The sequence below is a fragment of the Callorhinus ursinus genome, unplaced genomic scaffold (assembly GCF_003265705.2).
Source record: "Callorhinus ursinus isolate GAN/ISIS: 27379988/994484 unplaced genomic scaffold, GSC_fseal_2.0 scaffold4, whole genome shotgun sequence".
In the NCBI taxonomy this organism is placed as follows: domain Eukaryota; kingdom Metazoa; phylum Chordata; class Mammalia; order Carnivora; family Otariidae; genus Callorhinus; species Callorhinus ursinus.
This window is the reverse complement of record NW_027397066.1, coordinates 12,298,674-12,370,762: the sequence shown is the minus strand read 5'-3', so window position 1 is coordinate 12,370,762 and position 72,089 is coordinate 12,298,674. Positions and strand designations below refer to the sequence as shown.

Below are 72,089 nucleotides of genomic sequence, written 5' to 3'. Positions count from 1 at the left end.
TTATCCTATGAGCACTTCCTGGGGAAACCACCAGAACAAGAATACCCATCTCAGGCTCTGCTTTCAGGGAATCTTGCCAAAGACCAGGGACTTTTGACATTTTTGTTCACTGATGTATCAAAGTTTCTAGAAAAAAAATGCATGGCATACAACAGACACTATATTTGCCTATATATGCGTCGAACAAAAATTTAATTTCCATCACACTGAATTAACAAGCTTGGTTTACTTGCTATTATTGATTGATTGATTGATTGATTGATTGATTTTATTCATCTAACAAGACTTTATCCAGTACCTCCTGTGTCCTAGGCTCTATGCCAAGTGTTGGAGATGCTGCCCTGAAGATGCTCTTAGCCTTGTCAGGTGGACATGTCAATAAACCAGCTCATCTGAGTACAATGTAGTAAGTGTCATGATACAGAGAGGTTTCTGGATCTTCCATGTTTTTTATCCTCAGGAAGAAACACAGACACTAGCCCACAATAGCCACTCAATAAACAAATGAATAATTTGAAGTAATTCCTTAGAGCCTTATAAAATGTGAGCCCCTGTTAGATTTTATTAGGCACAAACTCTGTTGCATCTCAACAACCCAGCACTCAGAATGCTCAGCCCTCCACATTGCTGCTCGTGTTGGAAAAGTCATCCCACTCTTCTCCTGGCTAACTCTTGCTCACCATATCAGACTCAGCTCTGCCGTCACCTCCCCTGGACCATTCCCTGACCCTACTCCTCCCTGAGATCAGATTAGGTGCCTCTTCTAACTACTGTGCCAGCCTCTTCCATGGCACTTAGCATCTTATGCCCTGGTTTTCTGGCCATGTGTCTATCTCTCCTGTGACTTATTAATCAGGTCAGGGATTGGGGAGGGTATGTGCTATGGTGAACGCTAATGAATGGGGGGGACTTGGAGGGGGAGATGAACCATGAGAGACTATGGACTCTGAGAAACAAATTGAGGGTTCTAGAGGGGAGGGGGCTGGAAGGATGGGTTAGCCCGGTGATGGGTATTAAGGAGGGCACATACTGCATGGAGCACTGGTGTTATACGTGAACAATGAATCATGGATCACTACATAAAAATAATTAATTAATTAATTAATTAATTAAAAAGATAATCAGGTCAGGGATTATGTGCCCAAAACCTATCAACTGATAAATTTTTTAATTGATTTAATTTTTGTTGTTCTTGTTTGTTTGTTAAATTGTTTTTTAATGTCCAGTGTTAAACTGTTTTTTTGAATGTCCAGGTGTGAAAAAGAAATATTTACCATGGCTTGGGTTTTCACTAATAGTCATTTTCTTTAATTTTTCAATTTAAAATCTATCTTTCCTTTAGCCTTTAAATTCACTTTTCAAGTCCAGTGTATTTGCTTATAAATTTAGTAATTGGGTGTGAAAATTTAAAACTCTTTTTTGCTCTATTTTTTATTTCTACTAATTTACCTGATAAATTTTACAGATTAATTTTCCCAAAGCATGTGAACATTAGTTTTAAAGTTTATCATATTTTCTCAAACATATCAAATAAAAGTCCCAAAAAGTTATAAGCTTAACAAATTAAAATCTCCCATATTATCTATAACATCATTAATTAAATTCCCTTAAACATGTCAAACTATGATCATCTATCAAAAGTATTTTATTTTCTTAAGTACTTCAACAGCCTATAGGACAGATGTGTGACCCTAACAACAAAAATCATTCTAAATCTTCCAAGATTCTCTTAACTTTAATAAATAGGAATTTATAAAATGAGTAGATCAGATAATTAAACATTTCAGTATATCTGAAAGCAATGTATAAATTCATTAACTCAGATTCTCCTAAGCTTTTAACCAATGTAATTAGATAAAAGCTCTTGACATTTTAAATTAGAACCTCAAGTCTAAATTCTCCAGAATGTTCAGATTTTCTTAAATATTTCAAACATCCTACAAAGTATATCCAAACAGTGCAATGAGTACAAAACTACCTACCACGCTGGTATAATTACAATTTACACGAAGGTCTAAATATCAAGTTTATTTCTCCATCATTCATATACTTACATTTTATACGGTCCCAGAGCTACAAAGTCACTTATCCAACCAAAGATAATAGAATTACCACGTTAGGCCCTACCACAGCAACTGAAATGACAGATCCAAGGTTGTCAGAGATTGGAGACCCCAGTTGCAAAGTCAAGGAACTGGTTGTGGCTGCATAACCTGAATCATGGGACAAACCCAAATTAAGAGACATTCTACAAAACAACAGATTGTGCTCTTCAAAAATGTCAATGTTGTTTAAAAAAATAAGAGAGAGAGAGAGACAGAGAAAGATAAGAAAGAAGATCAAATAGACATGACAACTAAATATAAGGCATGATCCTGGATTAGGGAGGAAAATGGCATCATTGGGACAATTACCAAAGTGGAATATGGACTATATATATTGGGTGGTAGTTTGTATTAAATTTAAATTTCCTGAGTTGGAGGGATGCCTAGGTGGCTCAGTTGGTTGAGCATCTGACTCTTGATTTTGGCTCAGGTCATGATCTCAGGGTCCTGGGATCAAGCCCCCAGTCTGGCTCCATGCTCAGTGGGGAGTCTGCTTGTCCTTCTCCCTCTCTCTCTGCCCCTCCCCTCCACACTCTCTTTCTCTCTCTCTCTCTCTAAAATAAGTAAATAAATCTTAAAAAACAAAATTTCCTGAGTTTGATAATCATACTGTGATTATATTAGAGAATGCGATTATTTTTAGAAGAATCATGTTGAATTATTTGGGGGTGAAGTGTCAGATCTCTATAACTGGCTCAGCAAAGTAATAATAATAATAGTGAGAATAATGGAAAGAAGAACATGTGCATGTTTGTGTCGAGAGAAAGAAAGCAAAACTGAGGCAAAAAATGTCAACAACGAGTAAATTTGAGGTCAAGAGTAGGTTGAGGGCAATATTGCAACTTTTTGTGGTTGTTCTTACAAAACAAAAAGGGTAATTAAAAAATTAAATAAAAAGATTGAAAATAAGATTTTCAATGAGTTCATATGAACTTGTATGTATCTTTGAAAAAAATAAAACTTCAGTAATAGATTATCAATACAACAGAAAACCACTGGGAAATTTAAACAAACAAAAAACTGATCCAATGAAAGGATACTGGATTCTTTGGGAGCTGAAGAAAGGCTATAAGACTAGTTTCTGAAGCAGTGCTTCCAGAAGAATCCCTAAAATTATATTTCCTTTCAAGGTTGACAACGTCGCCTCCATCGTTCCGCAGCGCTGCAGGCACTGGACCCTTACGATGCCATTGGCAGAGTGGCCACTGGTCCTCCAGAAGCTAGATGCTCCTGTCATAGCTGTTCCACTGGCCCCTAGAACAAATTATCCACTCTCTCTGTTCTTTACATCAACCACTCGTCATTCAAAGCCTAACACACTTGCATTTGATTAGCTGAGTCTAAGACACAAGCCAACACACTAGCTGCAAGGGAATCTAGGAAAAGTCACAATCTGACCTCCAGCTCTTGCAACAGCAGATGGGCTGTGCCTGCTACCATCAAATATCCTAGTGATAAGCTTCCTCCATCAGAGGAAGCAGATTCTTATGATGGGGTGAGAAAAAGAAAAGGACTCTGGTCCATGGCACACAGTGCAACCCTTTTAGATTCTGCCTCCCATATCAAACGGGCTCCAAAGCCACATCTTCTGGCTGGGATCTACCTTTGCAACCCCTGTTTTTTAAGATAACTACTCTTTCAACTCATCAATGATTTGAGTAGACAGAAGGCTCCCTACCTCATTCCTACTTCTTTCAACTAAATATTTTGTGGCCTAATTACTTTATGGAATTCTGTGACCCTTCACACCCACTTCCCCCTTTACCACCCCAATCAGGGTGGTGACTAATGTCTCCTGGTTATGAATTCCAATGGGTCAGTCTCCTGGCTCTTTTTAGCTTTCGTATTGATCTTCCCAATCACCATTTTGTGATCGTTTATTGTCAGACCGAGGCCAAGGCCTGGAAGACAGTAGGCACTTGAGAATAAGGATCGCTAAGTGAACATGTGAAGAAATGAGTAAAGAACAAGTGGATGAATAAACTGATGGGTACCATGAAAAATTACCTCTCCAGATAGCAATGACATATAGAACACACAGATTCTGACTTGAAACCACAACACAGAAACAGTTTCAGTCCGTTCCTTGGAAAATTGCATTCAAATATGGGATTTGATTTCCCAAGGCTGCTGGGTCCACAGAGAGTGAGAGGGTGCTTCCCTAATTTCTCTACCTCTCTGTGGATGCTTTAAGTGCTAAATCTAGGGTTCCAGGGGCTGGTGTTGATGTGAATGGAATGCAGTGTCTCCTTGCTTCTGGCTGTGTGGGGAGGGGAGGGCAAGGGTCTCCTCTCTGCTGTAGCTGGTGGCAGGTCCACCCAAAGATTTTCTTCTTACAGGAGCACTGAGTAACTTCTTTCCATCCCGTGACTACCACCACTTTAGAAGGGCCAAAAAGTGACTAAACTTACCCTTAGTTTGGACATACTAGCCAGACACTGAGGTTCATTCCCCTCCAGATTTCTTTAAGAGAGATGGGGAGGACCCAAGGGGTTAATTAGTGTTCAGAATCAGCACAAAGAAGCTAGTCCCAGGGCAAGACCATCCTCCTCTCTTCTACCTTCTCTCTTCTTTTTGGCCTTCCCTCTGTGGACAGGGACCTTAAAACATAAATGCTGAAAATCTCATTATCACCTGATAGAAATGTAAGTATATAAGGCATTACAATAATGAATTCTACAGCAAAAGGCAGGAACAGAGGGAAGGAATCTTTCCTGCAAAGGATTGGGCTGAAACTGAGCCATTTTCATGCTTCAACAAAGTAAAAGGCTTTTGTCGATTTCCAGACATGTAAATCAAAAAGGATACTTCAAAACAGAAATGGGGGCGCCTGGGTGGCTGAGATGGTTAAGCGTCTGCCTTCGGCTCAGGTCATGATCCCAGACTCCTGGGATTGGGTCCTGCATCGGGCTCCCTGCTCCTTGGGAGCCTGCTTTTCCCTCTGCCTCTATCTCTCTCTCTGTCTCTGTCTCTCATGAATAAATAAATAAAATCTTTAAAAAAAAAAAAAAAGAAATGGAAGGGAAAAACCGTTTCTTCACCATTGCCCCTCAACCTGCATTCCAAAACTGGCTTTAAGGCTAAGAAGCTCTAATCCCTCAACCAAACAGAGGGAGCTAAAAAGATTGGATTTGAAAAGGCCACAGGAAATGAGATTGGCAATAGCTCTCGACACAACACTAGTCACAAGTCTTGGGGAAGTTAAAACAAGATGAAAAGGAAGAGTCGAAAAATTTTCTGCAGCATATGCATAAAACACGAGGCTTGAACCAGCCGAACTGCTCTCCTAATTTCTCTACCTCTCTGTGGATGCTTTAAGTGCTAAATCCAGGGTTCCAGGGGCTGGAGTTGATGTGAATGGAATGCAGAGCCTCTGTTTGTGAATTTCTAGTCTAAATTGTATTAGTGTAAGTGACAGGGACTCTGCTCGCGATTTGATTCGATGGAACCGACTGTTTCTGATGTTTTACTAACAATTTGGGTAAATACGCCAAAACCAATATGTTCAGCCAGGTGCTGGGCAAATTTAGCCCAACGTGGAACAGGGCCTGCACAAATCTGTATCCCCAGATGGAAGACATGGAGTTACAAATTAGTGCAATTCAAACAGAAGAGGTTTGACCAAGGGAAAGCTTAAAGAGATCAAAGGGAAAGCAGAGGGGAAATTGAATACAGTTGCATGTGGTTCATTAGAAGGTAAAGGGTACTTAATTATTTTATTCCAGTTTTTTTTCTTCTTCTTCTTGAAGAACTGGGTTAATGAGTTCACTCTTCTGGTTTGGCCCTACGCTTTCCCAACTTATAAGAAAGCTCTGTGTCACAGTGGTATATTAAATATCCTGCATCATGATTAATCTGGGACCAGGCATGGAATTCCAAGCATATTCAAAATATGAGTTCAAAATCAGAACTCTATTTTTAAAAAGACTGTATTTACACATGAGTGTCTTCAGAGATATATCTATGTAGGGTGTCATAATTTCCCTACATTCCCACCTATTTATTAATTATTTACCTCTCACACAATAAATCATTGTAAAATTATAATTAACCAACATAATAGCTTTTAAGTAATTATCATGTTATATCATTTTATCTCTCTGTAGGCATGTAAAATCAGTGATTTAGTTGTTTACCTCCCGGGTTGGTGGTCTCCCCCAGAAATAGAATAATAATTATAATTTTAAAGAACTGGAATCGTGCACCCTATCCATGGTGAGTTGTTGGCTATAATCAGTGTATAAAAGATAAAGACAAGAATGCCAGGAGGTATGTTAATATTATTTACAGTGTCCCTAGAATTCATTTTGTAACCAAACAACATGGCACTGGACTCTTTTGAAGATTCTAGAAGGGAGGGGTGGGCAGGAGACAGGAACTGCTTGACACATGAACTGATTGAAAGTATAGAAATAGACTCAGGGTGGAAGTCATGACACACTAGAGCGAGGTCCCTACAGAAAGACCTAAGCTGTGTGCTGGCTGCAAACTAAGAGGTATTAGGATGGGTGGGAAAATCCAGGCAGCTTCTTTGCAGCGTGATCCAAGGGGACCTGTAGGAAAAACTCACGCTAAGCAAGAAATACTCTGACACCAATCACAATGTGTAATGGGTGTTTCTCTCTCACCACCGATTCTCAGATCCCAGCTGGTGTCCTATAATCTAACTTAGTTCTGACCCAATCTACCAGGAAACAGTGTCAGATTCCACAAGGTGAGGGCTCAGTCCCACAAGACTGTCCCTATTTCAGATGCCAGTCACAAGTCCAGGTTGTCACCCATGCTTCAGCTATAAATCAGAGGTCCCCATGACCCTTCCTTGGGTTTGATTAATTTGCTAGAGCAGCTCACAGCACTTAGGAAACCCATTTACTCACTAGATTACCAGTTTATTGAAAGGATGCTAAAGGATATGAATCAATAGGCAAATAAAGAAAAACATAGGGCAAGATCCCATACAAAGGAGCTTCTGTCCTCTTGGAGTTTGTGGTCTGGCATGATGGCTCAGGGAAGTGTTTTGGTTCCCCAGCCCAGAATCTCCCGCTCCTTCCTTTCAGGTTTTTATAGAGGCTTCATTACTCAGACATGATTGATTAAATCATTGGCCATTGGTGATTGAACTCACCAGCTCCTCTACCCTCTCTAGAAGTCAGGGGCGGGAGGGTTGAAAGTTTCAACTCTCTAATCAATAAGCTGACAACCAGCCCCAAATCCTTAGATGCTTTTCAAAAGTCACTCTGTTAACATAACACAAGATGTTTTTGTAGCTTTCATCACCAAGGGTTTTAGGAGCTGTGGACCAGAAACTTGGACAAAGACTAAGTATATATATACATGTGTATATATATAGTTATATATATATATAGTTATAAATCACCATATTATAGGAAAGAGCCCCATGAGGGAAAAGGAGAGAGGATAGCAATGGGGTTAGAGGGGCAGGAATGAGGTCACATCTACCTTGTAGGATGAAGCAAGGAGTCTGGATCTTATTCTAATGGCATTAGAGTGCCTGCTTGTGCATGTGTGTGTTTGTGTGTGTGTGAGATTATAATTTGGCATTTATTTATTGAAAGCTCCCACATGCTGGACTCTGTTCCAGATGCTGCACACAGAGCAAGAACATGGCCTCTGCACTCTTGAAGCTCATATTCTCAGAGGAGGAAGCAATGCAGAAATAAACAAGATGATACCATGGGTCTTACGCAGAATTAAAACAGAAAAATATGCTAGACAGTGACTTGGGGCTACTTTTTTGACTGAGTACTCAAGAGAAGTTTCTCCGAAACAGTGATGTTTCAGCTAAAAGAATAGTAAAAACTAACATTTGCATATTGTTTAAATATGCAAGTCTATACAAAGTCCTTAACACATTTTAAAGTTGTTAAACTTAATTAAAGTTTAAGGTTAAGTTAATCTTAAAGGTTAAGATAGACTGTATTGTTATCGCATCCCTCCTGGCACAAAAACCCTTTCAGTAACTTCCCGAATGTGCCTCTGCTAGTAAGTGACAAATTTTAGCCTGGAAGTCTCACTGAAAAACCATCATTGTTTACCAATTTACTCTCTCTGTGACACTATCTGAATGAGAGAAGAGATGTGAATTTTGAGAAGGAAACTGTCCTGTGAGACACTATAGGAAGAGCTTTCCAGGTAGAGGGAAGAGCCAGGAACAGCAAGAAGGAAAAGAGACCTGGAGTATTGCAAGCAAAGGGAGGAAGGGACAGGAGAAAAGCCAAAGAGGTGAGCAGAGGCCAGAATTCATAGGGCTTTGGAAACCAGGATGAGGGTTTTGTCCTAGATGTGATGGAAAATGTTAAATAAAGGAAGGGCGTGATCTGTTCAAGGTTTTTAAAATATGACTTTGGCAGCTGGATGAAGAATGGAATGGGGAGTGCTATAGATTGAATGTTTGTGTCCCCTCAAAATACATATGTCAAACCCCTAGCCCCCAGTGTAATATATTAGGAGGTGGGGCCCCTGCAAGGTGATTAAGTCATAAGGATGGAGCCTCATGAATGGAATTTGCACTCTTACAAGAGACTTCAAAGAACTACCTGCTGCCTCTACCCTGTGAGAACACAGGCAAGAGAGGGTCATCTATAACAAGGAAGTGAGATCTCACCAGAAACCAAATCTGCCAGCACCCTGATCTGAGACTTTCCAGCCTCCAGAACTGTGATAATATAAACCACTAGTCTATGGTATTGTTGTCATAGCAGTTTGCATAGACTGAGGGGGGTGGGGTGAGTGTCAGCAGAGACAGTTGGAAGGTGTTGGCAGAAGTGCTAATGAGAACCCTGCTGTCTTGGACTAGCATGACCATAACTGATATAAAAAGAGGTAAGAAGGCTATAACTTGGAGGTAGAGTTGACAAGGTATGCTGATGGCATAAAAGTAGGGAACGTTGGAAAGAAAACAAATAAGAATGAGTACTATGTTTTTAGCATGGATAAGTAAGTGAATGAATGGTGGTGCCCTTTGCTTAGACTGGGTAGGTAGGGACGGTAATGGGAGGAGAGGGGGGATAAATGTCATGATAAGGAAAGACTTCAGGAAGAATCTAAAAATCATTTAGGAAAAGTAGATTATTCCTTCTTGCTTGAATGCCTCTTTCATGGCATCTGTAGCCAAACCTACTCATCCTTCAGGACCCAGTTCAGTCACCTCTTCCACTATGAAACTTCCTTCCTGACAGCCAAATATGGCCAAAGAGTGACTTTGTAGCGGGTGTTATGCTGAGGGTACAAAGGCAATAGGACATTGGTCCACCCTCAAGACGGTTACTGTCTAGGGAGGGAAACCAGACGTGTAATGAATACAACACCTCCTGGGATAGAAGTGTGCACAAGTTACAGAGTGTGTTAGTCTTCCAGGGCTGCTGTAACAAAATACCAAGGACTGAGTGGTTTAAACAACATGAATTTATTTCTCACAGTTCTGGAGTCTGGAAGTCCAAAATCAAAGTCTTGGCTGGGTGTGTGTCTCGTGACTGCACTCTCCCTGGCTGGCAGACAATCTCCTTTCCACTGTGTCCTTACACGTCCTTTCCTTGGTGCTTGTGGGCAGGGAGAAAGAAAAAAAGCAAGCTTTCTGGTGTCTCTTCTTAGAAAAGACACTAATCTCAACATGAGGGTCTCACCCTCAGGACCTTATCTAAATCTAATTACTTCCCAAAGGCCCCATTTCCAAATTGCATTGGTAGTTAAAGTTTCAACATATAAATTTTGGGGAGACATGGTTCAGTGCCTGGCACAGTGAAAGTATAGACAGATCTAAGAGAATCTACAAAAGGGATTGATGCTACAGTTTTCTTGTAAGATAAGAACATGTCTTCCAGGAAGATGAGAACATGTTTACCAGGGTGACAAGATGGAGAGGACCACCAGACAGAGAGAAAAGGCACAGAAGCAACATTCCCCAATGGCACCTGGGAAAATTATGTATACCTGAGGCTCAGATTGGGTGAGGAAGGGGAAGAGGCCTGGCAGTGCAGCAATGACTCATGAGATATTAGCCTGGAGAGGTATCCCCAGGGACAGATCAAGAATGTATGCTTTGGCAGATGCTGCCTGTGGCTTATTCAACTGTCTTAGTCAGTTCAGGCTGCTATAGAAAAGTGCCATGGACTGGGAGGCTTACAAATAACAGAATTTATTTCTCACAGTTGTGGGCTGGAAGTCCAAGATCATGGTCGAGTTCTGGTAAAAGCCCTCTTTTGGGTCACAGAATGACAACTTCTTGCAGTGTGCTCATATACAGAATTGTGAAATGGTCAAGAAAGCTCTCTGGGGCCTTTTTTATGAGGGCATGAATCCGATTCATGAGGGCTCTGCCCTAATCACCTGATCACCTCTCAAAGGTCCCACCTCCAAATACCATCACATTTGGGATAAGGTTTCAACATACGAATTTTGAGGGGGCACGATAGTTCGTCTATAGCACCAGCATCATTTGGTAGTTCTTCTCTGCTAAGAGAACTTTGATTCAAGTAACACAGAGAGATCTTTTGACCTCCTAGAAGTCAATCCTCTCTCCAGCCTAGGGAATAAATCACGACTGGCCTGAACTAATCATTCCCTTCTCCAGTGATTGGTCAAGGAGTAGACATGGGATTCAGTTCTGGCCAAGACAATGTGAAGAGAAGTCTTTTGCCCTTCCTTTTTTTTTCCTGACTTGAACATGGATGTGGTGTCTGGAGCTGTGGCAGGCATCAAGGCTAATGTTAAAATCATCAAGGTCAATAGTGATGAAAGCCTGAAAGAGGAGATAATAAGAGGAATGGCAAGAAGGAAGAGGAAGGTTAGATGTTAAAGAGAGAATAGACAGGACTGGACCACCAATAAGATGTGAGGGATGGGGGCCAGGGAAGAGAGGAGAGCACTTAGATTTCTAATATGGATGAATGGAGAACCGTGGTAGTTCCTGAGGCAACACAGGAGAAAGTGCAAATTAGAGTGGAGGAAGAGAAAATAATTTGCTTATGTTCAGAAATATTGACTTTATAGTGTGATCAGAATTAATTAGGCCTCACTGTATCCAAAATTTGCCTCAATCATGGAAATAATAATATTTTGTTTATTTGTCTGAATCCACAGCCAAACCTTGAGCTCCTTGAGGGGAGAAAATGAAAATGATAGTAAAAGAAAACATTTATTGGCAAGATGGTGGAAGAGTAGGAGACCTAAATTTCGTCTGGTCCCAGGAATTCAGCTAGATGGGTATCAAACCATTCTGAACAACTACAAACTGAACAGGAGACTGAAGAAAAGAATAGCAGCAACTCTGAACAGAAAAGTGACCACTTTCTGGAAGGGAGGATGTGTGGAGAAGTGAATCCGAGGTGATATTTGGGAAGATAGACTGCAGGGGAAGGGAGCCAGCTACCGGCAAGTGATAGAGCAGCGGAGCACAAAATCAGAACTTTTAGAAGTCTGCTCCGCTGAGGGACGTCACTCCAGTGGCTAAGCGGGGGGTGGGATCCTCCTGGGACAGTGTGGTCTCAAGACCCTCGGGGTCACAGAAAGACCGGGGGTGCCTGAGTGCGGCAGAGCTCCCAGGTATCGGAGCGGGGAAGCCAGCTGCAGAGACAGAGCCAATTAGTGGGCTCTCAGCTCGGGGTTGCCATAAACCATGATCCATGGCACAGTCGGGCCACTGCTCCTCCAGCAGGGACCCAAGAAGCAGCAGATCCGGGGGACTCCCCTTCCTCCCCTGGGAGGAATGGCACGGGAGCGCACTGCAGGAATCTTCGGGGTTTGGAGACTCCAAACGGGGTCGTGTACCAGAGATAGAAATGCTCAGTCACAGGCCGGGGAGCACAGAATGCGGGTGGCAACCAGGGAGAAAAGAGTGATTGACTTCTTTTCTCTGGGGGCTCACTGAGGATTGGGGCCCCAAGCTCTCAGCTACTTTGGGGCAGAGATTGGGAGGCTGCCATTTTCACTCTCATCCTCCAAAGCTGTACGGAAAGCTTGCAGGGAACAAAAGCTACCTGAGAGCAAACCTGAGTGGATTACTTAGCCGGGCCCCTGGCAAGGCTAGGCTGTCATTGAAAATAGAAGGAGGGATAAAAAGCTTCCAGGACAAACAAAAACTAAAAGAATTTGTGAACACCAAACTCTCCCTACAAGAAATATCTAAGCAAAGAGAGAACCTAAAAGTAACATAGACCAGAAAAGGACAGAGACAATACACAGTAACAGTCACCTTACAGGCAATACAATGGCACTAAATTCATATCTTTCAATAGTTACCCTGAATGTAAATGGGCTAAATTCCCAAATCAAAAGACAAGACCCATCAATACGCTGTTTGCAAGAGACTCATTTTAGACACAAAGACACCTCCAGATTTAAAGTGAGGAGGTGGATGGGCGCCTGGGTGGCTCAGTTGGTTAAGCAACTGCCTTCGGCTCAGGTCATGATCCTGGAGTCCGGGATCGAGTCCCACATCGGGCTCCCTGCTCAGCAGGGAGTCTGCTTCTGCCTCTGACCCTCTTCCCTCTCGTGCTCTCTGGCTCTCATTCTCTCTCTCTCAAATAAATAAATAAAATCTTTAAAAAAAATAAAGTGAGGGGGTAGAAAACCATTTACCATGCTAATGGACACCAAAAGAAAGCTGGGGTGGCAATCCTTATATCAGACAAATTAGATTTTAAACCAAAGACTATAATAAGAGATGAGGAAGGAAACTATATCCTACTTAAAGGGTCTATCCAACAAGAATATCTGTCAATTTTAAATTGGTAGATCCCCTTAACATGGGAGCAGCCAATTATATAAGCCAATTAATAACAAAATCAAAGAAACACATTGACAAAAATACAATAATAGTAGGGGACTTTACCACCCCCCTAACTACAATGCACAGGTCATCTAAGCAAAAGATCAACAAGGAAATAAAGGCTTTAAATGACACAGTGGGCCAGATGGACTTCATAGATATATTCAGAACATTCCATCCCAAAGCAACAGAATACACATTCTTCTCTAGTGCACATGGAACCTTCTCCAGAAGAGATCACATCCTGGGTCACAAATCAGGTCTCAACTGGTACCAAAAGACTGAGATCATTACCTACATATTTTCAGACCACAACGTTTTGAAACTGGAACTCAATCACAAGAGGAAAGTCAGAAAGAACTCAAATACATGGAGGCTAAAGAGCATCCTACTAAAGAATGAATGGGTCAACCAGGAAATTAAAGAAGAATTAAAAAATTCATGGCAGGCACCTGGGTGGCTCAGTTGTTAAGCGTCTGCCTTCAACTCGGGTCATGATCCCAGGTCCTGATATCGAGTCCCACATCAGGCCCCCTGCTCAGCAGGAAGCTTCTGCTTCTCCCTCTCCCATTCCCCCTGCTTGTGTTCCTGCTCTCGCTGTCAAATAAATAAATAAAATCTTTAAAAAAAAATTCATGGCAACAAATGAAAATGAAAACACAACTGTTCAAAATCTTTGGGATGCAGCAAAGGTGGTCCTAAGAGGAAAGTATATAGCAATATAAGCCTTCCTCAAGAAACAAGAAAGGTCTCAAATACACAACCTAACCCTACACATAAAGGAGCTGGAGAAAGAACAGCAAATAAAGCCTAAACCCAGCAGGAGAAGAGAAATAATAAAGATCAGAGCAGAAATCAATGAACTAGAAACCAAAAAAACAGTAGAACACATCAACAAAACTAAGAAGAATTAATACCTATTCTTCTGAAACTGTTCCAAAAAATAGAAATAGAAGGAAAACTTCCAAACTTATTTTATGAGGCCACCATTACCTGGATCCCAAAACCAGACAAAGACCCCATCAAAAAGAATTACAGAGCAATATCCCTGATGAACATGGATGCAAAAATTCTCACCAAAATACTAGCCAATAGGATCCAACAGTACATTAAAAGGATTATTCACCATGACCAAGTAGGATTTATTCCTGGGCTGCAAGGTTGGTTCAACATCTGCAAATCAATCAATGTGATACAATACATTATTAAAAGAAAGAACGAGAACAACATGATACTCTCAATAGATGCAGAAAAAGCGTTTGACAAAGTACAGCCTCCTTTCTTGATTAAAACTCTTCCGAGTGTAGGGATAGAGGGTACATACCTCAATATCATAAAAGCCATCTATGAAAAACCCACAGCGAACATCATTCTCAATGGGGAAAAACTGAGAGCTGTTCCCCTAACGTCAGGGACATGGCAGGGATGTCCACTATCACCACTGCTATTCAACATAGTACTAGAAGTCCTAACCTCAGCAATCAGACAACAAAAAGAAATAAAAGCATCCAAATTGGCAAAGAAGTCAAACTCTCACTCTTTGCAGACGATATGGTACTTTATGTGAAAAACCCAAAGGACTCCACCCCAAAACTGCTAGAACTCATACAGGAATTCGGTAAAGTGACAGGATATAAAGTCAATCCACAGAAATCAGTGGCATTTCTATACATCAACAACAGGAGAGAAGAAAGAAATTAAGGAGTCAATGCCATTTACAACTGCACCCCAAACCGTAAGATACCTAGGAATAAATCTAACCAAAGAGGCAAAGGATCTGTACTCAGAAAACTATAGAATACTCATGAAAGAAATTGAGGAAGACACAAAGAAATGGAAAAACGTTCCATGCTCATGGATTGGAAGAACAAATATTGTGAAAATGTCTATGCTACCTAGAGCAATCTACACATTTAATGCAATCCCAATCAAAATAACATCAACTTTTTCAAAGAAATGGAACAAATAATCTTAAAATTTATATGGAACCAGAAAAGACCCCGAGTAGCCAGAGGAATGTTGAAAAAGAAAAGCAAAGCTGGCGGCATCACAATTCTGGACTTCAAGCTCTATTACAAAGCTTATAATCGTCAAGACAGTATGGTACTGGCACAAAAACAGACACATAGATCAATGGAACAGAATAGAGAGCCCAGAAATGGACCTTCAACTCTATGGTAAATGAATCTTCAACAAAGCAGGAAAGAATGTCCAATGGAAAAAAGACAGTCTCTTCAACAAATGGTGTTGGGAAAATTGGACAGCCACCTGCAGAAGAATGGAACTGAACCATTTCCTTATGCCACACACAAAAATAGACTCTAAATGGACGACAGACCTAAATGTGAGACAGGAATCCATCAAAATCCTTGAGGAAAACACAGGCAGCAACCTCTTAGACCTCAGCCGCAGCAACTTCTTCCTAGACACATCGCCAAAGGCAAAGGAAGCAAGGGCAAAAATGAACTATTGGGACTTCATCAAGATAAAAAGCTTTTCCATAGTAAAGGAAACAGTCAACTAAACCAAAAGACAACTGACAGAGTAAGAGAAGATATTTGCAAATGACATATCAGATAAAGGGCTAGTATCCAAAATCTGTAAAGAATTTATCAAACTCAACACCCAAAGAACAAATAATCCAATCAAGAAATAGGCAGAAGACAAGAACAAACATTTCTGCAAAGAAGACAAACAACTGGCCAACAGAAACATGAAAAAGTGCTCAACATCGCTCCACAACAGGAAAAAACAAATCAAAACCTCAATGAGATACGAACTCATACCAGTCAGAATGGCTAAAATTAACAAGTCAGGAAACTACAGATGTTGGCGAGGATGCAGAGAAAGGGGTACCCTCCTACACTGTTGGTGGGAATGCAAGCTGGTGCAGCCACTCTGGAAAACAGTATGGAGGTTCCTCAAAAAGATGAAAATAGAGCTACCCTACGACCCAGCAATTGCATTACTGGATATTTACCCCAAAGATATAAATGTAGTGATCTGAAGGGGTACATGCACCTCAACGTTTATAGTAGCAATGTCCACAATAGCCAAACTATGGAAAGAGCCAAGATGTCCATCAACAGATGAATGGATAAAGAAGATCAGTATACACACACACACGCACACACGCACGCACACACACACACACACACACACACACACACACAATGGAATATTATGCAGCCATCAAAAATGAAATCTTGCCATTTGCAACGATGTGGATGGAACTAGAGGGTATTATGCTAAGTGAAATAAGTCAATGAGAGAAAGGCAAGCATCATATGATCTCACTGATATGAGGAATTTGAGGAAACAAGACAGAGGATCAGAGCGGAAGGGAGGGAAAAATGAAACCAGAGAGGGAGACAAACCATAGGAGACTCTTAATCTCAGGAAACAAACTGAGGGTTGCTGGAGTGGAGGGTGGTGGGAGGATGGGGTGGCTGGATGATAGACATTGGGGAGGGTATGTGCTATGGTGAGCACTGTGAATTGTGTAAGACTGATGAATCACAGATCTGTACCCCTGAAATAAATAATACATTACATGTTAATAAAAAAATTTTTTTAATAGTAATAAATAAATAAATAAAAAGCTATTGTTTCTATATCTATTTATCTATTGTTTATATATGCCAGGCACTATGTCAAGCTCTTTGTTAATATAAGGAAGCTAAGGCATGCAGGGAGAAAACAGCCCCAGAATCAGAGAGGTCAATAGTGTTTCTTCGGAGTTTCTAGATTCAAGCCCAGGCAGTTAAGTTCTAGAATCTGTGGGCTTACCCACAATGCACTGCTGCCTCTTAGAGACAATTTCCATCTTGAAACCTCCTCCCAGAGTACTCAAAACCAAGATTGACATTCAAAAACATGTTCACAATGAATGAATAAATGAATGAATGAGTATACAACTGTGTCTCCTGAAATTTCAAAGACACTTCCTTAATTTATTAAGGAAATATTAATAAAAAGCTACTTGTTAAAAGATACACAAACCTGTAACAAAAATAAGTAGGTATAATAATGGCCCCACAAAGTTGTACACATCTTAATCCCAAAAATCTTAACCCCCAGAATGTTATAGTACAGTACCTAGCAAGAGGGAATTAAGATTGTTAATCAGTTGACCCTAAGGTAAAAAGATTATCCTGGATTATTTAGATCCAGTGTGACCACACAGGTCTGTAAATGTGGAAGAGGGAGGCAAAAGAGTCAGAGGGATACAATATGAGAAAGACTCGAGTGGTCACTGCTGTCTTTGAAGATGGAGTAAGGGGACCAAAAGCCAAGGAGTGTGAGCCACTACTAGAAGCTGGAAAAAATAATAAAATAGATTCTCCCTTAGAGTATCCACAAGGAATTTAGCCCTGTCAGTGCCTTGCTTGTGGCCCAGTGAGACCCATTTTAGACTTTGAAATTCCATAACAATAAGATAATAAATTTACGTTGTTTTAAATCACCAAATTTATTACAATTTGTTACAGCAACAATTTTGTACCTGGAAATGGGGTGCTGCTAAAACAAATACCTAAAAATATGTGTGGCTTTAGAATTGTGCAATGGGCAAGGGATAGAAAAATTTTGAGGAGCATGATAAAAAAAAGCCTGGATTGCTTTGAAAAGAGGTAGTAGAAATACTGATGTTAATTACTCTGTTAGTGAGGACCCGAAGGAAGTAAAAATCATGAGGGAGAAAACATATCATATTAGAGAACACCTACATCATCATGAACAGGCTCTTGGTAGAAATATGATGTTAAACGTACTTCTAGTGAGAGACAGATGGAAATGAGGAATTGATTACTGGAAGCCAGAGGAAAGGGGACTCAAGATATAAAATTTATGTAAATTTTACTTGAAAAAGGATCCACATCTTAGGTTGTATTTCTAGGGAGACCATCCTTAGAAAAGAAGTAAAACTTATAAGCAAATAGAGGAAAGTGGAATAATAAAAAAAAAAAATTAAGCAATAAAAAAGAAAGGCAGGAAAGGAAGGAAAATGAACAAAGTAGAACAAATGAAAAGCAAGTAGTAAGATAGTAGATTTAAATCCAAATATATCAGTAATTACATAAAATGTCAACAAGTTAAGTGCTCTAATGAAAAAACAAAGATTGTGGGGCGCCTGGGTGGCTCAGTTGTTAAGCGTCTGCCTTCAGCTCAGGTCATGATTCCAGGTCCTGGGATCGAGCCCCGCATCAGGATCCCTGCTCGGCGGGGAGCCTGCTTCTCCCTCTCCCACTCCCACTGCTTGTATTTCCTCTCTCACTGTGTCTCTCTCTGTCAAATAAATAAATAAAATCTTTTAAAAAAAAAGAAAAAACAAAGATTGTCAAATTGGATTAAAAGAAAAAAACACTCTATGATACTCTCAAGTGTTATTCCTTAAATATTAGATTACAAAAGGGAAAAGTAAAAGAATGTTAAACGTGTATCATGCAACAAATAGGAAACAGCAGACTGTAAAGCATGGAATATTACTAGGCACAGAAAAGGATATATAGTGATGATAAAAGAGTCAATCCGCCAGAAAAACAAAAATTAATCTAAGTTTGTATGCACAAAATAACATAGCTTCACAATATATAAAGAAAAAAAAAGACTAGTTTCAAAGGAGAGATATGTAAAACTACAATCCAAGTGGGAGATTTTCACATATTTCCCTCAGTAACTGATGGAACATGCCATCAAAAAAAAAAATCCTTAAGGAAATATAAGATTTGAACATATATGGAATAGTGAACATAATTGGCTTATATAAAATAATTCATCCAACAACTGCAGAAAATATATTATTTTGGATTCCCATATAAGATCTGCCAAAATTGTCATATGTGATACTATAAAGTAAGTCTTAACAAATTCAAAATGATTAAACTACAATATATTCTTTGACTACAGTGAAATTAAACAAGAACAGAAAAACAGAAGCTAGCTGGAAAGTCTAATATTTTGAATTTAAGCTTTACACTCAAATAACTCATGAGTCAAAGAATAAATCAAAATGGAGATTAAAAATAATTTAAACTAAATGATGATAAAAATGCAAGATATTAAAACTTATGGTATGTGGCTATAACCATGCATATAGTAAAACATATAGCCTCAATTAAATCTATCAGATAAGAAGAATGGCTAGTGGTAAGTAATATAAGATGATAGCAAGAAGGACAGGTCAAGAAGGAAAAAAATGAAAACAAAATGTTAAATTAATGCAATATAATACAAATGTTCAATACAGAGAATCAATAAATCCAAACATTGATGTTTGAAATTTTCATTTAATTGGTAAATTCATCGCAAAACAAATCAAGGGAAAAAATGCTAAGTTGCAAAAAAGTAATATAAGTGAAAAACATAAATGATCTTACAGACACTAAAAGTACTAAAATATGATCAATTTGTTTCCATAAATGTGAAAACTTAAGCAAATGATTTATTAGAAAACAACTTAAAACTGACACAAGAAGAAATAATCTAAATATCCCTGTGTATACTAAAGATATTAAAGTAATTAAATATTTCCATAAAGAAATTCTAGACCAAGATAACTTCACTGGTGAGTTCTTCCAAACACTTAAGGAAAAAAAAATAACATCAATGGTATACAAATTCTTCTATGGTATAGACAAAGATGGTACATCAAAGAAGGTACATTTTTCAAATCATTATATGAGGCCAATACATCATTGATACCAAAGCCTGACAAAGACATTGCAAGAAAAAAATTAGAGACTGATATCTAACATAAACAATTTTTTTTTGAATAGCAAACAAAATATTAACACAATAAATCCAGCAACACATAAAAAGGATAATATATTATGACCACATCATGTTTATTTCAGGGACATAAGATCAACTTAACAGTCAAACATCAATAAATATAATCTATTGTATTTAATAGAATAACATAAGAAAATTATATGAACATGTTAATAATGCGAAAATTTGATAAAATTCACCACTAAAAGTTCTCAGCAAACTAGAACTAGAAGGGAATGTATTACACTTGATTAAGGGTACCTACAAAAATAACTTCAGAAAACATCTTACTTAAAGGTAAGATATTCAAAGTAACGATGCAAGATAAAGAAATAAAATAGATAGGGTTGGGAAAAGAAGAAGCAAGAGTGTCATTATCCACAGATAACAGTATTGTGTATATAGAAAATATAAAATAATGCAGATATTAAAATTTATAAGTAAACCTAGCAAGGTTCCTGGATAATTGCTTAATATAAAAATTCAATTTTATTTCTATATACTGACAACAAACTACTAAGAAATTAAATTTAAAAAGATACTTTTTACATTAGCATCAAAAATATCAAATAATTCAGAATAATATTGCAAAAAAGAGACAAAAACTGTGTGAGAGAGAGATGCAAGCCCTCTATAGAGAAATCTATTGAGAAAAGCAATGTAAAAACCTAAAAAATAGAGAAATACATCATGTTCATTTATTGAAAAAATACTGTAATGATTAACTCTCTACAAGTTAATCATTGTAATTTAAATCAATACCCAGGAGGATTGCTATAAAAATTGACAAGCTGGTTTAAATATTTTTAATGGAAACATAGGGTCAAGAAAAGTCAAGACAACCTTAAAGAAGAACAAAGCTAGAGGATTTATGATGTCAGCTATTAAGATGTAATACGAAGCCACATTAATTAAGAGACCATAGTATTGACATAAAGACAGACAAATAGGCCAATGAAATGGGATGGAGAGTCCTGGAATGAACAACATAGAATGGACATTTGACATGAGAATAACAAGGCAGTGCAGTGGAGAAAAGATGGTTTTTCAATAAATGGTATTGCGTCACTTACATAGTCATGTGAATCTGAACTATTACCTCATAAAATACATTAAAGTCTAGTGCAGATTGTAGACCTAAATATGAAAAGAACAATAAAGCTTTTCCAAGAAAACATAGGGGAATATCTTCATGACCTCAGAGTTGGCAAAGATTTTTTAAACTGGACATAAAAGGCATTAATCATAAAGGGAAGGATTGATAAATTGGACTACATGGAAATTAAAAATGCTTGTGCAAAGACACAATCATGAGAGTAAAAAGACAAGACACAGAGTGGAAAAAGATAACCAACAAAGATTTCATTTCAAAATGTATCTTATGAATCAGTAAGAAAAAGACAGGCAACCTAATATTTTACTGGGTAAATGGCTTGAGCAAGCAGTTCAGAAAAGGCCAATAAACGTATGAGAAGGTATGCAACCTCATTAATCATTAGGGAGATATAAATTAAGCCATGACATTGAGTGACGACCTTTAAAAAGACTGAAAATACCAAATATTGAGGATGCAGAATAATGAGAACTTTCAGAAACCACTGCTGGCATGTATGTTGGTACACTTTAAAAGACTAGATGGTCAATTGAATTATGGGTTCTAATTCTTCATTCCTGTGCAATAGAATTTAATTCTATATCCACACACTAACAAATACCTCGTGGTAGCTGGAGCAAATTTCCCCCATCCCTCAGGTTTGGCCATGTGACTTGTGTTATACAATGGATGTTAGCAGACATAATGTGAGCAGAGACTCAAAGTGTGCTTTAGCAGTTAATACCATCTTATTTCCAGCCTTGAGAAGAGGCTTGGTTGGCCGTAAGAAAAGTACTTTGACAAGCCACTGGTTCAAGAAGGATGACAGACATATGAAGCAGATCTGAACTGAATGTCCAGCTTCGATCTAAGTCCAGCTGAGTTCAGCTTAGTTCATCAGCACCCCAGCCAACACAGAGATTTGTATTAAATGCTTACTGTTAAATACAACTCATTTTGATGTGTTTAATTATTTAGCATTATTAAAATAATAGTTGATTGATATTTGCTCTATATACTGGAACTCAACATATGTCTGCCTAGCAATGTCACTGCTACATGTATCTCCTAAGTATATATCCAAAAGAAATGCAGGCATATAAATACCAAATCTATAAGAATGCTCATTGGTGGATTATTCCTAATAGCCAGACATTAGAAACAACTTGAATATTCATCAGCTTCAGAATGGATAAATACATAGTAGTGTACTCAATGAAAGACTACATAGCAAAGAAAATTAAGGAATTTCTGCCACAATTACCAACACAGATCAATTTCACAAAGATAATGTTAAATACAAGAAATTCAGCCTCAAAATAATTCATATTGTGTGATTCTCTCTATATAAAGTTTATAACCAGATCAGGATAGGTGTTATCTGGGGGAAGGAGGAAGCACAAGAACACACTGGAGTGCTGGCAAGGTTCTAATCCCTGACGTTCATGATTAGTCATGCGGGTTCACTTTGGGGAAAATGCACAAAGGTGTACGCTTATAGCATGTACAATTTTATGAACACATGTTATACTAACTAAAATTACAAATTTTGCTATTTGCTTCTTTATATTTTTTAAGGAATAAACCCTTATTGGGAAATCAGTAGACTCAGACTCTAGTTTTTTCTCTTCCATGAATCCAATAGCCTTCAAAGTGAAATGGGCAAGATCATCATTTCAGATATAAGAAGAAAATACTAGGGCAATTATTTATTTATTTACCTTCAAAAAGTCTGAAAAGCCTTACTGGTGTTTGATATACAGACTGACACTCTCACCCTGTTTTGGCTCTTCTGTTAGAGGGTTCACGTGCCTGCTACACAATGTCCACAGGGAACCCTCAAGGGTCCAGGATGCAAGTTCCAGTATGCATAAGAGACAGAGCAGCTTCCTCATATGTCAATTCACTGTCAGCATATTAACATGCAGCTGGCTAAGTGAATTTGGGCATTTTATTGTCCAGTTTAATCAACCTAATAATCACAAAATGGAGAAAGGACTGCAAATACCCCAGCAAAGAAACTGGATTGAGCATTATACAAGTACAAGAGAAAAATAAGAAAATTGTAGGTCTGAATTTTCTCCTCCCGACACTAAGGCTTAGCCCCATCACAAGATAGAAATAATTAAATCAGCAAAAATCCCTCAAAAATATTTTTTAAAGTATTGCACTGTGGAAATAAAAATTCACATTAATAATGAACTTCACCTAAGTATGTAATATTCCCTGAGAGACTGGGATGTATGCCTTAAGCATAGTATGAAGCCATCATATTCGTGAAACAACAAATATTCAATTCATCATCACCTCATGCTTTATTTCTCATACATATATTTTTATAAGATACATGATATATTAATAAAGTGGTTCATGTATATGAATTGTTTTAGACACCATTATAGACAGAATGTTTTAGACCCCACTGCAAATTAAATTTGATTGTCTATAAATAAGGAACATTGAATGTAGAGCTGAATATTTCTTAGACCCTCTCCTAGTCTGGTTTTCCATGAGTCTATCATTTTATGTCTGAAAAGTAACTTCCCAAAATCTATTAAATATGCAAGTTAGAAAGTAGACAGAGAATCAAATAGAGTGCCAACTATGAGCCGGCAGCTTTGCATATATAACTCATTCAATCACAGCACACCCATAAGGAAGATATTATTGTTCCCATTTTCCAGATGAGGAAATAGAATTAGATATGTAAATAAATCTCAGATAAGGAAACAAACTCAGAGAGGTCCCACTGTGGAGGAATTGGGAGCTTAAAATCAAGACCTGGCTAATTGCAAACTTTCCACTCTAATACATCACCATTCTGAAGCAGAAAACAAAATGTATGTTTGGGTTTTTATATGACCTTTATGTTTACTTAGAAGAAATGCTCTGTTTTATTTTCCTTTGGAAGTGCCAGGGGTCTTGCCAATTATCACTGTTAACTTCTATATTCTCAGTGTCTAGTACAATGCCAGGCACATGGTGGCATTCCATAAGTACTTTGTGGGGAAAAAAGTCTGACTGACTGACTGAATGAATGAATGAATGAATGAATCACATGGTAGAATATATTCCATGCCAACTAAAAAGTCACTCTTGTGAGAACAGAGAAACTCTTCTACTCAGAATTTTGATTTTGTCATAAAAAAATAAATCCAATATGAGCCTTCTTTCAGATCTATATTGCACTGAATACAGAACCAAAACATGCATTTAAATCACTTATATCTAACTTTTTATGATGCCATTGGGGATGGTGTTCTTTTTGCATTTGCAGTTAAAAGACAGAACAGATGGTGGAAGTTTAGTTTCAAGGGATGGGCCCATTAAAATAACTTATGCTGTTGAATGATTGTTCACTCTAATGGCTCCATTCATTATATCTGAGCTCACAAACTCCAAAATACTTGGGGAGGAAATAAGAATACAGGAAATGTTTGCTATATCAAGAGATTTGCTGGATTAGGACTGCAGACCCACAAACTCTATCCTTGAAAGTAGGAGCTTCCTAGAGCCTTCACATAGGACACTTGTTTCACCGAGCACCCACCACCTTGGGAAGAACCTTCCCAGGAAGAAATCTGTGTTAGGAAGGAAAGAACGTTCAGAGGAAGTATCAAGCTCTCCTGAACCACATTTTCCCTTCCTTTTCTGTGTTCTATGAAAGTGAGAATTTTATAGTTACAAAAACAACTCTAAAGGCAGGAGGAAAGAGGAGAAGCCACAAACATCAAATCAGGCTCTGGAGGAAAAGAAGGCTAAGAACAAATTGCAAGCCTCCTTCACCTTATCACCAGTCTAACAGCCAGGAAGTTCACACTAGAAGCTGGGCCACCTCAAACCCTCTCTATCTACGGAACTACCTCATGTTCTTTTCAGTTTCATTGGCCAAATTGTGGAGTAGAACTCATACCTTGAACTGGAAATCCAGGTTCTGCTAAAAATAACAGTCAGTGAGTGCCAAGTGCTACATTCTGCGCCTGGGAATTCAGATGCAGTAGCTCATCTAATCTTCTTAAACAACTCAGTGACATAATATCATCTTCCTTTTGCAATTGATAAAACTGAGGCTGCCCAAGTCCCCAAGCCACTAAGTGGTGGCTCGAGGATACAAACCCAAGCCTATGCAATTCCAAAGTCTTTTCTCAGCCTGCTATTTCACATTCCAGGGCTGCCACAACCCACACCAATAGTCCTCTTAGATAAAATGTTGGGTCTTAGCTGGGAAATAGCTAAAATCAAGCCCAGTTATTATATTCCATGATTACCCCATGACACTACAACTTTTGTAGTATTCTATCACAGCATATTCAATACTCATTCCATAAACATCAAATGAGTGCTGAGATACAGTCTAAATATTGAGGACCAAGAGGATAATAAAGAGAATATTTGCATAGATAGGCAAGGATAGACTATCCAACAAGGAATAGTGCAGTACTTGTACCTAGTGACAACCAGGAGCAGTACACCTCTCAGTCTAAAATGGAAAAGGGAAGGTGAACTTACAAGGATCTTAGAGTGAGTAACGGCAAGGAGAAAGGCATCTGACAGGATCTGAAATCTTTGGACAACCCCCAGAAAGCTGGCATGAAATCAAATTTGTGATCCCCTCTTCCTAGACTATATCAGTGGGGAGATGTTGGAAGTTCCTGGATTGGAAACCTAAAGGCAGCTGCACTTTTTTAAAGACAGATTCAAAAATAAATGCTGGCTATAAAGACCATTCTTTCTGACCTCATATATTCAACAAAAATTTATTAAGTGTCTACTATGTACCAGTCTTGGTCCAAACACTGGGGTTACAAGGAGTAATTAAACCCAGAAAGTTGACATATGAACACAGGCATTTATAGTACAGAATGAAAATTAAAATAGGCATAGTTCTAGAATATATGAAAACTCATCTGAAAAAAGCTTCCTAGAGAAGAGTACACATGCCTTGAGTCTTAAAGGACAAAGAAGATCATGTTACTTCATGAAAGGAGACAAGGGTGTTCAAACCAAGATAGCAAAGTGTGCAAAGACCTAAAGGTGGGAAAAAGCATGAGTTCCAGGGCCTGTGCGACATCAAAGAGGAAACTATCCAATAGTTTCAGAATGAAAAGTAATATAAAGGCTAAGAAAATACCCATTGGGCCTAACCCACGAAAGGCCCTGGTGGCCTCAGAAGGCTGAGGAGTCAATAGGACATCACAAGTGGTGAGAGAGAGGGTGGCCAGATCTTTCGGAAACCATAATAGAAAGAGAAAGCTGTGGAAACCAGAAAGACTCAAGGCGGGGGTAGAGGGGCTTCCAAGATGGCAGAGGCTTGGGAATATTTAGGTGCTGATGGGAAAGAGACAGAAGAGAAGGGAATCTAAAGAGGGAGTAGATAATTGAGGGAGCCATAAAGCAGGTGACAGAGGTGGGAAGAGAGGCCATCTGGTACACAGGCAGGGGGGCTTATCCTTGCAACAGAGCATGGGAATCCTTGAAGGCAAGGCTGTGAGGATTGATGAGCACAAAGGGGTGAGGAGATAAAGGACATCAATTTGGTTGGCCTTGATTGTTTTTAGAAAACAGGAGGTGAGTCTGTGAACTGAAAAGGGATGATGATAGGGTGGGAGCTTTAAGAAGAGTGGAGGTGTGAAGCACTACACAGAACTGGAAAGAGAGCCGACCCAAGAAATGCACAAGTGTTACGAGAAACATTGAAAACCCAAGTGAGTTCAAAGACCAGGAACCTAACACACACTGGTCCACACTGGCAGTAGTGACCAGGAGCCAGGTGGGCACTCAGGGGAGAAGACCAGGTAGATCGACCCAGGGATAGGGCTTACAGTTGCTCTAGCCAACAAGGGCCTATGACTCCTCCTTGTCGCTTCGCCTCCCATAAGCAAATAATCACCATATTCTGTTGAACTCAGTTTCTGAATTTCACTTGAAAGTGTCCATTTCCAAGGGCACCTGGCTGGCTCAGTCAGAGGAGCAGCAACTCTTGATTTCAGGGTTCTAAGTTCGAGCCCCACGTTGAGTATAGAGATTACTTAAAATAATTTTTTTTTAAATGTCCATTTCTCCCTGTGCTTGAAGCCTTTGCCCAAATTGGGTTTGACACCCCATCTCACCTGGATTATGGCAGGGGCCTTCTCTTCCATTCTGACACTATATGCCGAGTCAACATTTTAAAAAGCGAGTGCTATCACATTCTAAATACCTTCAATTCCTTCTCTTTCCTTCAGGACAATATCTCAACTGAACCTCCCCTGGCTTAGCTCTCACCAAGTCCAGTCTCTAACTTCTGACCACATTGAGTGTTTCCCAAAGATTCCCTGCCTGTTCTTGACTGAGCCTGGGGCTCGTTCCTCTTCCAGAACCATCTTCCTCCAGCTCTTCAATGTGTGAAGCCCCATTCATCTTTCTGCTCCCATAGGAGACCTCATTTCCTCCAGCAAGTCTTCTCTGGCTTCCAAATCTGAAAAGATGCCTCCCTACACACTCCCGTGAGCACCTCTTTTCTCCCATATTAGCCTTACCATGATGTCGTAACAACAAGTTTCCTGTGTGTCTCCTGCCATGAGATTCTGAGCATCATGCAATGGCTTGTTGATCAGTGGATCCTCAGTACCTCACACCATGCCTGGAATACAGAACACATTCAGTACATATTTACCGAATGTCACTGAAAACTGGGCTTCTAATCCTGAGCCTTTCCCACTAGACTCTCTTATCTGTAGCACAAAAGGTTAAAAACATAGCATGCAGGTATTTGGAAAAGAGAATTTATTCCTGACAAGCTAATGAGCCAACCACCTAGTATCATTAAACAGGCAGCATTTATCCTCATGGCCTGAGAAGAGTCTATTTTGATGAAGGATGTGCCAGGTTCCTTAACATCAATGCCAAATTATTTCTTAATTAACTTACAGGCACTGTCAATAGGAAAGTCCGGTGTTGATTATAAATGAGAATTAAGGTAAGGGAACTGCTTCCTCCAGGATTTTAAAAACATGTTGTAGCTATTACATAATCAAGATTATCTTTGAGTAAGTTTGCACAATGCCTGATCTGCTGTTAATCCTATCCAGTGTGGTTTTCATCTCAGACATTATGATTTTCATCTCTAGAATTTTGATTTGGGTCTTTTTAAAATCTGTGTCTCTACATCATGTGTTCACTCCTTCCTCTGGCTTCTTAAACACATGAAATATAGATGTAGCAACTTTTAATGACTTATCTACCAATTCTATCGTCTGTGTTATTTTTTTTTTAAGGATTTAGAGAGACAGAGAGAGTGTGTGTGTGTGTGCCTGCACTGGGGGAGGGGCAGAGGGAGAGGGAGAGAGAACACCCAAGCAGTCTCCCCACTAAGTGAGAAGCCTGGTGCAGGGCTGGATCCCAAGACCCTGAGATCATGACCTGAGCCAAAATCAAGAGTCAGAAGCTTAACTGACTAAGCCACCCAGGGGCCCCTCATCTGTGTTATTTCTGTATCAGTTTCAAATGAATGATGTTTCTCTTAATTATGGGTCACATTTTCTTATTTCTTTGCATACCTGATAATTTTTGACTGGGTGACAGATATTCTTGCAAAACTCTTATTCATGAATACCTTGAGAATTACGAAGTTTTCGGCTGTGACTGTTGGGAAAAGGCATCATTCCTATCCCTGTATAAGCTCTGGACACTGTTCCCTCTAATCCTTTTGGGTGGCTCTTTCTTTGGTTTTGAATGACTTCCACACAGACTTGTATTGGTTGCTACTCAACTGTATATTTGAGGGAGAAGACCCTCTGTAACTCTCCAGAGTTCTCTAGGCAGCATGCTCCTCATTGGTATTATACCCTGTGACCTTTAATTGCCTCATCTTCCCAGGAACCCCACGTCTGTCTCTTCAACTCCTCGAGCATACTGGGCTCTGCCTGGCTTCCCGTTCCCAGTGCTATGGCTGGAAATCTGAACATAGACTGCATGAATCCCCAGGACTGCTCTATGGCTATGATCTGGAACTCCCTTCCAATGCCTCTCTGTTGGATTCCCTATGTCTTCCTATTGCTTTACTCCCTTTTTTTGCTGAAATGTATCTTCCAATAGCTTCATAAAAATGGGTGCATGGGAGATAAAAATTTTAAATCCTTTACTGTCTAAAAATGGCTTTAGTTTACACTCAGGCTTGATTGAAAAATGACTAATAGAGAATTATTTGTTGAAAATAATAAAAGTCCTTTAGCATTTGTAGGATATTGCTCTTTGTCTTCCAGCATATTGTGTCATTATTGTATTCTCTAATGCCATTCTGAATCTAATTTCTTTGTATTGACTCGATTTTTCATCTAAAAACTTTAATTCTTCTCATTTTCACTGGTAGTCTAAAATTTATTGATGTTGTGCCTTGCTGTGGATCTCTTTTCATTCACTGTGATGAGGATGGGAGGGTTGTTCTCAATCTGAAAAGCAATGTCTTTCTATTCTGAGAAAGTTCTCTGTACTATTTCTCTGATAATTTCCTCCCAATTTTTCTTCTCTTTACTCTTTCTAGGATTCCCATTATTTGGATATTAGATCCCCTAAATCGGTTCTCTAATTTTTCCTATCTCTTCTAGTCTATTGTTCATCTCTTTGATTTTAGCTCCAGTTTTTGAAAGACTTTCTTGACATTTCTACCAGTCTTTCTATTTAATTTTTCATTTCAGTTATCATGTTTTTAAAATCGAAGAGTTTTCCTTTCTTTTTGTTCCTTTAAGTCACCCTTTTTCATGGATTCGCTATCTTGCCTTTATCCTTAAAGATGTTAATTATACAATTTTTAAATGTTCTTTTGCTCTCTTTTTTGTCTTTATTCCTTCTGAGTTTCTTTTTCTCTGTTATCTCTGTCTTTCATGTTGGCATCTTTCTGGAATTTTTCAAGTATCGAGTGATGCTGTCCATGTAAGAATGAGCCACTGAGACATGAGTGGCTGCTCTGTTCTGGCAAGCCTCACTGAGATGCATTGTAGGCAAACTGGGTTTTTCATCAGGGATACCTCTGCATGGCCAGGATGTCAAGATCTGTAGCAGTTTCTCTTCAGTAATTCCATATCTCCAAAGAAGAATCTGTGATCTCCTGTGTGTGTTGGCAGTGATAGGAGGCTGATGTTCTGGAAGTGAATCAGGAAGCAGGGACCAGAGGCAGGTTGCTGTGTCTCATCATTCAGTCTGCAGACTTTCATTTGATGCCTCTTATTTCAACCTGATGCGTCTGTTTTCCACTCCACTCCGACTAGTGTCCTCAAGACTTGAGACGAAACCTCAAGTCCATGGAGGAGGGAAGAGGGGCTTGTCTCCTGCCAGCAAGAAGTGGTCTCACTGTTCTGTGTCAGACTTTAGCAGTTCATGTTGTTTCCAAGTCTTCAAATTTTCTTGGGTTGTATTGGGGAAACACAGGCTTTCTTCATGCTCTCATCCCTCCATGTAGTCACTGAGACTCTGCTTCCTCTCTTCTGCTGTGCCATTTAACTCTCCTCTGTGCACCTCTAATAGTTGTGGCTATTCCTCATATACTGTTTTCTCCTCTCTTTTCTGTTAATTTAATTTAACTTATTTTATTTTAATTTATTTTAATTTAATTTAATTTTAAGTAGGCTCCACACCCAGTGTGGAGCCCAACGTGGCACTTGAACTCACGACCATGAGATCAAGACCTTAGCTGAGATCAAAAGTCGGACACTTATCCACCTGAGCCACCCAGGCACCACTCTTTTCTCTTTTATTCCTTTCCTTTCTTTTTAGTGGAGACCCAGATAGAGGCTGAGATACACATAAGATCCATAGTCATATATCCTAAGCAAATCACATGCATTCTCTGATTTAATTCTCACAACTCTGAGATGAATGGTAATGATCCTCATTATACAGACAGAGAAACTGAGGCCCAAAAATGCTGAAGCATTTGCCTTAAGTCACCTGGCCAGCAAGCAGCAGAACCAAGATTCTCAACCAGTTCTGACTCCAAAGACCATGACTTTAGCCACATGTGATTCTGTTCTGATTTGAAAGGTAGACACATGGACATTCAAATTTATCAGTTCCATTAATCTTTGGCATCTGGGTCCACACAGCTCCCTTAACCAGCTTTCCTTGGATCACTAAAGCCATGTGGTCCATGTGCATACAATCCCAGGGTATCCAACCTTGGCCTCCAGTGGTCTGCATTTCTGGAACACACAGTCCCTTGGACACACTCCACAGGTTTTCCATCTTTGTGTTCCATTCTTTCATTAAGTACTTAATCTTGGGCAACACCATGTACTGGGCACATGAGAAAATGACCCAATGAAGCCAACAGGGGCTGGTCTTTGGAGTGTTCACACCTACTCAGGGAGAAAAACCCCTGAGACTAAGACAACAGAGGACAAGACAAACTGTGACAATGTACCTTGATGCAGAGGAACCTGCTTTAGCTGGGATTTCAGGGATGGCCTCATGGAAGAGGTGTTGTTTAAGCTGATACTTACATAGTTCTTCCATTCATTCTTTCCTATCTTTATTGAGCATCTACCATAAAAAGGGTAATCCAAACTGACATGGGACCTTCCAAATACCTAGCACTGTCCTACATGTTTGATGAATGCTGACTAGTTTAATTCTCAAGAACCTATGACACAGGTTTTGTTAGTTTTCCCATTTTATAAAGATTGAAAAGGAGACAGAGATTTAAAATCACTTTTTCAAATTGATACATCCGATAAGTTTTGGGGCTAAGATTCTGCACAGGTTGTTGGCTGCCAGAGTCAGCACTCTTGAGCACTACTCAAGGAGGAAGGGAGAAGATGGAGGTAAATGTGCCAGGTGGGTGCCATCCCCCATGGTGTGTATATTCTAGAGATGGGAATGAGATGAAGTCAGTCATCAGGCACACATACTAAGGCCATTCATTGTAAATACATGAAATGGGCTTCTTGGGGAGAAGCTAAGAAATGGAGAAGTAGCACAAGGCACACAATCTCCCCAGCACTCATTATCCCACACACAAAGGTGGACTGGATCTACAGCAGCAGCTGTTCCAGGAGAGAGGAAGGCAGACCTACTATGCTAGCTGCTTGCAAGTCTCTATATGGGGGGAAAATGGGGCCTTGAGGTGGTCTAGATTTGTCTCTCTTCACCCTTCTAGCAAAGAGGGCATGGAGGGGGAGGCACAGGTGTTTCAGGCAGAGGTAACCACATCTCTGGGGTGTTTGAGGGAGTCAGAACATTGGAGATCAAGGAGAGATAACTTGGAATTATGCACATGGAACTTAAAGATTGAGGATTTGAGAGGTTGGGTGAGAAAATCTCGGGGACCCTGGTGGCCACTGATGAATGGAGTATGCATGGCCATATGAAAACCCCGAGTGAAGGCTGGGGCTAGAGTGTGTTAGATGAGAGGGAGAACAGTAGGAGCAGGGTTGAGGGTGGAAGATGTAAGCCACATGATTCAGGGTTGGTAGGCCAATGGAGGCTTGGTTTTGAAACCACTGAAGGTCTGACTTCAGTTTTAAGAGCTCCTTTGGGCTGCTGTTAGGAAACTGGGTATGCAAAAGGCATGAGGGGAAGCAGAGAGACCAGTTAGATGTAAAAGATTTTAGGAGTTTGGACTAGCAGCCTGGGAGTGGAGAAGGAGGGAAGTGTTCAGATCAGAGACATATTTCGGAGGTAAACTGACACACTTGCTGATGGACTGGATAAGGAAGTTGAGAGAAGAGGAGGGAAGAGGTTGACACCAAGGTTTCTATCTTGGGTAGATGGGGAATTGTGGTACCGTTGGGTGACAGGTAATGACAAGTTGAGCGACAGCATGGAGGTGAAGTAGATGGGGCTTCAATTTATACCGATCTGCTGCATCGCCAGGATTGAAAAATACTGGCGCAAAAGCACAGGCGTCCTCATCCACAGATTGCCCCAGAAGGCCAGTTCAGCCCTCCACTTAACTGGCACAGGGTGAGACTGGAGAAACTGAGGTTTCTGTGAGCTCTAATAGGCTGGAAACCAGGGAAGTTGAAATGAACATATGCCTCAGTCTCCTCCGGGTTGCCGAGCAATCACCCATCCTAAAGTATAACCATTTTCCTCACATATCTAATGTCATTTCAAGGATACCTTACATTTCAGTTCAGATCTGCCATTTTATCCAGCTGGATTTCTTTTCAATTCAACCCAATTTTAACCCCAATGTTCAAGTTATTTTTTCCCATTATGCCCATAAATGGAAGCAAATCATACTATCTTGTATAAATGCAGCTGCTTTTCTCTCTCTTCTTTTTTCATTTTAGATGAAAATCCTCCTTTTTTTTTTTTATTAACAACACCACCTCCTCCCTGCACCCAGCTGAGTTCCTCACCATCAGCTGTTCCTCATCTCCTGTGTTCTTTCCTGTTTCTTCAGGGAGCCCCTGCAGAGATGTTTTCTTATATAATCAAATTATAGGTCAAATTCATCAAAGAGATAGCACACAGGTACATTTCTTAGGAACATTTAAACTAATGCAGCAAGTAACACATCCTTTGTTTAAGTGGGAGCATTGGTAAATAATGATGCTCTTTGGTAACAAGAAACGAAATAAGGAGTAGAACTTAATAAAAGTATGCCAAAGTGCTTTGTTAAGCCGCAAAGCTGTGCAAATGCACATTGCCATCACCACCATTATTATGACTAGGGTATGGTATTATATACTATATATTTATGTGTTTTATAGTTAATTAGTTGATTTCAATAAATATCTTCTGGGTGCCTAATAGGAGGTACACTCTGCACTGAGCACAGGAGATGCTTGGAAGATGGTCCCTCTGTGGCAAAGGGAAACCCAGAGGAACAAAATGCATAAACAGATGTTTTTGCTGGGGGAAATAAGAATGCTCCAGCAATGGCAACAGCAAGGAGAGCACCTGTAGTAATACCCACAACAAGACGTGCTCTGGTTGAGCGTGTATTTGGGGTCAGACATTGTGAATCATGCTTTATATACATAATCCCATTTGAGCCACATGGCAATAATGCGAAATAAGATTATTAGCCTCATTTTATAGAAGAGAATACAGAGGTATAGCCAGGTGCACTAATTGGCTGAAAGCCATCAAGATTTGGAGTAGCAGATAGAATAAGAGAGAACCAGTTCTCTCTGGCACCAAACTTAAATTTTTCCCCCGCTTTTCCCAGAGACATATATGGTATAGTTCAGGAGAATAGAGGAGGGCACTGAAATCAGCCTGGGATAAGGTAGGGGAGAGTGGGCCCTTGAGGAAGGCTGCCCAAAAGAGAGGACATTGGAGCTACGCCTGAAATGTTGAGCAGGTATGAGCGAGAAGGAAGGGGAGATGGGGCGTCCACAGCAGAAGAAAACCTCAGAGGCATGGAACAGCATTAGGTTGGTCAGCCAGACTCAAGTGGTACAGGATAGCTGGAGAATCATGGTCAGGGAGATAGGGTTGGGAGAGATGAGGGCAGAACCACATCACAGAGCCTATGTGATTCACTGAGCAATCTGGACTTGATTCTGAGAGCCGTGGAGCAGCTCAAAGCATTTCACGTCAGTGGTGGGCACAGTTTGATCTGGGCACCAGGAATCACACTGTCAACGCAGTGGAGGGCGTACTGGGCAGGGCAGAAGTAAGAACCAGGTTTATTTTCATCCAGGCTTTCCAGGAAGGATTAGTGTCATGAGGCTAAGTAGTTTGTGCAGAGCTCTTTCTTGCATCTTTAGTTGTATTTCTGATGGCCCAAAGCTACAGCTCTGCCAAAATGAGGCTGGTGTCATTCACCAATCTCCTTCTGACCTCAGCATCTTCACCCATCTTGCTCCCTTGACTTAGAGTCAGCCTTACCCGACACACTCCCTTAGTTCACTGGAAACTCTGGCCACATTGCACTTCTTACTGAGCACCAAATATCACATCATTCTCTCTTGAGCCCTTGAACACTTTTTCTACCTGGAGTATCCTATTCCATCCTCACTATCTGGAGAACCACCTCCCATAGATCAAGATTTACTCTTCCTTTTACCAGTTCCTAGAAAGAGTCATTCTTGTCTCTGGATGCCCATGGTACCGTATACTTTCTTCCACATTATCACATTCTGCACAGTAAGAGAATCATTTCTCCTCTGTCTCTTTCACTGTTTATGCAGTGAATTCCTCATTCCATAGATATTTCAAGGATGTACAAGCAAATGCTTAACTACTTATGTACAATACATACATACATACATACATACATATATACCTACATACATACATACAAATAAAATTTTTGTGGGTGTTTCCTGCCGTATTGGGGTAGGGTGGGGGACTGCACCACCCATCAAGATCCTAAAGGCACATGAACCCTTTGACTTAACGTACCCCTTCCAGGAACCATGCTTCAGATAAATGCTCACAGGTTCATGGAGGGGTCACAGCACCATTGTCTTTGGAGCAAACAGGCTAGGAACAGCTTGACTATTCATGAGTAGGGGCTGCTAAATAGAAAATGTGAGCTCCCTGACTGGTAGAGACCACTATGTCTGTTCATGGCTATACCCTTGGTGCTTACATTGGGTCCTGGACAGAGCAGGGGCTGAGTAAATATTTGCTAAATGAATGGATGAATTACAATAATGAAATATTATGCAACTATGACAATGAATGAGAGCTACATGTACTGAGTTGGAAAGATGTCCCCAACTTATTAAATGATAAAAAGAAATATGGAAACTTTCTGGAAGTGTGCAAAAATATCAACAGTGTTTATATCTGTGAGAAGATAATTGCTTGACACTTGAGCTTCTTTTCTTTATGAGCGTATATTACTCTTTGTATTTTTTAGAAATCTAGTTTATTTTTCAAAAATATACTATCACATTCCAGACAATCTTAGCCAGGATTCAGAGGTAAGGCCTTAGCCAACTCAGAAAGCCTAGACTCAGGGTTCTAGGATCTTAGTAATGGGAGAAAGAAGTACTTACTGAGCACCTACTATGAACCAAGCACCAAGTTCAGCTCTCACCAACACACCTTTACCTAACTGTGCCAATTCAGTGAGATGGATCCATGTCCTTATGTAACAATTGAAAGAATTGAACAAACTGAGTCTCAGAGGAGTGACACAATTTGCAATGTGGTATATAAATATTTAAGAACAAGGCTTTAGGCATCTGACAGATCTGAACTCAGATTACGTCTCTCCCACTGTGTGACCTTCAGCAAATAGCTTCACCTCTCTGAGTTTCAGTGTTCTTAACTGTACAATGGGTGAATAAGATACCCGATTCATAGGATTAGTTTTTTTTTCTTTTTTATTGAGATATAATTGACATATAACATTATGTTGATCTCTGGCATACAATATGATTCGATATACATATAAATTGCAAAATGATCACCACAATTTGTCTAGTTCATATCCATTACCACAATAGTTGCACTTTTTTTCTTGTGATGAGAATTTTTAAGATTTATTCTCTTAGCAGCTTTCAAATATGCAAGATGTATTATTAACTATAGCCACCTGCTGCATATTACATTTCCATTACTTATTTATTTTATACCTTTTGACTACTTTTACCCGTTTGGCCGCATACAAGCAAATACTTAACTACCTACTACTAATACAGGCATACGTATAAGTTTTTATCCTTTTTTGAAACAAATGGTAGACTACTATACACTTTCTGAATCTTACTTTTTTTACTTAATACATCTTAGCAATCTTCCTATAAATATACCTGAAGAACTTCTTCATTGTGATGAATAAAAATGTATTTAACAGTCCCCTTCCGATGGACATCTACGTTGTTTCTGATCTTCTGCAATTACAAACAATGATGCAAAGAATAACCTTGTATATGCAGCATTTCTCCCCCATAGGAACATAACGTTGGATAAATTCCTAGAAGTAGAAGTGCCAGGTCAAAGAATGCATGCATTTGTAAATTTCACAGCTGCTTCCAAATTGTCTTTTGTAGAGTTGTGCAAATTTGCACTGCTGCCAGGTACATATAAAAGTACTTGCTCTCCCGTGGCTCCCAATTTTGGGTTTTTGCCAATCTAGTAGGTGAATAATGACATTTCCTGGGTAGTTTTAATTTGCATTTCTCTTTTTATGTAAGTACAACATTTTCATATATTTTATATTTCCATTTATATCTTTTTTTCTATCTGTTCACATCCTTTGCCCATTTGTCTTCGGATCGTGAGTGTGAAATAATAGAAAACATATATATTGGTCTCTGTTCTCAGTTCCTGGCTCAGAGCTCCTAAAACCCTTACAATTTCATAAGTGATAAGAGCACTAGGAGCATCCTTTGTTCTAATACTTGGTTTGATTCTGCTTCCTGATGCCAAGTTTCTAAATCCTTTGGAATTTCTTGGGTGATACGAATGTCTTTTGTTCTAATGAGGGAACTCTTGGTGGGCTCCTGGATGAGAGCTAGTCACCAGAAATTATTCAGAGCTTGGAATTTTCAACCTCACCTCCCATTCCTCACCGAGGGTGGAAGGGGTAAAAAGGGAATGAATGGTGGATCATGCATATGTGATGAGGCCACCATAAAAATCTCCAAGGTACAGGTTCAGAGAGCTTTCAGGTTGGTGAACCTGCAGAGGTGTGGGGAGAGCAGCATGTCTGGCAAGGATGTGGAAGCTCCGTGCCCTTCCCACTTACCTTGTCCTATGCATCTCTTCCATCTGGATGTTCATCTGTATCCTTTATCATAGCTTTTTTAAATAAGCATAAACAGTTTTCCTGAGTTCTGTGAGCCCCTCTAACAAGTTAATCGAACACAAAGAGGAGGTCATGGGAACCTCTGATTTATAGTCAATGAATCAGAAGCAGAGGTGACCAGCTGGACTTGGGACTAGTGCGTAAAGGGTGGGTGAGGGGGTGGTCTCCTGGGACTGAGCCCTTACCCTATGGGAAGTGACACTCTCCCGCAGTAGATGGCATCGGATTTGAGCTAAATTGTAGGACACCCAGTTGGTGTTGATGAATTGTGGCACACCTGGTGTCAGAGTAAAGTGGGGAACAAAGGCAGAAGGAAATGTAGATAAAATTAAATGTCCTTATAACCTGCAGCCCATTGACAAATACTTGAGGCAGGCAGAGTATAATGCTCTTCCAGGAAGCTCCCACGGTCTTAATGTTAATGCCTTGCTAGAGGGAAAAACAACCTTAGTTTGACAATAGCAAGGCCTCCAGGATCTTGTGAGTCTTCTTTAGCATATGAAAGTCCTTTTGGAACTTCCCTTATGCTTACTTCCCCCAACCCCAAAGTACATAATCAGTTGCCCCTCACAATCCCAGCGCAGCAGCTCTTTCTGCCTAGGGGTCTTGTCCTGTGCTTTCATAAAAATCACCTTTTTGCCCCGAAGATGTCTCAAGAATTCTTTCTTGGCCATCGGCTCCAGACCCCAACAACACTACTCCAAAAACACATCAAGAATGTTGTGAGTGCAGTAGTGGTGTCAGAGGAATGGAGAGACATGAAGTGAGGGTTTTCTAAACACCGGCTCTTTCTCTTACAGTTTCCTAATTAGTCATTTGTCTGGGACATGAGTTGGAAACGTTTCTCGCAATTTGTCTTGTGCTTCTGAGATTGCATAGTGTTTTCCTTTGCTCTTTCCTTCTGTAGAAAGGGCATGAGGTTGGGTAAGCCACTGCCAAAGCTGTAAAACTCCAGGTTACTGCTGATTAGAGCTCGTGATCTTACTAGAAAAAAGACTGTAATTTCTACAATAATACACACCAAGTAGTAGAAAGAAAGTACCCAGTTGTATGTTATGGTTTTATTCTTTTTCCTTAAAAAATAGAAATTTGCTATTAAGAAATGATTTGCTCTGAAGTGTGAACTTTATAAGTTTCCTTGAGATTTGCACGTGCTTTTTTACTAAAAAGAACGCCTTTGGATTAAAGAAAAAAAACTTAAGAGAAAGATACTAATCTCTTATCTCAGACTAGAATGCCTATGATTTTTGCCATAATACTTGGACCACGTGACCTTAGAAAGCTGCCACTAGAGGATTACATTTCACGAGCCAATTTTTTAAGAGGTGAACAAACCCCTTTAGGTGTTGATTTGAAAAATGAAAGGTAGAAAGTGACAACTTTGTGACACCATTTAAGAACGATAGGTGGTTTTGATAAATTCAACACTTGTACTAAAGCCCGGCTTGGGATCCCATTTAATCATTCTAAAATCTATCCACGAAGAGCTTCATGGGTGCTTTTAAGTTGAGGGAGGTTATGACAACATCACAGCATGTCACTTGGCAAGTTAGTGTGTGAGAAATATTTGCTGGTTGACTGGTATACTTTGCTATGTATAGTACAGTTTCAAAGAATGGCAGAACTTTCTCTGAGGAAGTGAAGAAAAGAGCTATTTCCTGACCTCAATTTATTAGTATGAGATTTGTACATAGGTAATGCTAGCATCCTTCTTTCCCCTCAAACACTAATGGGGTGAATTCTGAATCACTTAAACTGATCGTTTGACATAAGGAACCGTAGCAGACTCTTCTAGTGACTTCTCCACTAGAGATGGTTGCTGGGCCCTCCATCTCCACCCAGAGATGGTCACTGAAGTGCTCTGTCTGTGCTTCACAGCAGCTGGAAGGCAGCTGGATATATGGCCCACATGTCATGCCTGGCCTCCCTCCCAGATTCCAGGGATTCCCACTTAGCCTCAACCAGGAGACCGTGAGCCAAACTGGCAAGAATACAAGAGCCATCATAACCTCCCACCTCTCATAACTCTAAAGTTGGGGCAATTAAGACATTAAACCCTATCATAGCAAAGTATGCACAGAAGAGGTTAATTCTGTGAAAAGTATAAATTATTCTTTTACCCTAACATAGATGTTGAGCACTTGCTATACACCAGGCACTCTTTAAGTTTAGAAGGTCCAGCAGTGAATGAGACACACAAGATCCCAGCTGTCATGGGAGAGACAGAAAATATATACAACATATACACAAACAGGGTAATTTGCGGGACAGGCTGACTTAGACCAACTAGTCCAGGAAGGCTTCTCTGAAGGGTAACTTTTGAGCCGGGAATTTTAGCGAATGAAAATGAGCCAGCTGTGGGAAGAGTCAGGGAAATAAGAATATAGGAGCAGGGACCAATGAGGGCAAATCCCCATATCCGAAAAGGATTCATAGAAAAAGTCAAAGAAAGGGAGAGGGCATTTCAAATCTTATATTTAAATACTAGACCACCACTGAGCCAGCTTAACCTTCCCGTTATATAGATACATAAACAGAGATTCAGAAAAATTATTTTCAGAAGACCACATAGCTTGGGCAACATGAATAAAGGTCACCTTCTTGATGGCCAGCCAGCTAGCTCTTCCTACACCATGATGCTTCTTGTATACACTCCTACATATCTGATGTTAAACTTCCATAGATACACTAAATCTGTGACATGACTCCAGCAAAGAGGCAGATAACATGATTTAGCTATGGAGTTGGAAAGAACAGAGAAAAGCACTCAAATGCATATTAACCCGACTTCCATTTAGAGAGCTACCTACCTAGTCACTCAGGATTCTCAAGCACCATAAAAGCAATTCTAAATGATACTTAAAAAAAAAAAATGTCACTCAAAAGTCCCAAAAGAATGATGGAAAAGAGAATGTTGGCTAGGATGGTTGTAAAACGGTCACTTCAATCTTGTCAAAATCAAGATTTCAAGGGAAATCTTATGAATAACATGGAGCTGGGGGGAAGAATATACATATATGTGTGTGTGTGTGTGTGTGTGTGTGTATATATATTACATATACAGTTGTATATGTAATAAATATAATCATTATATATATTATATTAAAGTATATGAAAGGCTGCTGTTATGCCCAGCAAAGGTCTGGATGGGCCTCTTGGTGCTGTCCATTAACAGAACGTAAGCAGTGTTCCTGATTACTGACAGGAACCAGGTAAGAAGACTGGCATGTGCTTGCTGATCTTGTGGGCTCAGCTTTCCATCCACATACATTCAGGACTTAGATGCTCATAGGGCAGTGCCCTTCATCCCTGGACTTTTTTTTCCAGACTCTCCAACCTCCTCTGCCTCCCTTCCCCCAGGAAACCCATCCCTCAGAGCCTCAGCTTCATGCTGCCTGAGTCCAATACGGCCAGGCAAAGATCAGCATCTGGAGAGGGCAAGGTTGACTTTTATGAGGGTCTTCTAGAACCTTCACCAGGGGTTGGGGGGGAACATCTTCAAGACAAGCAAGTCTTCTGGGTGCTACTATTGTGCCTTCTTACTAAATGCCTTGTTTGCATTATTATGCTAAAGGACACTCTCTCCTTTCCACTGAGGATGAGAAACAGAGAGAAGGAAGGAAAAGGACCAAGAATCTCAGCCTGCCTCATATGCACATTTCAGCCTCTAGAACAGCATTCAGTGCTCCAGCTCTGTCAGTCACTGCAGCTTTGGTTTACACGAAGAATTTCCTCCCTGCTGGGTGTGTCTGATGGAGGCCTGATCCTACTTAGGATTCGGCCACCCTGGATCTAACCGCTCATCACCTGGGCCCTAGAGGGAGGGGAATTTTGGAGAATCCAGAAGAGTTAATCTTATGCAATTCTCAGAAATTGGTATTCCCTTTGTAAGGGACCAGTCTCTTTCTCTCAGGCCAAATTGACAGAAAGGGATCCAAGAGGCAGTCAAAAAAGTAAATTGTTGAGACTGTCTTTTAAACCACATCCTGCAGTTTGAAAATAAAGCGCCTTATTTTTAGAATGCCAGCTGAATTGTTCCGGCTCTGCCCCTGCAGTTTCAATAGTGGCCCTGGGCTCTAAAACCCTGACCTTGAAAAGAAAACGTTTACATTGTAAATGCACTGGCACTATGAAGACTATTCTATCATGGAATAGCCAATGGAGGCTAAAAGTTCAGAAGCGGCTTTGTCCTTTCTTCTGAAAGGCCTAATCCGCGGGGCTTTCACAGTGACAAAATCAACTCTTAGCAGTAATTGTGCACGGGTTCTAGCTATGAACTTGCATAAAATCTGAAATTTCACACAACCAATCCTGTTCTGGGGATTTTACCACCCGTCATTGGGAGATGGAGCTTCTCGAGGGTTTTGGAAGAAATCAGAGCGTGCAGGCCCTTAGGTGAGCAGACTTGCTAACGAAATTCCTTTAAAATCATCCCTGGGGCACCTGGGTGGCTCAGATGGTTAAGCGTCTGCCTTCAGGTCAGGTCATGATCCCAGGGTCCTGGGATCAAGCCCCACATCGGGCTCCCTGCTTCTCCCTCTCCCTCTACTGCTTCTCCTGCTGGTGCTCTCTCTCTTTGTCAAATAAATAAATAAAATCTTAAAAAAAAAAAAAAATCATCCCTTCTTCCCAAACACAGCACCATGCTTGGTGGAGCTGGCCCTTGAGGACTGCAGAGGCACCCAGGTTCTGATATGATGGCTTCAAGAAAACAGACTGTTTATTTCAGATATCTGGAGTCAGCTGACTAAGGCACTCAGATATTCTTACTGTTCCAGAATTAGGCAGGAGAAGAAAAGACTCACAGTGGCTTTGATGGCTGACTCTAGGGCCTCTGCTGGAGTGTCAGGGGGAAGGATTCGGTCCACCCTGCCCAGTGGGTGAAACCATAGTCAGTGGGTAGAACAAACAGGAGGAAGCTTTCAACTCATATTGGGGGTGGGAGGGGACTCCCATCCGGTCATTAGGACTGTGAAGCTAGAACAATCCAAATCTAAGGGCCACTATCCGTTTGTCATTGGAGATGCCCAAGAGTTTAACCACCGATGACAGCAAGGACTCCTTCATTGATGAGCCCTGATTCTGGCTCTCTCTGTGGCCGTGACCGGCATCACAGCATGGCCCACATGGCCTCACAGGAACAGCTTTGGAAAATGGGATTACATGAATACGGCAAGACCAGGGCATTAACTTCTCCAAGGCCTCCGATTCCTCAGGAAGTTCTCCCTATGTGCCAAGGCTACTCCATTAACTCATTTAAACTACACAGCGACCCTAAGGAAGCAGGTACTGTTATCATGCCTACTTTACAGATAGGAAACTAGGGCCCAGAGGTTAAGTAATTTGCCCAAGGTCCCAGAGAAAGCAAGTTAACAGAGGAGGGAAACTTGGCTGTTATTCCCCAGAGTTTACTCTTTTAATCTCTAAATTCTTCTGGCCCAGAATGACCTCTGCAGGCTCACTGATATGTGGTAATGGGATCACAGCCGTCTGCTGTATCTGCCTCCCTTAATGGGGCTTATTCCACTGACATGTCCGAATTCCGCTGATACCAATTTTGTAATTTCAAGATCTCCTCCCCTCCCTACCAGACTTTGAAAAACCTCAGGTTTACCTTTTTTGGTTGATAGTAGGCCTTTCCATCATTTTATTTTTCAAATATACCTCCCCTCCAACACACACAGCATCCAACACCAATACACTCAAAGCTAAGGAATGAAAGATTTGGTGTCAGTTGAATTGCCTCGGTGTTATCAAATCAAAAAGAAATGAGGCCAAGGTAAATACATATATTTGTGTATGTGTATATACATATAGATTGCTTTTGTGTCTTAATGTTTTGTGTTCCAAATAATTCTTGGTTGAAATTGAAAACAAAGGGAATACTAATATAACAGCTAACACTTACATAGTGTTCTGTGCCGGGCACTATCCTAAGATTTTTTTTCTTATATTAACTAATTTAATCCTCACAAAAACCCTATGAGGTTACATAGTATTATTATCCCCATTTTAAAGGATGTGGAAACCAAGACACAAAGAACTGAGTCACTTTCGAGTTCAGTACTTCAACAAGTTACCTAACTAGCATTGCCATGGGAGAGAGGACAGTGGGCCAAACCAAAGTAATCTTGGGAGAGGTACAGAAGACAATATTAATTCAAGAGACATCACATAGGAGTAAATCAACAGCATCAGAAATGGGTGACAAAGGAGAAACACCAAGATAGCTCCCAGGCTTCTGGTTAGCCCAGCTACTTGCCATAAACAGGGAAAATTTCACCTCCATAACTCTGTTCAGCCTTTTCCCTTTTATTTGGAATGCTTCCGTGTTCTTCCTTGACTTCCCAAGCTATGAAATCTAATTTGTAACCCCTTCTCTCCACTCTACATCAACACTCCCAGGTGCACTCGCTACTTGCGTCCAGCTTCTTGTCTTCATCTTTCTTCTTCTACCTTTTGAGCTTTGTAGAGATAGAGAGAGAGCATCGTAAAAAGCAAGGTGTCCCAAACTTTAGCCATTTGAGTGTCAATTTTGTGACTTGTATAGTCATGTCTGTGTTACTTTTCACTTTGTTTTGTATTTGTTTATTTTAGGATAGCTTTAGATCTACAGAACATTTGTGAAGCTAGTACAGAGCATTCCCATATTTCCCACATCCAGGTTTCCCTGTTATTAACATTTTAGGTAAGTATGGTATCTTTCTCACTATTTGTGAACCACTATTGGTATATTATTACTAACTAAATGCCATAAATTTGGGCGCCTGGGTGGCTCAGTTGGTTAAGCGACTGCCTTCGGCTCAGGTCATGATCCTGGAGTCCTGGGATCGAGTCCCACATCGGGCTCCCTGCTCAGCAGGGGGTCTGCTTCTCCCTCTGACCCTCTTCCCTCTCGTGCTCTCTCTATCTCATTCTCTCTCTCAAATAAATAAATAAAATCTTAAAAAAAAAAGCCATAAATTTATTCAGATTTTCTTAATCTTTTTAATTAATGTCTTTTTTTCCTCTTCCAATATCCCATCCAGAATACCACATTACAGTTAGTCATCCTGTCTCCATAAGTTCCTCATGACCATGATAGTTTTTCAGACTTTCCCTGTCTTTGATGACCTTGACAGTTCTGAAGAGTACTGGGCAAGTATTTTGTAGAATGTCCCTGAGTTGAGATTTGTTTGATGGTTTTATGATTAAAATGGGATCATGGGTCTGAGAGAGAAAGATCAAAGAGGCAAAGGACCATTGTCATCACATCATATTGAGGGTACATGCTGTCAACATGATTTTTGACTGTTGATATTGACCTTGATCACCTGGCAGGAATGTGTGTCAGGATCCTCCATGGCAAAGTTACTCTTTTTTCTCCCTGTCCATATTATACCCTTTGGAAGGAAGTCACTATGCACAGCCCACACTTAAAGAGTGGGGAGTTATACTCCACCAATTTGAGGACTGGGTAACTATCTACATAAATTACTTGGAATTCTTCTGCATGAGAGATTTACCTATTCTCTCCCATGTATTTATTCATTTATTTATATCAGTATGGGCACATGGATACTTAGTCTATTCTTATAACCCAATACTATTTTATCTGTTTTTGCTGCTCAGATTGTTGCAGCTTTAGTCATTAGGAGTTCTTTCAGTTGGTTCCTATGTTCTTTGATATGCCCCCAATATTGTGAGTTTTCTCTTTTTTCTTAAGCACTTCCTTACTTTCTGACACTATAAGAGGCTCCAGGCTCATCTCATATATTTCCTGCCCCAGTCATAGAATAAGTCATTTTTCTAATGAGCCTTGGTTCCTTTTTTGAGAATGATATTAGGAAATAAGATCTGTGTTCTAGATGTGCTCATTGTTACTGGGTATTGTTTGTCACCCCTTTCAGCTGACAGAGCAAGGAAATATATGTGTGTATATTAACCTGAGATATACAGATATCTATAAACATTTCTATATATAACCATCGGTATCAATTTTAAGCTTAACATGAGTTCATACTGATGTCTCCAATTCTAATTTGTTACCATAGAAACTATTCTAGCCTTTTCCCTTGCCTGTCTGTATCCTGCCACTCCAACTGTGAGAAGCCTGGTTTCCACCACCCACCACCCGTTTACTTCATTATTCAATTCCCATATACATGTTAGCAGTATCAGAATTGTTAGCTACCCCTGTGGGAGATAACTTTATCAACTAAAGTGCAGCACTTATGTGCAGTTTCTTCTGCCTGTAGTCTTACAGACTCCACTTTTTTCCAGTTACTAGGATCAGTACATTTCCTCCCACCTCCTTCAATGAGGTTATTTCAAACACTTGCAATATAGTTAGATTGTTTTATAATATTTTCCATCCCATCCTGGTATGTCCCTTGTCCCAACCTCTTAAATGATTTTTTTTTTTTTTTTTTAGACAGAGGGAGGGAGAGAGAGAGGGACAGAGGGAGGGAGAAAGAGAGAATCCCAAGAGGCTCCATGCCCAGCACAGAGCCTGATGCAGGGCCCAATCTCACAACCCCAAGATCGTGACCTGAGCCAAAATCGAGTCATATGCTTAACCAACTGAGCTACCCAGGTGCCTCCAAAATAACCTCATGATTATTTTTAAGTGGTAATGTTAATGTTCGCGCTTTAATGTTTTGTGGGTTTTGGCATATACATGGTACAATAACAGTATTATTCAGAATAGTTTCACTTATAAAAAAAAAAATCACAGGTGCTTCACCTATTCAGCCATCCCTTTCCCTAATCTAGAGGCCACCATTTTGTTTTGTTTTGTTTGGTTTTGTTTTGGGGTTTTTTTTAGACTCTATAGTTTTCTCTTTTCCAGAATGTTATATAAATGGAATCATAAAGTATTTAGAATTCTCAGTTTGGCTTCTTTCACTTACAGTATGCATTTAAGATTCATCCATGTATCTATATGACTTGATAGCACATTCCTTTTTGTCATTGAATATACAATATTCCATTGTATGGACGTACCACAGTTTGTTTATCCATTCATCTATTTTTGGACGTACCAGTGTGCTTTCAGTTTTGGGCAATTAGGAATAAGACTGCTATAAACATTCAAATACAACTTTTTCTGTTGATGTCAGTTTTCAAGTCAGTTGGATAAATACATTGGAATATGACTGCTGGTCATATGACAACACAGTTCAGCTTTGTAAGAAACTTCCATTGTCTTCCAAAGTAAGCTGTACCATTTTGCATTCCAATCAGAATGAGTTCCCGTTGCTGTGCATGTTAACCAGCAGTTAGTATTGTCAATTTTTTATTTTAGCCCTCCTACTAGCTATGCAGAGGTATCTCATTGTAGTTTTAATTTGCATTTCTCCAATGGCAATTGTATTTGTTTACTGCTGCTGTAGCAAATTACCACACATTAAGTGAATTTAAATAACACAAAGGGTTATATTTCAATAGAATTGGTTAGAAGTCCAACACTGGTCTCACTGAGCTAAAACTCAAGGTGTCAGTAGGGCTACATTCCTTTTTGGAAGTTCCAGGGGAGGAAGAATCTGTTCCCTTGACTCCCAGCTTCTAGAGGGTGCTCACATTCCTTAGCGCTTGGCCCCTTCCTCCCTTATCAAACCCAACAACAGAGCATCATTGTGATCCTTCTCCTGTCATGCATCTCCTTCTGAGTGCAGCCAGGACATTTTTCCAGCTTTAAGGACTCACATGATTGGATCCACCAGGATAATTCAGGATAATCTCCTTTCTCAAGATCTTTAACTTTAAGCATATGTGCAGTCCCTTTGCCATGAAAGGTAACATAGGCACAGGTTGTGAAGATTAGAATGTGTACATATTTGGGGCGCCATTATGTTGCCTACCACACAGAGGATATTGAACATATTTTCCTACAGTTATTTTCCATTTGTCTATCTTATTCGATGATGTCTTTTCAAATGTTTTGCCAATTTTTTAATTGAGTTTCTCATTTCTTATTGTTAAGCTGCAAGAGTTCTTTGTATATTTTGAATAGAAGTCCTTTATCAGTTATGTTTGCAAATATTTCCTCCTAGTCTGTGGCTGCCTTTTCATATTCTTAAAAGTGTCTTTTTTCAGTGAAAAAAGTTGTTAATTTAACAAAGGCCAGCTTACCTATTTTTTCTTTCATGAATCATGATTTTGGTGTTGTATCTAAAAACTCAGTGCCAAATCCAGAATCACAGAGGCTTTTCCTATATTTTCTTCTAGAAGTTTTATAGTTTTGCATTTTACATTCAAGTTTATGATCCATTTTGAGTTAATTTTTGGTAAGGTGTAAGGTCTGTGTCTAGGTTTTTGTGTTATATATGGACATCTAATTGTTTCAACACCATTTGTTGAACAAAACTATCCTTTCTCCATTGAATTCTCTTTGCTCCTTTGTCAAAAATCAGTTGACTATATTTTTGTGATTCTGTTTCTGGGCTTTCTATTCTGTTCCATTGGTCAATGTGTCCATTCTTTTGTCCATACACTTTATCTTTAATGTAAGTCTTGAATTTGGTAATGCAAGTCCCCCAGTTTTGTCCTTCAGTATTATGCTGGCTATTTTAGGTCCTTTGCTTGTCCATGTAAAAATGTAGAGTCTGAATTTTTTTAGAGTCAGATGGTTGATATCTACAAAATAGCTTGCTGGGATTCTGATTGGAATTGCATTTAACCTATAGACCAGGTTGGGAATAATTGACATCTGAGTGATATTGTCTCTTCCAACCTATAAACACAGAATACCTTTTCACCTATTTAATCTCCTTTTATTTCTTTGATCAGTCTTTTGTAGTTTTCCATATACATATCTTGCATATGTATCTAAAATATAATATATATATTTTAGAGAGACAGACTGGGTAAGCAGGAAGAAGGGGGAGGGGAGCGGGAGAGGGAAAGAGAATCTTAAGCAGTCTCCACGCTCATCATGGAGCCCCATGCAGGGCCCGATCTCATGACCCTGAGATCATGCTGAGCCCAAATCAAGAGTCAGACACATAACTGACTGAGCTATCCAGATGCCCCATATTTTGTTATTTTTATTTTTTTCTCCAAGTTTTTATTTAAATTCCAGTTACTTAACATGCAGTGTAATATTAATTTAGGGTATACAATTTAGTGATTCAACACTTCCATACAACACCCAGTGCTCATCACAACAAGTGCCCTCCTTAATTCCCATCACCTGTTCAACCCATCCCCCACTCACCTTCCCTCTGGTAACCACCAGTCTGTTCTCTATAGTTAAGAGTCTGTTTCTTGGTTTGTGTCTCTCTCTCTCTTTTTCCTTTTTTTGTTTGTTTTGTTTCTTAAATTCCACATACAAGTGAAATCATACAGTATTTGTCTTTCTCTGACTTATTTCGCTTAGCAGTATACTCTCTAGCTCCATCCACGTCTTTGCAAATGGCAAGATATTTTGTTAGATTTATATCTATTACATTTTTTATGCAGTTGTAAATGGTATTTTCTTTTCAGATTTTAGTTGTTCCTTGTTGATACGTAGAAAGGCCTTTGAGTTTTGTACATTGACCTTGTATCCAGTTAGCTTGTTGTACTTGCTTATTTGTTCCAAGCGTTGTTGGGGTATTTTGTAGATTCTTTGGGATTTTCTACATAGCCAGTCATGCCATCTCTATTTTTTAATGGATGTATTTAGACTATTCACATTTAAAGTGATTATTGGTATTGTTGGGTTAATATCTTTTATGTCTGTAACTGCTTTCTACTCACTGCTTTTGTTCTTTGTTTCTTTTCTCTCTCTTTTCGCCTTCTCTGCTTTTGATTGAGGGTTTTATATGATAACATTTTTTAATTAATAGGTTTTATTTATTTAGGACAGTTATGGGCTTAAAGAAAGGGCAAAAAGTAGAGTTTCCATAGACTTCCTCCCACCCCCAGGATCTTGCTTTACTGTGGTACATTTGTTACATTGATTAGCCAATATTGATACATTATTATTTTTTTTAAAGATTTTATTTATTTATTTGAGAGAGAGAGAATGAGAGATAGAGAGCACGAGAGGGAAGAGGGTCAGAGGGAGAAGCAGACTACCTGCTGAGCAGGGAGCCCGATGTGGGACTCGATCCCAGGACTCCAGGACCATGACCTGAGCCGAAGGCAGTTGCTTAACCAACTGAGCCACCCAGGCGCCCCTTGATACGTTATCATTAACTGAAGTACATACTTTACATTAAGATTCACTCTTTCCCTCTCATGTGCTCTCTCTCTCTCATGCTCTCTCTTTCAAATAAATAAATAAATAAATCTTAAAAAAAAAAAGATTCACTCTTTGTGTTGTACATTCTGTGAGTTTTAACAAATGTATAGTGACAAGCATCCACCATTACAGTATCACACAGAACAGTTTCACCGTGGTAAATTCCTTGTGCTCCACTTATTCATCCTTTCCTCTCCCTCTCACAAATTCCTGGCAACCACTGATCTTTTTACTAATTCCATAGTTTTGCTCTTTTTTAGAATGTAATATATTGGAATCATCTAGTACATAGCTTTTTCACATTGGTTCTTTCACTTAGCAATATGCATTTAAGGCTCTTCCATATCTTTTTGGGGCCTGATAGCTCATTTCTTTTCATTACTGTATAATTTCATTGTATGGATATCACACTTTGTTTTACCATTCACCTATCAAAGGATATCTTAGTGGCTTCTAAGTTCTGGCATTACAAATGAAGTGGCTACAAACACGCATGTACAAGTTTTGGTATGGACATAAGTTTTCAACTCATCTGAATAAATACCAAGGAGTATGATTGCTGGATCAGGTGGTAAGAGTATTTTTAGTTTTTTAAGAAATTGTCAAATTATCTTCCAAAATAGCTATGCCATTTCTCACCAGCAAAAAATGGGAGTTCCTGTTGCACCATATCATAACCAGAATTTGGTGCTGCCAGTGTTTTGGATTTTAGCCATTTTAATAGGCATGTAGTGGTGTCACATTGTTATTCCTATTTGCATTTCCCTAATGAGCTATGAGGTTGAGCATCTTTTCAGGTGTCTGTTCAGGAATTTTACTGATTTTTTGAGGTTTTTTCTTATTGTTGTTTTAAAAGTTGTTTGTAAAGTTTGATTACCAGTTCTTTATTAAGTATGTGTTTTGCAAAGATTTTCACCCAGTCTACGACTTGCCCTTCTGTTCTCTTAACAGAGTCTTTCAAAGAGCAGAAGTGCTTAATTGTAATGATGCCCAACTTATCAATTTATCAATTATCACCTTCTTAATTATTTTGATGACCAAATCCAAGGTCACCTGGATTTCCTCCCACATTATCTTCTAGGAGTTTTATAGTTCTGCATTTTACATGTAGGTCTATGGCCTCATGATCTTAAGTACGATTTCAGGTTATCTGCTCTCTTAGTGGTCACCAGAGTTTGTGATCTATGCTTACCACACAATACTAATCTAAGCCCACAAAACACTTTACCACTTCATGGGCAGTGCAGGTATCTTATAACCCAGTATTAATTCCTCCCTCCTGTCCCTTGTGACATTGCTGTCATTCCCTGATGAAATTTGTTTGTTTGTTCCCTTAGGGGGCACAGGAAGACTGAAGGGGGAAGGAACTCTCTTCTTCCATCTGGAACATGGCTCTAGCAAAGTCTTTTCCTAGAAAAGGAGGCTCTGGACTTCTTTCACAGTTGTTGCCAGAGTCAGAAGGGGATTTTTCTCAGATCTCCCCATGAGAACCTGACAGGACTCCTAGAGGGAAAGCCCAGGAAAGTTTGGGGGACCCCTAAGACTGATGGTCCTCAGCAGTTTCTCATGGTCACACTAGTCCATATTCCATATCTAGTAATTTGCTAAAATTACCATTCTGATGTTCCCACCAGGTCATGGCTCTAGCAGCTTCTCTCTAGGTAAGCCACTCTTTGTTTCTCTTCACCTTGAGCTGGCAACTTGCCCCATATTTACACTTCTCTGGTAAGTCCAACTTTAATTCTCTTATGGGTCTGGGAAAAGTCATTGATTTTTAATTTATCCAGCTTTTCCTTATAAGGATGGGAGTAATGGCTTCTAAGCTCTTTACATGTTTGAATTGAAACTTAAAGTCCCTACTTACTATTTCTTTGTTTGTTTTTCAAAACACACTTCTTTATTTCAGTGCATTCTGCTGGATTTTTCTTGTGATCCACAGAAACCTTCTGGGGCCTATATTTTGCTATAGATGCTGCTGTGAACGTTCCAAGTAGTAGACTTCAAGGAGGTCTGCAAAGGAATAAGCACAGAGCACGAGGCCTCCAGCTACACCACACACTTCCTGTTTCCTGGCCTGGAGCTTTTCTGACACAGCCCTCAACTCCCTTCAGGAAGCCATGCAACACTTACATGCAGCATGCAACCCTGAAGTAAAGGAGAGCTAAGACCAAGAAAGGAAAGAAGCCTGTGGATAAATGTTTTTCCCTTTAAATCCCAGGGAGACAGGAATATCAAAAAGCTCTCAGAAGATCCTGGTGAGACAAAACACCAGAGCCTGAAGCAATGGTCAATTCAACAGTTTGTTCTAGCATTTGCTTCCCTATCTTCTCCTTGGTGTCTATTCCCTGGAAGATGAAGAGCCTACAGGCAAGTCTTTGTCTCCAGCTCTGTTTTTAGGGAACCCAGGCTAAGACATGAGTTTATTTAAAAAGAAATTCTGCAACAAATCTGTAAGTGGAGAAAAACAAACATTTGCCATTAAACAGATGGTAACTACCCTTCCATTGTTTTCCATGATTCCTCCACCCCTCAACACCTACTCCTCTTAGCTGCTTCTCTCCTTCCTTCTTCTGCAGTTCACCTACCTCCTTCTACATTTTGAGAAACAAAGGAGAAAAGAGAAGAAAAGAGAAAAGAACACAATGGCATTAATCCCTGTTGCTTACACTCCTGTGGTTAAAGAAGGAGATGATCAAAAGTAAGAAAAGCACTACTCAAAGTGCGATTTGTGGACTGGCTGCTGGTCTGCAAATTGCTCTCCCGATCTACAAGCAGTTAACAGCTTGCTCCAGAATGTAAGTCATCTATATCACTACACGCTGTATTGTGTTCAGTGGGCTTTTTTTATTATTAAAAATTATTTTTAATTTACAACTGACTTTTTTTTGCTAGCACAACTCCCTCAGTGAAGGAATCAATGCATTGGTTTACATTCTTGTGTTAACATTTACTTCCTGATAAGACTGGCTTTTTAAGTAGCAGTGAATTAAAGAGGTATAAAAGTATTAATAGTGGACAATTTTCAGTATGTTCTATTTCTGAGCAATGTTCTATGGGCTTTACTGATATTACCTATTTAATTCTCAAAAAAGGTTGGTAATATTTTTCTCATTTTATAGATAAGGAAACTGAGGCACAGTGAAGTTTAATAATTTATCCAATATTATGCAGTTAATAAGTGGCAGTGGTAGCTTCCAAAATGGCCTCCAAAGAGGCCCCCGGTGATCCTGGCCTCTTGGTATTCATACCTTTCTGTAGTTGGCTCCTGTTTCGTATCAACATTAGTATGTATGACCAAAGAATACAGCAGAAGTGATAACGTGTGACTTTCAAGATGTTATGGACTGAACATTTGTGTCCCCCCCAAATTCATATGTTGAAATCTTATGATGATATTAGGAGGTGAGGCTTTTTGGAGGTAGCTAAGTCATGAAGGTGGAGCCCTTATGAATGGGATTGGTGCCCTTGTAAAAGACCCTCCAGAGAGCTCACTTGCCCTCTTCCCATGATGTGACGATACAACAGGAAGATGGCCAACTACAAAGCAGAACAGGGCTCTCACCAGACACAGACCTTGCTGGCACCCTGGTCTTGGACTTACAGCCTCCAGAACTATAAGAAATAAATTTCTGTTGTTTATAAGCCACCCTATTTGTGTTATTCTACAGTAGCGGCCCAAACTGATTAAAACACAAATCTAGGTCAGAAAAGATACTGTTGTCTCCACCTTATTCTCTCAGATCACTTGCTCTGGGAAAGTCTGCTTCTATATCATAAGGAAACTCAAGCAGCCCTATTGAGAGGTCCATATGGCAAGGCAAGACGTCCATATGACATCTCCTGCCAGCGGCCAGCACCAATTTGCCAGTTATGTGAGTGTGCCATCTTGAAAGAGGATCCTTCAGACGACTGCAGCCCTGGCTAACACCTTGGCTGTAACCTCTTGAGAAACCCCAAGTCTGAACCACCTAGCTTACCTGCTCCCAAGTGTCTGACCCACATGATCCATGAAACATAACACATCTTAATTGGTGTTTCAAGTCTCTAGGTTTGGGGCTAATTTGTTTCACAGCAAAAGATAATTAACACAGAATGGTCTTCCTCCAGAGCCTGTTTTCTTCATTGCTATATGAAACAATGGAAGACGGAAAAGGAAATGACTTCCTCCTTATGTGACGTGATGTTATTTAATGCCAAGGTTGCGTACTACCTACTATCATCTCAGCTAACACCAGGGGTATGCATTCCAAACCTGAGAAATATAGGGGTGGACAAGAAAGCACGTAATTGCAATAAGATATGCCTGGATTTGAATCCTGGTTCAGACACATTTCTTACTTTGGGCATCTCCAAAAATGAAGCCATCATAGCTAGGGAGACAAGTAACAACTCGTAAGGTTTGATCTCTCTAAGCAAACTGAGAGCTGGAGATATATAGAGATATTTGGGAAGAGTAGAAATCAGAGATGGATGGATTTTTCAGATGGGTGTTCAAAGATTGGTTGACCTTTGGCTGTGGGTGACCGTGTGACAGTGTTGCTGACTTAATGACTTTCAGCACTGTGGGTGCTAATGCCAAGTTGTTATTGATCAATTAAGATGGGTTTAAAACTAGGTGTGGCCAAAGTACCTTGAGCCCCTTCCTAGGAAGATAGGAACTTCCTATTCCCACTTAAGCCCTTTCACTTCAATGTTCTCATCGATAAATTAGAAGAATGCAGTAAGAGAACAGGCACTATTAAGAGCCTACTAAGAGCTGGCTGCCGTACATTCTCAGTCACAACTACTCAACTGAACCATTGTAGAGCAACAGCTACCATAAACAACAAGGAAACAGGTGGATGTGGCTGCATTGCAATTAAACCTTATTTACAAAAGTAGGCAGCAGGCTGGACCATAATTTGCTGAGCCTGCCCTAGATTATCTTTAGTGTCCACTACAGCTGTTCTTTCTCCTCTCTGAGCTTCTGGATGTACTATTCCCCCTAGCTGTATTATCCTTTCTCTTCTAAAATGCTTTTCTTCTGCTCATCTTTTAGTTCCCAACCAAACCATTACTTCCCTGGGGAAAGGGCTGTCCATACCTTTGTCCACGCCCTGCTTTTCAAATGTTCCCAATTTCTTCTTTTATAACCTTCTTTCCCTTTATTGTGATTACATCTTTGTGTGTGTTTCTTCCCTGATAAGCTGTGAGCTTATCACGGACTATGTTTGTTTTGCGTACCATTTGATTCACAGGGCTTAGCTGAGTCTTGACGAATATAAGGGGAAAGAATGAATGATCTTCCAGAGGACATCTAAGACAAACTTGGACCATTTCACACTTGTGTCTACCTATTTTACAATTTTTCCTAAAGCTACCTTGTTCCCAAGAAATGGATTCCATGCTTGTATATTTTGTTAAGCTCTCCGGCAATTTGGCCTCTATTTTACAGTGCAAGACTCTCAAAACGAGAAACCGTCTGTGAAATTCGTGTTTAAGGCACTTTCATTCTCTTGCCACTATTTCCCCGGGTTGGTGACCTTTAAATTTAGCCTGAGTATAAGTGGGGTTGTCAGAACATCAGGTTACATTATGCAATGCAGCTATTTGTGCCTTTTAAAGACCATGTAAGTTCCAACATGGACTCAGAGCAGGAAGGTACCCTGATGATGTTCTCGAAAGTGCAGCCACCGGGATTGAATCCAGAAGTGGGTCAGCAGTCAAGAAGACACATGCTTCTTGGAAATCAGTTTCACTGAAAACAGGTCCTCATTTATCCTTCCAGAAAATAAGTAACCCTTGGCTCATGCAGGACCTTGCTTCTTCAGGCAGATTGCAGCGATGCTTGTGTTTGAAGGAGAAGCATGGAATTGTGCTCAGGAATTATTTTTCTCTTTCAGAGGTGGTGTGTGGATTTGCAGTGAATTGTGGAGTCATTGATTGTCCCACCTTATCTGAGAATCCGAGCCGTCTCCGGGGCTGGCTGGCGGCAGCTACTCCTCCTCGTCAGGGGCCATCTCTTGCCACCTTTTTCGCAACAGGATGATTAGCTGCCCCCACCTCCTTGTTGATAAACGTCTCAAAGGTTGAGCGAAGCAGCTCCTAGAGACCATTCCAGCTCTGGGTCACACAGACGATTTCTTCAGGGTAGTTTGAGTTGCAGAGCCTGAAGGGCAAGCAGGGTGGGAGGGAGCAGAGAGGGAGGGGGACCAAGCCCCAGAGGATGAGGCCTGAGCTCCTGCCTGGGTGGCTGTGTTGACCCCAGTCCCAAGAAATATACTATAAACCGACATCTGAGAAGAAAGACGAGAAGCAAACTGTACAGATACACAGAGCTCATAAGTGGAAAAGAATAAGCACAATGTCTAGCTCTCTTCTTCAGGAACTTCAATGTGGCACCAATCAAAGGACACCCTCCTGGCCTTTTACTCCCAATCCAGTTTAAACAATAATGTGCCTGCTCAATTTTAGCTTTTAAAGCCCACTTACCTGTAGATGGACAGGATTATCTAATAATAATGAGAAGCATCCCTGGACACAGACTATATTCCATTCACTGTTCTGAGTGCTGTACATGTATAACATGAAGTCATAGGAAACTGCTGTGTTTCCAGGCGCAAAAAGGCTAAAGACCAGCAATTCATGTTTCCATCTAATAACAACTTTTTTGATTTTGACCACAATCCTCTAAAGACTGTTGTTTTCTGGTGTGATGAGCTCTAGCTGAGTTTGAAACTCACCTCTGCCACTCTGGTCAAATATGCTTTAGTTTCCTTCCCTGCAAAATGGTGCTAATGTCACCACTTTCTTTGTAGGATTATCCGAGGATTAAACAAGTAAATAAATGTAATAGTGCCTGGCATATAAGTGTTCAGGAAATATAGGCCGTTACTATTAGCTCTGCGTAAAGTGTTTAAGATCTTCATTCTAGAAATATTCTATGCAATGACATCGGATGTTTTTTTTTTTCCTGCCAGGTATTTATTTCTTCTTCTATGACAGCACCCCAATTTCCAGTTCAGATAACTTGCCCTCACCTGGCAGGGCTGTGTCAGCCTTGCCTCCCCTAGCTATGGAGTGTCCACGGGGTCCTAAGTGGGTCAATCCCGATCTCTCCTGCCTCCTGTACTTGCAAAGTACTTCTGCTTTTCCTCTGATTCTGCAGCTATGCTGTGTTCTTCCAATAAATTCTGTTTTTGCACAATTGGGGAGGGGGCACGGTGTAATAAGAGATAATTTAGCAGATTATTAACAAGTTAATTGGTTTCTGTTGTTGCAACCAAAGATCCTTAACATATGTATCATTAGAAATAGGCATTTTAACTTACTCTTTCTAAATAATGAAACTCACTAACATATACTGACTCTCTGACTAGACCTTTACTATGTGGTTATGTTTAAGACATCTTTGCAACAGTAAGTGTCATCAGCTCCTTTCACAGATAAGGAAGTTAAAGACCTAGATTTTCATACCAGCTCTTCCACCAGCTGGTGGCTGTGTGTCTTTGAGCAAGGCTCTGAACCTCTCTGAGTCACAGCATCCTGATGTGTGAAGTGGGGTTGGTTACCAGCCCACCGACTAGGTGGTTTTGAGAATTATACAAGAGGATGGAGGTAGACTAGCACTTCATAAACTGGTAGTGCCATATAAATGTAGAATTGTATCATGATTTCCTTTGGTCAAAGGATAAATTTTAATACTTCTTCTTGGTGTCTAATTTAAGCCATTTGTTCTTTCTGCATAATAATAACAACTTTTAAAACACAGGTTTTTAAGCGAAAGTCCCAACTCATATGTACATTAGGATAATGAGATTCTTTTTCTTGAAAGCGACGTAGCTTCCTGGATTTCTGGGCTGCTTTACTCCCTCCCTGGCCGGGCCAATCATGGCGGAAGCTTGTGTTCTTTGCTTTTCTGATCAAACTGAGAGCTCTCTCTCTCCTTTTACTCCTATTTCCCTCCTGTCTTTCCCAATCTTGAAGCTCCCCAAGGACCAATAAATGCCAGCAATGACTACACACAGCCTTCTCAGGGTTTTTAGTAAATTAGATATTAGATCCAACTTCCTGTATTAGAACTGAGGTTCAAGTTAAGTCTTTCCAAAGTCTACCGATGATTACATAAAGAGTACGTGGGAATCGGGAAAGGTAGGGATATTATTTCCAAATGCCAGTATTTTTAATAGACAAATAATGCAGGGGATCAGGCTGCAGTATACTAGCAAAGGATAAAGAAAAAAGGAGAGGAAGGTAAACAGACTTCATTTGCGAAGGCCCAATGAATATTCTTATTGGCCCATAGTGCCATCTTGTGGATCATTTTTAAATAGGGTTTTGGTTTTCAGCCTTGATTGCATTGGCTTGATTATTCCTAATCATGTAAAGCATCCATTAAAAGCAGCAAATATTTCCTGATAACCCAGGAAAGCACAGATGATCACACCTGGGAGAACCAAAATGTTTGTTGATCTCTCATCCTTGCTAGGAGTGGTTGACCAGTCATCCCATGCTTTGAGTTATTTTTTTTTCTCTTGGCGCTCTGTAATAGCAGATGTTCATGGGTCTGACAATTTCCTTCTAGCCTCCTTCACCAAATCCACATTATCTATGTAACTCCAAAGATCTGATCGTTGTCTTCTCATTCTATATGCTGAGATTCTTCACCTTTTTGTAGATTATTAATCCATAGAGAACCAATGATCAGCTATGGACTGTGCTCTTTCTCTTCAGAAAATAACACTCATATCACCATTCCGCCTCACACATTTTCCTCTCTCTCTCTCTCTCTTTCTGTTACACGTGCGTACACACACACACACACACACACACACACACACACGCATATTCATTTTTGCCAAAAATTTCAGGGGATTCACCAAGTTCCTGACTCCGTGTTTGGAATATTGGCTTTGCAGCATTACCTTCAGTGATGTGATGGAGTCCCAGACTTGTAGCTATCACATCTACGAAAATGTATCTCAGAAACCATATCCCCTTCTATCTTCAGCCCTTCGTTTCCAGCCTCCCTCACTATTCCTGATCTAAATATCTTGCCTTTTAGCCTTTAATCATGCTTCTGGACACATTCAAATTCAGAGGCTTTTAAAGCCTGGCTCATATGCCACCATCTTTGGGAAGCCACTCCCTAATCAGAAAGAATTAAACTTTTCCTTTTGTTATCTCTTAGACCTTTTTAAAAATTCTTTGCATAAAATATTTCAGACTTTCCACAGTTTACAAATGACTAAGTAGAGAGTAAGTTCTTGAGAAAAGAGAGCATGTTCTATTTATCTTTTCAGCTTCTATAATACTAGAGGGAGGGCTCTCCCTTGTAGCTGTTCCTTTAATATCTGTGAAGTTGAAAGACTTGGTTTACTTTTTTACTCTATGCCTTGCAATATGACCGTGAGCAAGGTTAAAGTTTCCAAGCCTTGGTTCTTTGTTTGTACCCAGTGATCTGATAGCTCCTTCATGGGGATCCTTGGAAGGCTTCAATGAGGTCATGCATGTAATACACTTGGTTCAGTTCCTGGCACACAGTTGGGGGTCCAAATATGTTTGTTTGTTTGTTTTTTTAATAAAAGGACCCTCAGAGGAGGAAAAGAGTTGAGGTCACTGTCTCCAAAAAATGTCTTCCTCCGATTTTGGAACAAGTGGCTTTTCCTGTCTTTCAATAAAAAAAAATGACGAAGAAGTCCCTAAATTTTAGGAACTGAGTTGGGTACTAGAGATACAAAGATGAAACAGCATTTTGCTCTAATAGGTCCAATCTTTGACATTTCTCAGTTGATATTGAGATGCCCCTACCCAGGAGACATTATTGTATTAACAATATTTATGTAAGTAATTTTTTAAAGCAATATTTTATATAGGTCTATGAGCTAGGTTTTCAGTCTGAGCTGACAGTTAACAAGAGTAATCTGCTGTGGCTGGTGTCAGTCTTGTGGCAATCATGGTTTTAACAGTATTGACAAGTTGTCCATGGTGCAGTAGAAAGGGCACTGAAGTTGGAGGTAGAGGGTCTTACTCCAAAAGACATGTCCTTTCTTCCAAACGACATTGCCAGAGGAGAATGAGCCTGAACTTCTGTCATTCATGGAGGTGCTCACTACTGTTGATATAAATTCGCTGATGTCCTGTAGGATTGTATTTTGCACAAAAAACCCATTCAGAATTTCATTATTTTAATTAAAATTCTGTTTATTTTATAATTAAAATCATACTATCTTCCTGAGTTCTGCCATATTACTTGCCAAATCATTCTTTAGAATGTTGATCCAGTTAATATTAATACTCCCACCACCTGAAACCTTCCTGTTTCCTCACATCCTTGCCATCCTTCCCACACTTAATATTCTCTGAAAATTTGATTTTTGTCAACCGATGGATATAATGCAGTGTCTTGTTGCTGCTTAAATTGGACATTTCTATGACTATGAGTGAAGTGGAACTCTTTTCCTATACTGTGAGTCACTTGAGTTTCCCATTCTGGCTCCCCTACTCAAGTCTGAACCATTGTGTTGGTATTCGTTCCTTTTGTTGTTGATTTGCAGGAGTACTTTGCATATTTTAGATACAAATCCTATTTAAAAATTCTCCTATTTTTTTCATTACCTTCAGGTTTATGTTTCACATTTAAGTGTCAAATTATCTAATTTGTGTATGGTGTGAGGTAGAGATCTCACTTTGTCTTTCCCAAGATCAACTTCTCAAGAAGCTGTCCTTTCTCCATTGATTTGTCTTGTCATCTCTATCATATATCAAGTTCCTAGATACAAATGGATCTTACTCTAAATTTTCCATTTTGTTCCATTGTTGTAGTTCCTTATTCTTGTACCAGTACTGTTTTTGTTACCATGGCTTCATAGTATGTCTTCATATCTGCTAAGGAATTCCACTGTATTTGCTCATCTTTTCAAAAATTGACCTGACTTTTGATATTAGTCACAAATTTGAGAATTAGTCTTTCCATTTTATAAAAAATTAATGCTGGAATTTTTCTGAATTGCATTTACTCTATAAATTAATTTTAGGAAATTTGATTCCTTTACAATTTTAAGTCATCCCATCTGTGAACATAACTGTATAGTCCTATATTCAGAAATTTGTCTCTGTCCTTTAACAAAACTTTATGCACTATAAAGGTATCATACATTCTTTGTTAAGTAAACTCCCAGATGTGCTATGAATTTATTGTTATCATGTTATTTTCCACCATATTTTCTAGTTTTATATTGCTGGTAATAGAGGGACGCTAAAGCTTGAATGGTCTTTGCTAATATTACTGATATCTCTTATTCGTTCTAGTAGTTTATGACACTGTTCAATCTGTTATGTGGATGGTTATAACTGGGTAACTGGTTCAGTTCCTGGCACACAGTTGGGGGTCCAAATATGTTTGGAGAGGAGGAGGAGAGGCTAAAGTCCAGTCCTTAGTTGCTCTCCTGGTGAGTTTAAGGAGGAGAGGGGACCATACCTCAGAATGCTGGATCGTTGGCATCACACATTGTTCTCAATCTCTCCTATTTGCCACCTTCACCAGGCAACACTGTCCTCTGTATTGGTTTCCTAGGGTTGTTTTTAACAAAGTACCACAAATTTGGTGGATTAAACAACAGAAATTTATTGTCTCATGGTTCTGGAAGCTAGAAATCCAAGATCAAGATAAGGGCAGGGCTGATTCCCTCTGAGACCTATGAGAAAGAATCTCTTCTGTGCCTCCCCCTTAGCTTCTGGTGGTTTCCTGGCAATCTTTGATGTTCCTTGGCTTATAGAAGCCTCCCCCCCCCACAATATCTGCCTTCATTTTCACATGGCATTCTCCCTCTGTGGGTGCCTATGCCCAACGTCCCTTTTATGAGGACACCAGGGACCTTGGATTAGGGGCTCACTATACTCTAGTATTACTTCATCTTATCTAATTACATCTGCAATGATCCTATTTCCAAATAATGTTGCATTCTGGGGAGTAGTGAGGGTTGGGATTTCCACATATGAATTTTGAGACACCCAAACCCATCACAGCCTTCAAAGAACCTGTATGGACCTGTGCCCTGAGTGCTACAATATTATAATCAAATCATTTGCTCTTTGATATGTAGAGGGGAATGAAGAGGAGGTCTGCCCTCACCTCTTATTTGCTTCCCACCCCAACTGCATGTGAGTGTCATTTCTCTTTGGTCTCTAACCAGGGCTTAGCTTTTGCTACTGGTTTTCTGATTTACATTGGCAGAAAACATGGGAGAAATAAACACAAGAGAACTCCCTTCATCTACACTGCCTATCCTGTCCATCTGAGCTGCCATTTTCCCTCCATCTTGTGGCCCAACCACTATTTTCCCTTTGGGAGTTTATTATAGTTTTTTTTTCACATTCCCAGAGCCACCACCTTCTCTATCACTTCATCCATTTCAAAGGATGTATTCAAGGACGGAGCCAGAGACTGTGCTAATTTGATATCTACACAGAGTCATCCTCTGCCTGAAATTGTTTTCTAGAACCTCAGCATGCAAGCCAACCCTTAGCTCACCAGCCATTTCTGAATTAGGAAAGGGGAAAAATAAAAAAAGGAGCTTTTACAGTCCACCCAAATGGATGCAGGTGGATAGGTAATTAAAGCTAAAAGCAAAGTTTTAAAGTATGTTTTAAAGATTTTGCTCAAGAAAGACTAAGCAGCTATATAAAAGTCAGAATATTGATAAATGATGGTTTCCCAGACATGGTTATTTTTGAAAACAAAAAGATTCTTGTTAACGTGCCGTGGAGATACTCATTTTTCTTTTCAGCATTATTCAGTTGACAACTCTGTTGTGGTTCTTCCTTGTATTGTGATGCACTTTGAACAGCTGCATGTAATGACAGGAGCCCTGGGGTGGGAGACAAGATGCCCAAGTCCTGGCCTTTGTCACTAACAGACTCACCTTGAGCAGATCACTGAGCCTCAGTTTTCCTCTGTCAAACCAGGGGTCAGACCCACATACGGTTCAATTCTCACCAGATTTAACATGAAGTAGTGTTTGTTTGTCATGGAGTGAAGATGAGTATGCATTATATCTCTGTTAGTTTCTCAGAGAACTTAAAGGAGTTAACTCTCTAAGAAATTTTGCTCTTATTTCCTCTCATTTATTTAGCTCACAGAGAGATGAGCTAACCCATTTGAAATGATTTAAAATCAAGTTGGTCTTATCTGCCTGATGCTAACAGGAGATGTATAAAAACACAATTGGACTCTGTCTCACCTTCTACTTGTATAAAGAATGAATACGTTCTGAAAACATCTGAAGGAATGCAAGAAGAAGCTAGTGCTCTTTTGACTTGGGGAATTTACTTCAAAAAAATGAAGGGGTTCTAAAAGGTCTTCAAAGAAAGACCTCTATGTGTGGCCTGAGAGCTCTGAGAGCCACTGCTTTCTCTTACAAAAAAAAAAAAAAAAGACTGATGCCTCTGAACAAGGACACCAAGAACACTGCCCCTTCTGAGTGGTAGACCATATATACCTACAATGAGGGAAAATATATATAATGCCATTAAAAGTGCTTTCTGTTCAGAAATCATGCTTGCCTGGCTATTGTTGTTTAATAGACTATTTCTTAGAGCAGTTTTAGGTTCATGGCAAAATTGAGCAGAAAGTAGAGTCTCTATACACATCCTGTCTGCATTGCACACAAAGCACTCCCCCCAATTGTCAACATCCCCCCAGATGGTGTATTTGTTACAATCGTTGAACCTACACTGACACGTCACAACTACCCAAAGTCCACAGTTTACGTGAAGGCTCACTCTGGGTGTTATTTATATTCCATGGGTTTGAACAAACATAGAATGACATGTATCCACCATCACTGTTTCATGCAGAATGGTTTCACTGCCTTAAAAATTCTCTGTGCTCTACCTGTTCATCCATCTCTCCCCTGTCATGCTTGCTTCAAAAAAACAAATTTTAGTGTAGCTTTTTATTTTGCAATAACTTAAGATTTTCAGAAAGGTTGCAAAAATATTACATAGAGTTCCTGTATACCCCTCAGCCAGTTGCTCTCATTGTGAACACGCTACATTTTCAGGGTGTATTTGTCAAAACCAAGAAACTGACATTTGTATATTGCTATTAACTGAACTCCAGACTTTATTTTGATTTCATCATTTTTTTTCATTAATATCTTTTATCTGTTCCACCACCCAATCCAGAAAACCACAGTGCATTTAGCTGTCATATCTTCCAAGTCTCCTCTGATCTCTGACAGTTTCTCGGTCTTTCCTTGGTGGTCATGACCTTGAAAGTCTTGAGGACAATCATTCAGGTAATCTATGAAATGTCCCATAATTTGAGTTTGTCTCATGTTATTCTCATGATTAGCCTGGGATTACAGGTTTTTTGAAAAAGAGGGGTTTCCTGGAAACTAAAGATGTGAATTACCCTTCTAATTACATCAAATGAGGGGGTACGTATTTGCATGACTCTGTATCAGATGACATGGTGATGTTAACTTTCACCACCTGGTTAAACTAGGGTTTGTCGAGTTTCTCCACTGTTAAGACACTATTTTTCCCTTACCCAGTGCTATTCTTTGGAAATAGTCACTGAGTGCAACCCACACTGAATAGGTAGCAAGGAAGGGGAGTGGAGATTAAACTTCAAGTCTTGAAGGGGGACCATTCACATATATTGTTTGGTATTCTCTTTTATTGCTTGCTCTTTGATGTATATGTTCCATTTGGTTTGGTTTTGTTTATTTTTACCATATGTCAGTGGTGTGAAACAGTTGGCTCCCATCAGCATGGGAGAGCCTATTGTTAAATTTTCAAGAATTTTGCAAGCTGGGTGACATATCTTGGCAGCCTGAAATCAACCATGGTAGGAGTATTTACACCACAGATATTGGCAAACACTACAAATCAGGGCTTCCCTGCCCACCCCTTCCCCCAGAGAGCCCGTTGTTAAACAGTTACCAGCACACCCCTGTAGGCCACACATGCCAAATAAACATAAAACACACAAAAAAAGCAAAGAAAGATTAGATTTATCACAATGGACTCTTTATTTCTTTGCTGATTGAAACAGAAAAAAAGAGTGAGAACATGTCCTTCTTTTGCCATCTCACTCCTACATTGGATATTACACCATAGTGTACAGAGGCTCAGCCATAAGTCTGGGCAACCCATCTGCTCATTGCCTCCTTCAGTGAGTAAAATATGCCATCTCAGGAGCCCTAACACTCTTCAGATTACCAGCTGATAAATTTTAAATATTTATATTTATTTATAAATAATAATATTTAAATATTATAAATATGTTTATATTTCTTTATACTATCCTGAATGCAAACATGAGGTTTCTGGATCAAGACAATCATTATTACTTACAGCAATAACTGCTTCCATTCCCCGTGCCCCAATTCTTCCCCCTTCTGAGGTGGTACAATGAGACCCTCCCCAGCAGGGGGAGAGCCCTAAAAATAGGAAGCTGAGAGCTTATATACATATTGGTCCCCCACTCCAGAGAGGAGAGGAAACCCAATCTCCTTAATGTCTATGTATTCCCTTTGGGAAGAGAAAGGGAAAGTTCCTGAGTTTGTACCCTTCAAAATATAAATAAATGCTCCATAGAGTAGGTAAGACAACTGGAGTTTATAACCAAGGTTTTTATCCCCCTTTGAGGTATAAACGCAGAGAAAGACAAGTTTCTAAATCCTTCCTGAGGTCTGTTGGCTACTCAATCACACTTCCCAGGCTGGTCCTTAAACCAAGTCTCATTTCTTAACTCAGAAAGCCCTAGCCATGTAGAAACATAAAAATATTTTTTCTACTGTCCCACACCACCTTCTGGTAGAAAGCAGGAACAGTACAGATTCTGAAGTTTTATTTAACATGAACCAAAAGAACAAAACTCCTTGGCTGTCCTCAGTCTCTGGGGTCTTACACTTTCTTTTGTTATCATCCAAAACAACCAATGGTATGGTTTAATCAAAAAAGAAGTCAGCCCCAATTTATGAAAACCTAAAATCAAGCACAAAAAAAAATTTTTTTAAGATGTTATTTATTTATTTGACAGAGAGAGAGACAGCAAGAGAGGGAACACAAGCAGGGGGAGTGGGAGAGGGAGAAGCAGGCTTCCCGCCGAGCAGGGAGCCCAACGCAGGGCTTGATCCCAGGACCCTGGGATCATGACCTGAGCTGAAGGCAGACACTTTAACGACTGAGCCACCCAGGCGCCCCAAGCACAAAAGATTTTTGAGGACGGTGTTTGGCGTCGTGAAGAAACATAAGTAAAAAATCCTGTGCCTCGTGGAGAATGAGAAGCAAACTCATCAGGCAGAATTAGTGATCTGTCTCCCAAAGGCAGCCCCAAGGTTAGAAGATGGAAGCCCTCTGAGGGCAGTGATTCTCAAATATAGCCTATCACCAACTGTATCTCTACCACCAGGACCCAAGGTGGAACTACTGAATTGGAATCTCTGAGATTCTGGTGCCCAGGAATCCACACTTTTACAGTCTCTCAGGAAATCCCCCAAAAGGCAAACACATTTGACATCATCTGCTCCAAGTTTTCTCCCAACTCAAAAAGATAGGGTTCTGGGAAAGGTGTACAGCTCCACCTACAGGTGATTCTTGGTATTACAGCAATTCAACGTGCACCTCAATATACACTAATCAGAAGTATCTTCTCCGTGGGATATAAAAATAGAAACCTAAAACATTTATTTTTTAAACATGTATTTTTCTACAATTATTGCCTTCAATTATGCTCTTTAGAGTGTCTTTTGAAATATTCAGGGGCATCTTGGGCAGATTCCATAACTTTCTAGACATACTCAGGTATTAAAAGTCCAGACTAGTTTAAAACTTCAGACTTAAACACTATTTAAATCTCATCTCCTCTCTACACCCTCCTCACCACCAAGCAACTCAGGCTAGATCAGTGGCATAAGGGATTGGGATATATGATCTCACTCATGTGGAATTTAAGAAACAAGGCAGAGGGATCATAGGGGAAGAGAGGAAAAAATGAAACAAGACAAAGCAGAGAGGGAGACAAGCCCTAAGAGATTCTTAATCTTAGGAAAAAACTGAGGGTTGCTGGAGGGGAGGAGGGTGGGGGGATGGGGTCACTGTGTGATGGACATTGGGCTGGGCACCTGATGTAATGAGCACTGGGGGTTATGTAAGACTGATGAATCACAGACCTGTACACCCGAAACAAATAGTACATTATATGATAATTAATTGAATTTAAATTGTAAGAAAGAAATTAGGATAGAAGTGTGGGGCATGAGCCACTCTTTTCTCCTCAGTCCTAGAGCCCTTAAAGCAGAAAGAGGGCTGAGATTAGCCCTGAAACACAAGATCCCTCTCCCTCCCTCTTTTTGGTGGTGTTCTCCTGAGGCTGGTGGAAAGCAGGAAGGAAAGATACTTGCTGCAGGGAGAGATTCCCAGCCCCCTCTCTGAGTGAGGGTCCCCTTACTGACTACCTGGGGGAGTCCCTCTGCTCCTGCCTTATTCTCTGGCTTTTGTTTCCCTCACGTGGAGCCTAACAGGGCATAGGTCCCTCTTCTCAGGATCGTTGTCTAAGGAAATGGGGGTAGGTGTCCCTCTCATTCTTTTCCTCCCGGGTCCTTGTCCTGCTGGCACAGTAGACTCAAGCAGGTCTCTAGCCTTCAGGAATATAGAAGCAAAAAACAACGAACATCCTTCAGGGGACATGTCACGCTGTCCCAAGAACTCCTCACTACTGTGCACTACACTCTGATGGCGGTACTAGGGAACCTGCAGAGTCTGCTGCACCTCAGCAAGCTACTGGCAGGGGAGCAAGACGGCAGTCCTTCATGCAGGTACCTCTGGTCCCTGCACGTGGCTTCTTGGAGCATCCTCTGGGCGGGCTTTTGGAGGAGGGAGGTATGCCTCTTCTCCCTAACACAGCCAAGAGCCCTTCACTTATGTCAAGGGGTGAAACATGGCCAATGGTGGCAATGCCTGTGTTGTCCACCTCTGCGTAATCCCTGATGGGAGCCATCAGACCCAAATCAATGATTGGCAGCTGTCTTTAGAATGGAGCATGCTCCATACTTTTTTGTCTTCAGTCTCAGATCCTAGTTACCAACCGTAGAGGGTAAGGAAAAAGTCCGAATCAGCAGTCTGTTACACAGTCGTATTCCCCCTGAAGCTAATTGTAGGAAAGATAATGAACTCCAGCCTGTCTATTCACCATTGTATTTCCCATGTCCAACAAGGTACCTGTGACATGGCACGTACTCACTAACTCCAATGAATGAGTGAATGAATGAATGAATGAGTTTGCTTCTATGTTGGGAACCAAATTAGAGAATAGATTCTGTTTTCTTCTTACATGTGTACTTACGGATATTGCTGGGAAACAGTAGCTGCCCAGTTACTATATAACTAGTAATAATAACAAGAGTACTAGTGATAATAATATAAAAAACACACACACCAAAAGCTATGTAGGGATTATAGTTTTAGTACCTCCAACAGCCCCCTGAAGTGAGTACTGCTATCCCCATTTTACAGATGAGGAAACTAAGCCTTAGCTACTTTAGTAAAAAGCCTCAGTACTCTCAGGATATATCAAGATTTCTCTCATTGAGCTTCTTTTCTTGATCACATTGAGCTTCTTTTCTTGGCTGAAACCCAGCAAATTTTATTTTTTGACCCTTCAGCATAGGGATGGCAACTTGATGTAATTCCACACAATAATATCTGAATGACAGTGGTTGCCTACAGCTCTGTGCTGACGAGAATGCTGGGGTCCCAGCATGATGGAGTAATTACGCCTGCCATCGGATGTAAGGGGCAAGTGGTGGGGCACACACGCAATCCCCCATCCAGGCATCCGTCCACACCTTTTCTAGGAAGAGTTCGAAGTTGGCAAAGTCTATCTTTGGCGTCTCCAGCATTACCTCCTTCTACCACCTCCTCACCCTCCTCTTTCTAGGCTTGGTGTCTGGTCTTTCCCCCATTCCCATTTTGTCACGGATCACTTTTACTTCAATCTACATGTGCCTGTATTGTCCCGAACTTCCCATGGGTATTTGCATTTAATCTTTAGATTCATTGGCTGCTCTGCTGGAGTAGAAAGTGCACTGAACCTGCCATCAAATGGCCTGAGTTTCAGTTCTACCTCCAGTATTTATTTCCTGTGTGATCCTGCAACACTGACTGAATTTCACTCAGAGTATTCACTCCCTTTTGCCAAAACAATTTCCAAGATTGCTTTAAGAATCAAATAAAACCATGAAATTACAAGGCGATATAAACCCTAATTATTAAGACATGACAGCATTTGTCTGCAGTTGAAGGAGAAATTAGAGGAGTTATTCTCCCTGACAGGTAAGGTCTCTCAGAACCGCCAGCATTATCCCATGTGGACAACACTGAGCAATTCATAGTGGCTGAGATGGTGGATTACAAGTTCAGCTCCACGCTGTACCAGCCATCTGACCCTAGGAAAGGTGGTATTATCTATCACTAACATCACTATTCTTTATTTATTTGAACTGCATTATTGTCAATGGCTTTTACAATATACTGTCTTTTATAATGTTTAATTTTCTATATATTTCTACAATTTTCTACTTGTTCTAACATAACTGATTTTTCTTTCTCTTTCATTTCCAGAACCCAGCCTAGAATTTTGCAGTCTTTCAATTGTTCTGAATGGAAAATCATATTAGTGATTCTCATTAATATTTTAGGAGAATAAAAAGAAATTATTTATTTATAATCTTTAGTGCTCACATTTTGCCTGAAGGAGTAACCATTTTTTATTTAAGGAAGAAAGACTGTTGTCATCATTACCTCTCAGTAATAATTCAAGACGCTTGTTATTAATGGATATAAAATTAAATTCAACCTAGAACTCACTGCTTATGCCAAGAACTTTTCAATAGTCAAGATCGTTATAATCATAACTCATATTTGTATGATTTGGGGAGGGTTACCAAAACATTTTCACATTCACCATCAAATTTACTCTGTAATACAACTCTTTGAGGTGGGAATGGTTTTACCAATTTGAAGGCAAGGAAACTGAAGCTCTGAGTATTATTCAAGATTCAAGTAGAAAGAGTCAATCTGACAGCAATACTGGAACTCACTCTATTATTATTCGATAGGCGTCTCAAGAAAGCCAAAGAATGAAAGGAATTTAGAGACAAGTGATGAAGGAAAACCTGGCCCCTGAAGCAGATAGACCCAGAGTGGAAGTGCATTTGTGCATCCCACAAGAATCAGTTGGGAACCTACTATGTTCCACTGTTGCTCATTTGTTGGGATAAAAAGGTGAACGACACAGATGTGGTCTCTGCCCTCCATGAACTTACTCTCTACCAAAGAAAAGAAGTAAATTAACAGGTATTGAGAAGCACAAAGGGCATCCGAGGTCTCCTCTTACAACTCATTCAGTTTGCAGGTCAAGAAACCGAGGTCCTGAATGGTGACAAGATTTGTCCAAAATCTCACCGGCAAGTTGTCAGAAATCCAGGACATGAAGCTAAGCTTCCGAACCCCTGGTGTAATGGTTTCCCAATATGTAAATACCATCTTCAATATTATTATTGAATAATAGGCCAAAGAAAACAGGGAGATTTAGAATCAGAATTCTTATCTCAACTTTGACATAGGTAGGGATTACAGCACACTCATTTCTATGTTATTGTGGCTGTTGTCACTACAACAGCAGACTTGAGAATCTGTGACAGAAAATATTAAGGCCTGGAAAACCTAAAACGTTTACCTCTTCAACTTTAAATAAATGTTTGCCCACTCCTGTGGTAGTAGAAAGAACTCCAAGTTGGAGTCAGAACATATTGATCTTAGTACCATTTTTACTTTTTACTGTGTCCTAGAGAGAGTCTAACTTTTTACCTGCCCAATATCCATCCCCTGCTTCTTCCAGTAAATCATCAAGGTGAAGGTTTCCCTGGTAACGTCCTGTGACATGATAGCTGCATCACTTAGAAGGAGTTTAAGATCCAAGAGCTGAGGACTTCTTTAAGTAACTAGGAAATATAGAACTAAAATAGAACTGCTTTATTTTTTTAAAGATTTTATTTATTTATTTATTTATTTATTTATTTATTTATTTATTTTAGAGAGAGAGAGCAAGGGAGAGGGACAGAGGGAGAGAGAGAGAGAATCTCAAGCAGACTCCCCACTGAGCACAGAGCCCAACGTGGGGATTGGTCCCACGGGGCTTGTATCCCCTGTACCTAAGACTGTTCCCAGCAAATTATGGAAAATTAGTATTTGTTGGATGGATTTTTTGGCAGTGGTTCTGTGGATGGGGCATGAGTTCTCCAGTTTCCAAATACTGTCATCACTTTTTTTGCTTTACATTTTGCTTGCTTTGCTCATTTATGTTCCTTGCCTGTCTATGAAGGGACATCGCAGACACGGTGGGGACTAACGATAAATAACTTTATTATGTCTGATGCCTGCCTTCTGCATCCAAATGGATACTAAACTGCACCCAGTGAATAGCAAGATGAAGTTAAGTTCTCTAAATTTCTTCCAGTTTAAAGCGATGCCCTTTCAGGTAAATAGCCTAAATTTCATAAGCCTGAACCCTTGTGACTCACTCTGCTCATCACTGAACTTAGCCACGGGGCTAGATTAAGAGAAAAGAGAATGAGATGTAGGAAATTTAAAAGACCAATACCTGCCATCTCTGGATTAGACGTAACAAAGGGTGTCCCAAGAGACAAGAAGGGGGAAGAATAAAACATTCACCCCACTCCCCATTCTGGTCCCACCCAGGAAATAAGCTGCCAAAGAGACAGATGTGTCCTCATTTCCCCTCCCTGGGCTCTGGCTGGGGGAGGGAAGGGTGCATCCAAGAAATGAGGGGATAACAAAAGAGCAGGGCGCATGCCACACTCACACGTGGGGCTTTGGGAAGATATCGTCTCCCGTGATGCCCCAGTGACATCACTGAAAAAAAATAATCGCGGGGACCCTGGGTCACTCAGTTGGTTAAGCGACTGCCTTTGGCTCAGGTCATGATCCTGGAGTCCCAGGATCAAGTCCCACATCAGGCTCCCTACTCAGCGGGGAGTCTGCTTCTCCCTCTGACCCTCCCCCCTCTCGTGCTCTCTCTCTCTCTCTCTCTCAGATAAATAAATAAAATCTTAAAAAAAAAAGAAAAAGAAAAAGAAAAAAAGAATCCCAGAGTGCCTTTGGCACATCAGACACACTGATCCAGTACGTCAGGAACAAAACCACATTGTCTCCTTTCATAAGGCTTAGGTTCCAGGGGAGAGAGACAGTAAGTATGATACCTAAATAAATTATATAGAATGGGTTTTTAAAATATGGTGCTGTCCGCTATGGGAAGAATAGACTCTAAGGGGGCCTAAGTGTTGGCAGCCATTTTGGTAATGCAGGCAAAGGAGTGGAATGTCGCAGTAAAGCGGGGGGAAGTCATTGAGTTTGGGAAACTT

The 72,089-nt window shown here is 40.1% G+C and overlaps 1 long non-coding RNA gene across 1 annotated transcript; it reads left to right on the top strand.

Moving 5' to 3' along the window:
- The first annotated feature begins 47,047 nt into the window (after positions 1–47,047).
- Positions 47,048–69,354, top strand: LOC141372438 (uncharacterized). The gene is made up of 4 exons (XR_012377691.1): positions 47,048–47,224; positions 52,233–52,451; positions 63,823–63,935; positions 69,268–69,354. It is a non-coding gene; the product is annotated as an uncharacterized lncRNA (long non-coding RNA).
- Positions 69,355–72,089: the final 2,735 nt, after the last annotated feature.